We start from the raw sequence: 64,112 nt of genomic DNA, 5'->3' as shown, positions 1-64,112 counted from the left end.
AAAACCGAGTCTTATAGAATCGCTTTCCATTTGTTCTGCACTGCTGAGGTGGCAAAAATTGCCACACGGATCTCGAGTCTTTAAGACTCGAGTTTCGCTTGGCACAAACCGAGTCTATAAGACTCGAGATTAAATTAGAGGAATAATAATAATTTCAACAGATCTCGAGTCTTATAGACTCGAGTTTTGCCTGGCACAAACCGAGTCTATAAGACTCGAGATTTACTTATCCAAACATTGTTCTAAATAAATTTTGAACAGAACTCGAGTCTATAAGACTCGAGTTCTGGTGGAACTATTTTACTAATCCGTTCCGTCCACACTCAAAAACAGATAGCAGTATATTACTAACGTGTTCCTGGGACTATATTATTCAGTCCACACTCAGTATCTTCAAACTCTCACCCAAAAATAGAGCATCCTCAACTCTCACCCATACACTCAGCCTCACTAACTCTCACACCTCTCACTCTCACTCACCACATTGCCTCTCTCACTGCTCTTCCCTCTCAAGAATTTCATATTTCAGGTATGGGTTTTTTGATTTGATTGTTATTGTAGTTGGGTATTAGTTGTGTATGGGTTTTGCCACTAAGAGAACTTCCCAATGAATTTATGGGTTTTCCAATGACTCCATGTTTTTTCCTAATATAAGATGTTCTTCTTGTAGTATCCCACTGTTGTTGATTTCAATTCCGTGTTTTTATTGGCTTGCATGTCATTTGAGCTATATATTATTTGTTATATTTTCTTTGATTTATTACTAATTCATGTGATTAATCTTAACCATCTTGATAAAAATATGTTTTTGCATTAGCCATTTTGGTGAAATAAAAAAAATTCTGTTCTCATTGACTTTATTCTTTTTGAGGTGTTTCCCTGCATTAATTCTTCTTGATCAAATCTGCCAATTTTAAAGAGAATGAATCTTTCATGAATTAGATTCACCAAATTCTTGTAGGTTAGAAAATTTTATGAAAGATTCATAGCAATGTATGTTTCCCTTGTTATCTGAGATGTGGAGTGTTGCTTGATTGTGGAGTCACCACTTTATCTTGAAGGAGCTAGTGGATTGTTTGAATTTATTGTTAAAAGACAAAGAAAATGGGCACATGGTTATAGTAATTGTTGAAGTTACAAAACTTCTTCTTGAAATAATGCGTACAAAAGACTAGCAGGACATGAGTATGCAGATATCTCAGGGGATTTAGGTGTGGATGCTAAGATGTAAGTCTTGCTTTGGAGTTGACTGTGTTGTTTGCCATGCCTGGAAATTGTGAACATCTCAGAATATAGTAAAAAAATAACTTGGAGAGGATTATTTGTGTAGTGACTAAGAAGTACTTTAAGGGCTGCCTAATATTTCCTTCATTTTGCTTTCTGACATGGTGCTAGAGACATTAATGTAATTTTAACTGCTTGAGTTGCCCCTTTTCAGTTTAGTAAATGGTAAACGTAGCACTAGAACATGACAGTTCCTTTATTTAGGAATTGTTTGCCTCTATACAAGATGCAAACTTAAGAACCATTGATTTTGTTATAGGTAAATCATGTGGACGTTTACATTTTTTTTTTTTTCCAGTGAAACCTTTAAAGTCCCTAACACTTTTTATAGTGGTGTAGCAGATTGAGTTTAGATGTGTATAGGTTAATATAGATGTGTATAGGTTAGTACAGGTTTATATAGGTTAGATGTGTATAGGTTAGTATAGATTAGTACAGGTTAGTATAGATTAGTACAGGTTAATATAGATGTGTATGTGTGAACAAAATATTATGGAGTAGAGGTTCTCTTATTCATTTTTGAAGGGGCTTTTGTTGAGAACAGTCACAATGTTGACGCAGATTTAATTTGTAATGAGTGTGTATCGTGTGTTCATTAGGCTAAAAGGTCCACTCTGATGTGGTTATTAAAGGTAGTCTTGGAATCTAATAAAATAGTTGATTGGGATTTCAGTTGATACTAATGTCTTAAGCATGAAATATGTTGCAAATACTGAAAAGGTCTCGATTCTTTTTTGTTTGGGGGGGAGGGGTTTGTATGTGTTACCAACAAATGTGGTTGTGTTTGTGTTATAAAATTATATGATATATCTTTTGCAATTATTTAGTCCCCCATTATCTTTTGCAATTTTGTATGTGTTAAAAAAAATTGCGTTTGCAATTATCTTTTGCTTTACATGTGTTTACCTCTCATACCATGTTGCTGTAATTAGCCTCTTGTATATAGGAAGGATAGATGGATTTGTATATGTTCAATTGTTAAATATAGTCGTACTACACTAAGAAATGGCACGAAAAAATGTTCAATTTGTATATATGATGAAAAGCAACTTATAAATATTATGTGTCTACCTCGTGGGGGTGAGGGCTCATGAGGGGGATGCTCGTCCGGTACATCAGTATGTGGCTCTACAATGTCAATCCCAACCGGAGGTCCTAGAGGGTCAGATGAGGATGCGGTAGGTGGGTAATCCTACTTTATGTAGAGGCCAGGAGTGGGTGCACTAGAGCCGGTGTGTGCGTATGAGGGTGTCTCGGGGAGTATAGGAGGGGTCACATTTTGGTCAATACTGACATCGAAATTGGGCTGCGAAGGTGGGCTGGGTGAAGGGACCTCGGGCTGAGGAGATGCATATGGGATGGGTGAAGGGACCTCAGGCTGAGGAGATGCCTGCAGGATGGGTGGAGGCATCTTAAGAGTAGTTACAACCCGAGGGGTTGTTGCACGCCGACCACGGCCCCTGACTGCACTTGTGCTTGGGGTTGCTGTAGCAGGCCGAAGACGACCCCTAGCTGCGCTTGTGCTTGGGCTTGTAGTAGCACGATGACCACGGGTCGGTGTACTTACGGGTGCTGCAGTTGTGCTTGGGGTTGCAGCAGCTGCTAGTTCAGTCTCATCCCCATTGTTTGCATGCTCATTTACTGCAGGACCACCACCAAGGCCAGCCACATTATTTAGGACATGCCGGACATGGTTGTGAGCTTGGCTGCCTTCAGGAAGCATCGCCAACAGCGCTAAATGGCTTTGAATCTAAAACGGAGAAAGAACCAGTACAATTAGACTTGAGACATTTATGTATCAATTAATGAATGAATAATATAATACTTATGAATCTACTCAAAACTAACAGTTCTATTAGAATACTATATGTATCAAAAACTATTTCATTACATGTCAGTCAAATCAAACCAGATTTGCTGAGAAATTCATAGAAATTGATTCTATGTTCATACATGTACTCAAGTAAAACGAAGTAGGCAATCAAATGTAAGTAGAACACATTACCATAATATCTAATTTAGCGCTGTTGCGGTCGACATACTTTCGAGTGACCGGACGGTACCGGACGTAATAGGCATGATTGCGGGGCATCTCACCAATCTGAGGAGGTGCATGACAAAGTTGTTGTCGTCTCATTTCCCAGGAAATGATATATGGTCCATGCTCCTCCCTCCAATTCTTTTCCACCTTCCCACGTAAGTCGATTTTATGCAGCCTATCATCGTAGACAACATGGTCAGGCCGCTCCTGCGCCAAGCCAAACTGTCGAAGGACACGGTCTGGGTGGTGTCTCTCTACTATGTAAAAACACACAAGCGGCACCCTTGCTGTCCACGTATCCCTCCCTGCAACGCAGAACTCAGGAAGGTGGCCGAAGTGTGCCTCGTATGGCTGCCACACAATCTACGATAGAAAAAAAAAAACAATTATCATAGCATCTTCAAATGTGAAACAAGGGAAAATACATAGATAAAGGGTAAAACTAAAATTATAACAAAAGATATGTTAAAGGATGAAGCAATCATATTATTAACGAAGGTGATCATAACCAAACAAATTTTTTGAATATTATTACCTGCTCTGGCTGCATTGTAACTAATAGCTCGCGATAGTGGACCAAGGCCATGCCGGATGGCCTACTCTTCGGGCTTGGCACCCGCACCCACCTACAATTACAAGCAAGCAAATAACATAAGAACAATAATACAATTTAGTTACTAAGAAGAGTACATTGCAGAACACACTTGGTATCAGGAAAAGATTTACTTAAATGCAAGTGGAGCATATGGCCATGGGCCATAATCACATCCAGGTGGGGGCTCTATCCTCGGGCACAAGAATGGCAACCTTGCCCATGCCCAATACTGGACCAAGGTGCACGCCCCACCAATCTGCGATGCCCCTTTCTCGCTTGCCTGACACAACTCCCTATATAACCAGGCCAGGCAACCACTACCCCAACTATATTGTGGCGGATCACGAAGGTTACACATGAAGTCCAGGAACATCAAATGCACCCTATCTCCTGACTTGTCCATGAAAAGTTTGTCCCCTATTAGCGCTAAAATATAGCACCGGGTATACCGGTGTATCTGCATCTCCGTTGCGTCATGTGGCAATGGCGCTGCAACGGCCTCAACAAGTCGGCTGATGAGAATTCTTTGCCCCACCAATGTTTTATTGTCATTCGGCGGACTAAAACCCAGCAACTCCGTACACAATTGCCTCCAACCCCCATCATCCACCACAGCAGTCGGCCCAACCAAGACGTCACCATCTATGGGAAGTCCGAAAATTACCTCCACATCTTGTAGGGTGATTGTCATCTCACCATGTGGAAGATGGAAAGTATGAGTCTCCGGCCGCCATTGCTCAACTAGGGCCGATATTAGGCAATTATCTATCTCTCTTGAAGGGGCTCTAAATAATCCTTCTAGCCTTAGCAATTTGATAATATCAATGACTCAATTATCTTGCATCTGAATGTTTGCCATCTCCTTAGTGCGACCACGGCACGTAAGTGGGCCCGAGTTCTACAAAATCGATCAAAATTATAGCGGTTGTTAGAACTAGAAATACAACATTGAAAGAACTTGCTAACTAACAGTCAAAGACAACGTAAATATTAAAGCAGTTGTTAGAACTAGAAATTTCACCTCGCCATTCCAAATGGCCTCTGATCGATGATATGGCTGTCGTGTCAACAATGACCTCTGACGCGGACCGGGGTCCAAGACCTCTAACTCCTCATCAATCCGAGGCTCCATACTGCAAACAGTGCAACTGTGAGATCATTAATAGTGTAGGGGCAAAGGAGTGCTACTGTAAAATAGAATTTTCTTCAAAAAAGGTAAGTTCGCAATCATACCAAAAAACATGCAAATCGATGATGTTTACGCAATCAAAGAAATTAGAATTGGTATGTTAGAAAAAAACATAATGAATTTTTTGGAGTTGGAATAATTTGTAAACTTTTACAATTAAAAGAAATTGAATTCTGTACCAAATAAAATGACTACTTTCATTAATTCTGCTTTTTTTTTGAATCAATGTACTTTAGAATTGAGTTTATACCCCCACAAGAATAAGCTTCTTCATTTAGAGAGAGAGGTAGAGAAGTGACAAAGACACCTACAAGAATGAAACAATGCAACTAAAGGAGACATATCTATACTATCCAAAAAAATAAAAAAAGAGGAGACCCATCTTGACATTAAACAATGCAGTTGTAACAAAACAGGGACAACACAAAAGAAAATTATTTCAAATTTTTCATTGTGGTACATTCGCATATTTATTCAAAGAATGAGATTAAGAGGTTCTCATTCTCTTTCTCCTCATTCTCATTTCGAATTGGTTAGGGGATATATATATAATTCATTCGGTTATGGTAGCCTATGGTTTTGTCATGTAACACGTTCAAGTGAAATTGTAAAATAGTCCGTGTATCGCACAGGACATCATCTAGTTTAAATTAATTATAAGAGCATTATAGCTAAAGTTAATTTTCACAATGATGATGGACAAATTGAAGCTCTCAACATCGAAATCAATCATGAGTCTCAACAGAAGTGGTTTATTCCTAACAATATGAAGAAAGGAATGAGGAAGCTACTTTAGCTCTTGAATTAACATCAATAAGCCTATAAAAACAAGAGCAAATTACACTTTTCCACACTAAACTATTATCTTCATTACACTTAACCCATTGAACTATTAGAAATTGAGTTTTATCAATGATTTCTTTGTTTTCTTTGGTCTCTTTCTGTTTAGAATGATAAAGATTGACAGATATCAATCTATGGAAACCAAACAATGACTCATTCCTTATTCCCATGGCTGAACCAAATGGGGCACAACCCCAAAACCCTGTCCACGCTCAAATACAGATGTTCTGGTGTAAGTTCTCATTTTTTTCAAATGAATATTCTCACTTATTACTTCACAACTCATACACCGTTCATAGAAGCATTTCATCAAACCCATAATTTGCTTTACAAACCCACAAATGAAAATACAATCAGAAAATTAAAACAAACCCAAAACAAATCAGTGAAAATACCATGAAACAAGATACACAAACAAATCAAACAAAACCCACAAACAAATCAAACAAAACCCACAAACAAATCAAATGAAACCCCAACAAACTAGATTAAATATCAATGTAATCCAGATATTAACACTTTTTACACTAATGAAACCCAATCAAATGCTCAATCAGTTAAAAAAATTTAATTTCCCAAACAACCAAACAGAATAATATACATGCATTCACTGAAATGACATGAACCACCAAAACCCAGAAAGATTCGAAATTGAAAAACGAAATAGGAAACATAATGAAATTCCAAAACCTAAGATTGAAGTTGGAGAAAGAGAGAGTGCCTTAGGCGCACGGTGGTTCAATGGGAGCAGTACTGACTTTGAGTGCCTGACTGTCAATGGAAGCAGAACTGAGTTTCGATGGCTGCGTGTCAATGGGAGCAGCACCATCGGCACGGCGAGTTTGAGAGAGCGGAGTGTCTGAGAGTGAGTTGATTTTGAAATTTTCACAGTGAGGGGAAGAGTTTGAGAGAGTTTGAGAGAGCGGTGTCTAAGATTGAGAGATTTTGAACGGGTCTCTGTAGATTGTTTTAAGTGGGAAGGGCAAAAAGCGTTAAAGCGAAAGCGAGTTTATAAAACTCGATTTTGGAAATCGAGTTTTATAAACTCGCTATCCAAGTGGAAACTTTCGCCATGTCAGCAACTGAAAAACAACAAAAACGAGCCTTAAAAGCTCGATTTTTTAATTGAATCTCGAGTTTAAGAAACTCGAGATGCTATTATTACAAATTCTTTCGCAACAGGACAACTAACAAAATACTTAGCATATTACAGTTATTTAGCAACGAAAATCGGAAAAAGAGAGAAAGATGTGAAAATGAAAAAGAGTTGAGAGACAGAGGAAAATGAAAATGAATCTCATGGATCTGTAAAGAGAGAACAAAAAGAAGAGAAAAAGAAACAGATATAAACACAAACACACGAACAAAGAAGAAAAAGAACACATAGACCAAGAAGAAGAAAAGAAACTCATGGATCTGTAAAGAAAGAAGAAAAAGAAGAGAGAGAAAAAGAAACAGATACAAACACAAACACACGGACCAAGAAGAAAAAGAAACACACACGAACCAAGAAAGAAGAAAAAGAAACACACAGAAGAAAGAGAAACAAATACAAACAGACACACGGACCAAGAGAGAGATATGAGATTATTTATTATTTTTTTGTGTTTATCTGAAAAGAAAGAAGAAAAAAAACAAATACAAACACAAACACACACATCAACAGAAACAAATACAAACACACACTAGATCTAAATTCCATTTTTTTTTTAATTATGTTTTTTTTTTTTTTTGTGGTTAAAATAAATAAATTTTTAAGTTAGCTACTGACATGGATGCTGACGTGGTATTTTTAATATTATTTTATTAGCCACGTTAGCATCTAACATGTCACCTATGCACCCCATTTGCTATGTAGGACTTTTCTGTTAGTAGTTTGACGGCAAGGACCAAAATGAAATCGATTTTTAGCTTTCAGGGACTAATACAGGCGCAAAATCAATTTAGGGACCAAAATGAGAATTGACCCAAAATGTAGGGACCAACAGTGTATTTTCGCCAAAATTTTACTTATAGCTCCACTGATGTAACACAGTTTTTGTAGTTTGTGGTGCTAAAAATAGCATTTTAGCAATTTAACACCACCAATACTAAGCATCAATATCCACACATGTAAAACTCCTAAAATGCTATAGTTTAGCATCAAATCACAAAAGTGTAGCATTACCTGGCATGCCAATTGTTAAAAAAAAAAAAAAAAAAAAAAAAAAAATTACAATTGAGCTATAGTAGTATCCTACATTTAGAGTATCAGTATTGGAACTTGTATAACTCAAAATATGCTAAATTTTAGCATCAAAGCATAAAAAAGCATGCATTATCTGGACTTGCAATTGTAAAATAATTTGCAATACTGCTACAGTATCGTCTTATATGTATGACAACAATGAAGTAGGCTTGTATATTTTTTTTTTATTACTTTATTCTCTCTCCCTCTTTCACTATCTCCTCTTCTCCCACTTTGTCTCTTTCCATGTCACTCTAACCTCACTCTCTCTCTCACATCTCTCTCCCATTCAAGACTTGCCACTGGAGCTACTTGGGCTGTTTTGTCATGGGTCGTGGCGAGGTGGGTTTTGATTTTGGGTGGGTTCCGATGGGGTTTTGATTTTGGGTGGAGATTGGGTGGGTTCTGATGGGGTTTTGATCGATGCGGGTTCCACGGAGATTGGGTTTTGATCGGTGTGGGTTCCATTTCGATGGGGTTTTGATCGCGTGGTCCTGTGATGGAGGGGCTCAAGCTTACCTCCGATGATGGGCTTCTCAACCTCACCTTTGATAATGGGCTTCTCAACCTCGTCGATGGGTTGATGGGTTTTTGTTTAAATGTTTAATTTAGTGGTAGCTTGTTTGAGTTTTAGTAGCTTTTTTTTGGGTTTGTTCGCGGTGGTGGTGGTGGTAGCAGGTGGTTGCAATGGCGGTTTGGGTCGTGGGTCAGGTGGTGGGTTGGGAGGCATGGAGCAGGTGGTGGGTTTCGATGCCGTGGGTCAAGTGGTGGCTGCGTGGTTGGTTGAGTGGTGGAGGTTATGGGTTGTGTTGTGGTGTGGGTTGATTTTAACAGGTGGAATTTCGGTGGGCAGTGGGGCAATGGAGGGTTGATTTGGGGTGGTTTGGGTGGTTGAAAGAGAGAGAGAGAGAGAGACAGAGAGCAAGAGAGAGAAGCTATAGAGGATTGGAAAGAACAGAGAGAGAGTAGGGATATATTATTTTTATTGGGTTGTTTATATTATTTAAGATGTTGTATGGGAAAATAGAAGTTGGGTGTATTATAAAATGGTAGGTATAATAGACAAAGTAGCTTTTGAGATGGTAAAATAGAATAGTTTGAAGATACCGGATGCTAATGCTCTTAGAAGCTACTGTAGCAAGATGGTATAATTTTAAAATAATATTTTATTGGGTTTTGGGTTTCATTTGGGTATTATGTTTTTTTATTTTATTGTGTAGATATATTATTTAATGTGTTGTATGGTAAAATAAAAGTTGGGATGTTGGGTATATTGTAAAATGATATGATATAATAGATAAATTAACTTTTGAGATGGTAAAATGAGATATTTTCTAAAACTAGGATGCGAATGCTGTCTTCCTAGATATTCTAATTCTGCAATTCAACTCCCCTTCGACAACAGTATGTGCTAAACCTATTTTTTCATTTTTGGGGACTTTTCTTCAGTCTTGCCTACTTGGAATAATTAATCAATTGTTCAATTTTAATGTGCTTCCTTGTTGTTTGGTGCTTTTCGTTGAAGTGTTAACACCACTACTCTCACATCTCCTCCAAAACTAAATGAATGCCACAATTGCGCAAACAATCAAAATCTCCACACACACACACACACACACACACACACACACACACACACACACACAAAAACCAAACAAACAAACAAAAAAAACCTTATTACAGTGAATATTTTCACAATCCATAAGGCTTGTTGTTTTATTCCAGATGAGAGTGATAGAGAGAGATGGTGTGGCAATAAAATAATCCCACTAGTCAACAGACGACTTCTAAGACATAAGATGTTAATCAAACAAACAAACTCATAAAATTTTTTTATGTTCATGACTTTGATTGCATGACTGTTGAATGCAATAAAAATACTCTACAATGAAATATCTTGATTAAAGAACAACTATTTGCAATGGGAAGAAATTGGCAGTGGCAAATTTGGATGGCTAGCTGATCCCTAAAGTGCATTCATCTCTGGAGACCTTTGAGTTTTCCTTCAATAGTGGAGTAAATTTGGGATGAATCTACCACTACCACTATCACTGCCCTTGCTTCTGCTTGTTTATAAAAAGCGAAACCAATAATTAAGGGGGGCCTTAGAAGGAGTTGAGAAGACAACCATGTGCAGAGAAGTAGAAGCCTAAACGTCAAGGTTATGAGACTCATAAAAATTGTATTGAGATTGAGGGAGATGAATAAATGTCACCATTCACTATTTTTATCTACTCTTCTAAGATAAATCCAAAAGTGATTTATTCATATTGGACACCTAGATGGATATTTATGGTGTGTTCCCTACATTTAGCACTAAAATTAAGAAGAAAAAAAAATTAGAAACACGTAGCGCAAAATTGGACTTCAATTGAAGAATCTAATTAGATTGAGAATGGACATTTGGAGGGATAATTATGATGTGGTCCCACATAATTTAGACACATGGCACAAAATTGGACTCCAATTTCAAATTTGAATTGGACTTTCTCTAAACTTTGCCTATTAATATATACTAGTATGTAACCCATACTTACACACGGGAATGATAAATTGAAGCAGTGCTATTGATGTTAGCTTGAATTATTAAACATATAGGACATTAGTTTAACCAGGACATTTAGAGATACTAAAATTGTTTTTCCTTGCAATTTTCATGATATCAGTTACGCTAAATTTCTCATTACATTACTATTATGCATATAATTTAGAAAATCACTATTGGATATTACATATACAATATTAATTCACAATCATTGTACATGAAATTCTACTAAATACAACACAAAATAAAAAGAATAGGTTGGTCCAATAGTATCTCCTAAATTGAATGGAGATGGGTGCATGGAATAGTTCTACTCAATTACAATTTTTTAGGTTCAAATTTCCCATACAAAATATTTGAATAAAAACAGTATAAAAAAAATGCTCATTAGTTTATGGAAAGCTAACAAAAGCAAAATCCAATTTTGATTCTAATTGAATTTTCTCTAACATATGGTTTAATATATATATATATATATATATATGAAATGGTACATTGGGTAATTTTTTTTTTTTTTGGAGAAAACGTTAAGAAAATTTCATTAATAAAATCAGATTGAAATACAACATCCAAATCAGAATGTAGATCTTCTACCCATACAAGTATCTACAAAGAAAACTGCTCTTCTAGTTAATTCATGAGCTAACTTATTCCCTTCCCTTCCAATATGATGGAACTGACAAGACTGTAAAGCAGAGCATAATCTTCGAGTATCATCAGCCACATGTTCGTATAAGGTATTGCACCGTGCTTGAGATTGCAAAGCATGAATAACCCCCAGACAATCCCCTTCTACTTGAATACGAAAAAAGCACATTTCCTGAGCAAAGGTGATTGCTCTATGGGCAGCTCGAGCCTCTACCAAAGCTACTAACAGAGGAAGAGCAATTTTATGGCTTAGTGCTACCATAACATCTCCTCTGTAATCTCGTACTACCACCTTGATGGCTGCACAGCCCAAACAATCAAAAAGAACTGCGTTGAAATTTACTTAATAGCAATTCTCTGGTGGAGGCAACCAACTTGCTACCCATCTCAAGCTTGGGTTGCGTATATGTTTATTTGCTTCCAAAAACTCCACTACCAAAGCCTTAGCCCTATCTCCAACTTCATGTAATGGCAAAGTCCCTTGATTTTCCCGAATTTGATTCCGCCTCTGCCACAAACTCCACGCAATGGTGGAAAACAGAGCCACACAATAACCCGAGCTATTCTGCATCACATCATCCAGCAAGTCGAAGAAACTTCTATGCTTCTTTTTATACAGATTAGCAAATGTTATATCTGATCCCCAAACCGATTGAGCATGAGAACAGAGCCAAAGACAATGCAGTAAAGTTTTAGGTTGATCATCACACATCGCACAAGTGTCATCCAAAGGAATATGTCTGGCCTTCAAATTTTGCTTGGTTGGCAATGAGTCCTTGGCAGCTCTCCAAACGAAATGGAGAATTTTATTTGGGGTCTTGATCTTCCATATTCCCTTCCATACTTTCTTAGCTTCAGATGGAGAAGATGAGCTCGGGTTTTGATTATTTCCATCAGCTGCCAACATGCGATATGCACTCCTCACACTGTAATTACCATCCAGGGTAAGTGGCCAAACCAGTACATTATCCCCACCCGCTTCATGCACATAAATCTGTTTGATCATCTCTACCTCCCACGGTAAAAAACACCTCTCCAGCAAACTTGGGTCCCACACTCTTATGTCTGGGTAAAATAATTCATGCACTCTACTGATCTCTGCATCTTTGTTAGGTTCTAAAGGTTAGAACTTTATGTTTTTAGAACTCTAATTTGTATTGTTGGCAAACCATGATCAAAACAATGTGTTTAGAAGTGTTTAAAACTAGCTCAAAGTTGTATGTCAATGTAAAGTTGGAATCGAGTGTAAAGCAGAAAGTAGTGTGGCTTTCGGCCTGGCTCGATCGATCGAAGCTTAGGCTCGACCGATCGAACGTCGGGCAGATTGCTTTTCTGCAAAGTTCCAGTTCAGCCCAAACTCGACTTAAACGTATTAGGGTTCAAGTAAAACTCTCCTATATATAAGGGAAACCCTAGAACGTTTTTCAGTAGTTGTTTTAGAGAGATTAGAGTGCCTCCTGTGGCTCTTTTTGTATTTAGGGTTTTGTACCCAAAGGCTCTCTAAGGTTGCTCATATTGCGGTTTGTGTAAATCTCTTGTGAGATCTAGAGGAGTTTTCCTTTACACAAACTTAGGGTTTTCAAGGAGGAGATATTCTCTACACCTTGATGATCAAAACAGTTGCTGCCATTAAAGCTTAAAGAATACATAAGCGGGGGTGCTTGTAGCTGGTGGAATCCAAAGAAAGAAGGAGTCCATGGATTCGGAGCTTGCACGTGGTCGTGTCAGTAAGTTCTACTGGTTGGTAGCATTAGGAAGTCGAGCGGGGGTGCTTGTAAGTCCTTTTGTATGAACTTCGATTCTTTCTGATAGTGGATTCAAGTTTACCTTGAGGATAGCTAGGTCAAATCCTCCCCAGGTTTTTACTGGTTTGGTTTTCTGGGTGATCATATCATTGTCTTTTTTATTTTCCGCTGCTATGCATGATATGATATATTTGTGTTAACCTAGACTTGTTAATTTGACTAAGTAACAACTTGGCTAATTATCTAGGGTTAATTCATTTGTTTAAGGGGTCTAAAAACTGACAATCTTGTTGTGGAGAAACAATCTTACTCTGTTCAGGTTTAGGCAGCCATCTATGATTCCATACATCAATAGATAATCAGTTTCCCATTCTCCATAAGTCCATATAGCACCTCTATTGATAACCTCACGAGCTTGTAAAATTCTTTTCCATGCAAAGGAGCATTTTGGGTGGACTGGAGCATCCAAAATATTACCATCAGGGAAGTATCTAGCACTAAAAACTCGGTAAAGCAAAGTATCCTTATTATGAAGTAATCGCCAAACCTGTTTTGCCAGCAAAGCATTATTAAATTTTTGAATATCTTTGAACCCTATACCTTCAACAGATTTAGAGGAACACAAGGATCTCCAATTAATCCAGTGAATCTTCTTCGAATACCCTTGCCCCCACCAAAACTTACGAATCATGGCTTCTATAACTTTACATAGGCTTAGTGGCAATTTGAAAACACTCATAGAGTAAATAATAATTATATATATATATATATATATATATATATATTACCCAATTAGTAATGAACCATACATAATTATGGGATATTACATAAATAACTTATAAATTTGAATTATTTTTAGTTACACAAAAAATGGCTCATAAATATAAAATCATTCAAATTCTCTTTTCCTCTAATTTTATTTATAGAGTTAGATATATGATTAGGTTTTTTTTTTATTTTTTATATTTTTTATATTAGACTCCTCGTTTTCTACATTGAATTAACTCACTTGACACAAAAATTAAAAAACTTAGATTAGATGAGACACCTGGTGTAAAATTAAACTCTAATTGAAATCCAATTTTTACACTGAATTAACTCACTTGGCACAAAAATTTAAAAACTTAAATGGGACATGTGGCACAAAATTAAACTCTAATTGAATTTGAATTTGAAATCTAATTGAATTTTCTTTCGATTTTACCTATTAATATATACTAGCTTGTAATCCGTGCTAACACACGAAAATATTGAATAATAGTAATAATTAATGAAAGTCATCCCAGCTTTCTCGTTGAGTATTATAAACGGGTCACTTAACACAAAATTAAACTACAATTAGAGGCTAATTTGAATTTTGATTATGCCTTGACTTTAATTTATCACCGATTTTCTCATATATTGTGCTTTGATCTCAATTTTCTAGGGATAGTTGCTAACTCAAGTGATGCATTGGAAAATTTTGTATATGTGTCACTTCAATCAACCTACCAACAAAATAAGAATAGAAACAACAAATTAGTATCAGTTGTGGCTAAATCATGGAGCTTTAGTAATTGTCTCTAAGCAAGAAAACCTTTTACAATTACATGCTGTAGTAATTGGGTCGTAACTCGTAGGCATTGTATTTGTGAAACTTGAAACTCTTTCAGGCATGACCTTTGTTTTGTGCTAGCAATTCCATATCAATGGTTTGTTTTTAACTCATTTAGAATAGCATTTCGAACCAGGTTGCTGCATGACCTGGAAATGTTTGATGTTACTGTATGTTTTGGGTTCAAACAACATGAACTATAGTGATAATCCTACTAATAATCCGTTGTTGATTTCTTCCATTGGGGTTCTATTATTTGAGGAGGGATGATTAAGAATGATTTTGCAATTGTCCCAATCAATATTATTTGCTATGTAAAAACTAATGGTCTGTTTGGATTGAGGGAGAGGGAGGGGGAATAGAGTAGAGTAGAGTAGATTTAGCACAAAATTAGCTTATTTTTAACCAATTCTACTCTACCCCTTCACTCCCCCTCCTTCCCCCCTCCATTCAAACAGGCCATAAAGCAAGAAAAAATAAATAAGATACGAAGATTCATTGAAATAAATACAATAAGCCAAAAAAGGACATTCTATTTTAGAATTAGGCAAATGTAAATTTTTGAATCAAATCAATTGTCCACATAATACAATAGATATTCTACTCACATAAATAAAATAAATAAGATACGAATGTTGTTGAAATGGATACAATAAGTCAAAAGAAAACATTCCATATTAGAATTGCAAATGTAAATTTTCGAATCAATGGATATTATGCTCTCATAAGTTTTGTTTCAAGTTTACCAATAATGACTCATGTAATTCTCAATAGACTAATTGCTCATTCAAATGCTTAACAACACAAAAATATAACTAAAGAGGGAGTTGACAATTTAAATTAAATGGAGCTCTAACATATTGAAGTTTTTTTAGGTTTTCTTTATCTCTTAAGGCATCAATTCAAACCTTAGAGATCAGTATAACAAAATAGCCAAAGGATTCTAGAAAAAAACTTAGGAAAAAAAAAAAAAAAAACACTTTTAAAGTCCTTATGTCATAAAAATCTTATAGTCAAGCATTTGACAAACATCTTGCAGGCAATTTTTAAGAGATAAAATTAAAGGCCAATGCTAAGAAAAAAGATTTGACTATAGCCTGGCATTCATGTTTAGAGACTCCATTCTGAAAACTCTCAAGGAATGAATAGAGACAGCATAAGACTGAAATATATATAGGAAAGAATTAAGAGCTGTGGAATTGAATGTTGTTTTGAAGGGAATTGAGTTGGTACCTCTTGCAATCATCTTCATCACCATCATCTAAGCCATTCTAAATCAGATAGTCTATATTTTTCTCATAATAGATTTGTTTAGCATCCAGAGAATCATTTTCGGGGAACAATGTTTATCAGCGACACAACAAATATATCCTTTTATAATACCCACTACTGCCAATCATATATCTCACTCGTTTTCATAAACATTCTTTCAAATATATTGAATGCATAATGGAAATCAATCCCTAACAAAGTTTAAATCTTTTTGCCACGTAATTGATATATATGACTTGAAACGGTCAACATATATTAAACAAAATAAATAGGATGGATATCAACAAAGATATAAACATTGCCAATCTTGATGAACCAATATCTTTTGTATTGGTCCAAGAACAAACGCATTAGTTTCAATAATTGTTCCAGAGTGAATGATGTAAAAAATTAAAGGGTGAGAACGTACTGAAAAATTAAAGATTGAAAATAAAGGTATTGGAATTCAAAGGGCACGACTTTTACACTAAAGGAAGTGTTCCAAAGTCTGAAATGTGGCTTTAAAGTGAGGAAACAACAAAGGCAGGTAACCTAGCACAAAAAAAAGACAGTTTGTCAATTTCCCTCTTTTACTCTTGCTAAGAGCCTTTGCACTTAACTTAAACAACACAAAATCAGAACCAAATATAGCAAACCATTAATTAAATTTAATATAAAAATTCAATTGTCACAAATCAAACATCATAAGCTATTTGATTGTTTTAACAATAATTGAAACCATAACTTAAAATTTTGTATAATTTGGATTTAATCAAAAGAAAAAGAGGCAGGGCCTTAGCAGACAAATTAACCTTTTGGATTCGATTTCATGGAGAAGTTGGTCATGGTTTTTGTCTCACGAATGATCCTGCACACAATGGATTGAGATCTCTACAAAGGTTTTAGAGTTAGAGAGAGAGGTAGCTATCTTCTCCACCTAGTTCTGCCAATGGACGTGTATCTCATGTGCCCCTCTAAATAATTTCATGGTTTATCTTTCTCTTGTTTCTAACGCCTGGTCCTTTCGGTTTTAGCGTGTAGTAAATATTTGTGATTCAAAATTAAGAAAAATTTTAGGATAAATGGCGCAAAATTATAGCTCAATTTTGCCTAGTCCCTTCAATTTTAGTGTGTAATAAGTATCTGTGCATCAAAATTAAGATAACTTTTAGGATACATGACACAAAATTAGAGCTCAATTAGAATCTAATTGGATTTTTTTTTTAGCTTTACCTATTCATATATATATATATATATATATATAGATTAGCATGTAATCCATGCAAATGCATAGATGCATTTAAAATTAAATACAATTTTTATTATAAAAATATAAATAATTAGTCAAATTATTAAAAGGAGAAGAAGCATATAACACATGCATTAATGCATATGTATAGATACATTTAAAATTAAACACAATTTTTATCATAAAAATATAAATAATTAGTCAAACTATTCTTTTAAAAGTAAATGTAATTAGTCACTTATTAAAATTCTTACATAAATTTAATACTACTTATGATAATTTGTTTCCTAATTTTTAATAAGATAGAATAGTGGTGATTTTTGTTGTGTGATGATTTTTATTGAGTATATGTGATATATATATATATATATATATATATATATATATTATAGTTCATTAATATTTGATTTTTAGTATTTTGCACTCATTAACTTACTTGGCACAAATATTAAAAACCTTATGGACACATAGCACATACTTAAGTTGATAATTTTGGTGTGGTCCCCATATAAATTTAGACACATGGCGCAAAATTGAATTCTAATTGAACTTTCTCTAAGCTTTGCCTATTAATACACACACACGTGTAGCTCTGTGTATATGCATGGAAATAATTAAAAATATTATAATTATATAGTTCAAATTATACATTTTTCTTATAGAAGAGGTTCAAATTATACATGGTATTAACTTATACTTTTTTAAAATCATACATTTTTATATGTAATTGTTTCTCATTATATATGTGTGTGATTTAGAATTTAATTGGTTTTAGACTCTTTGATTTTTGCACCCCATAATCCACTTGTCACAAAAATATAAAACTTAAATAGACACGTGGTGAAAAATTGGACTCCAATTAAAATCCAATTTAGAATCTAATTGGGTTTGGATTCTTCGATTTTTATATTCAATAATTCATTTGATACAAAATAAAAAATTATATAGGACACATTATGTAAAATTAAGAATCTAATTAAAATCTAGTTAGATTTTCTCTAAACTTTGGCTATTAATAGTGTGTGTATATATATATATATATACATATATTTTTACTACATTATTAGTATTGCTATAGATTTGTGTGCTTAAGCGTCAAAAAGCCCAAAGTCTAGCTCCTTATATTTTCCAAGTTATTGGGTCTTGTTAAATCCACCAAATAAATAGCCCAATAATATGTAGACCCTTATAGATAGCCCAAATTTTCATTTCATCATTAGCGTCTCTCTCTCTCTCTCTCTTTCTGTCTGATCATCGGTAGGTGGAGAAATGGAGATGGAGCAAACGGAGAAAGAGGCGATAAGAGCGGCTTCAGCTGAGGTTTCTCGTGAATTCAAAACCCTTATCAATGCTGACGATTTGGACTCCCTCAAGCAATCTCAGCACCTTATGTACATTCCTCTCTCTCTCTCTCTCTCTCTCTCGGTTAGACAATATGTTGTTTTTCTATTACAACAAAAACATAGACTTTGTCCCAAATCATTAATGTTTAAGTTAACAAAACCTTGTATACTATTATTAATCTTTTTGAATATTTTCAATTTTTGTTAATGGTTCTCTCCAATTCATGTTGTACACATTCCTGGATTTGAACTTGTTCTAAGTTAATGTTTGCTTATTTTATTATTGGTTAAATTGCAAATGAAATCAAGGACTCACCCACCCGGAAGTTTCACTTGTGCCAGAGCTGATTGGCTATTACAATTGTTTTTTTCTTCTTTTACTAGTGGTAAAATGGGCAGTGCATGGGCCAAAGTTGAATAAGATGGTGTGTATAAATATAGGAAAGGATTGTTGGATGAGAATATATTCTGTTTGTTTATATCACAATTTTGTTATGATTGTGATCAAGTCTAGCAAATTCTGTTAGAAACTTAAGAGAGAAATTACTCAAATGAGAGATGAAAAATTCCAAATTTTACAAAGTACCCATAAGCCCATTATAAAACTAAAATGGTATTACTTGAGTGAGTGATGAATATTAATTTAAAAGGTTTGTATAAAATCTTTAGGAAAAATTGCTTCTGGGAAAGAGATATATATTTACTTGGATGAACAGACACTTAAACCTCTAGAAAATAGAGGAAGAAATGTGGGAAGCTTGATGGTTTAGCCATGTTTCTATAGGTTAACATCTGAACCATCTGTAGATTGTCAGCTAGGCACATACTGGAACTTGAGGCATGGTCTAACTATGTTGTGACACAGAGTGAGAAAACTGAGGTCCACGATAGACTTCAAAGTATATTTTTTTTAATGATATGTGTGAAAAATGGCAGAGGGGCTCTTAGTTAAGCTAACAGCATGTTGGCACATAGTTGGGATTTAGGCATAGTTGAGACGAGTATCAGAGTATGAGGTATGACAGACGCTATGGTAAATAATAGATTTGTAGTGTGTTTATACTTTGTTGTTGATATGAGTTGAAACCAATGATGAACCTCATGGCCAAATCTTAGGTCAATAATAAAAGATAAGGTTTGTGATGAACAAACGAAGCTATTAGTTTTAGTAATTAATTTTGACTGTAATTTTATCCTTCAAATTATACTTTCAATTTCCTATGTTTAAGATTTTCTCTTTGAGAGGGAGTTCCATTTATTTGCTTCATGTGTACTTAGGTTGTACCCCTTAGGTGCCCTTCAATATTACCTTTACTTTATATGTATACATAAATTCCCACATTGAGTGCGGTTAATCTAAAAGATGCAAATAGATCATATTGAATATACATTTGGAACAATATATAGTGAAAAGGGAAATATCTTCAAACCTTCTCCCCCCTCCCCCTTTTTTCTTTTGTGGAAAAGAGATAAGTGAGAGCAAGATAGGAAATATGGTTGCAGGAACTTCCTTTTGCTGAGCAGTCCAACTTGCATATTTGTATTTTCAGGAATCTTAGATGAATTTATACCTGCAACCTGAAGATCAGTTAATTGGGTTGTTTTGTTGAAACCTCCAGGCTAGTTTTACCTAATGGATGTTTAGGGTGGTTGCAGTTTTTTTTTTTGGATAAGTAAAGAAAAATGAAAAAGGTTTTGTGTGGCAGGCTTCTAGACTTAAGCATATTTTATCTTTGTTTTCTTGGCTGGAATTGTTTTTGGGGATGGGGGGAGATTGATTGGTGGTTGCTTACTTGGGGATGGCACTGGCATGTGGCAGCCTCTTTTTCTTTCTATTGATTATATTTTGGTTTTCCAAATTGCAGATTAGGAAGATTACAGGATAGCAATGCAGTACTGTCACATTTTAATGAGTATTCAGAGCACTGCTTTTCAGAGGTTTCTGGAGACTTCTCGAGGAATACTCGTCTTTTGAGGTCTATGAAGTCAGATCTTGATTACATATTTCAGAAACTACGGTATGATTAGAACTTATATTTTGTTCCATGCTGATTGTTTCAACTTAGTATAAGGAATTAATTGTTAGCTATATTTACTAGTTCCTTATTTGATTGGTTTCACATTTGGAGCTTTACTACTAGTAACTTCATTTCGGAATCAATAGAGTTGTTGTCTTTTTTTGCATAGATTTTTTTTATGTAATTCTTTTGACTTCTCTCTGTCATTTGTACATGAATATGTCTTTTTTCAATAACAATTGTACTTACCTAAGGGGGCAAGAGCCCATAATTATTGATATAGTTAATAATTTTGTCACCTACTATGCCGATGAGCTCTAACTCAGATGACACCTTCGCCCCTTGTAAAAGCAAGGAGGAGGGTGAGATCGTAAGTTTAAGACTCTCCAGGTGCATGTGCAATCACCAATAATATAAAACATAAAACATTATGTCGCCTATTACACATGTGGTTTACAATTTATTTGGAGATTGTTCAATTAAATTTTTTAGATGTATGATACATTTATAGAGTTCATGGTTTCTTCCCTCACATTTAGCTTGGAACGCGTTCTGAATATTGTTTGTGTTCTAAATTTTTTTTATAAGTCCCACTTGATTACTACTAAAAATTTAAGTTGAATCCTTACAGAACCCCAAGCTGATCCTTGTACATCTAATTGTAAAATTTCCAAACCATGTCTGTGTGTGCATCTGCACATACTTTAGAACAAAAGTCCAAGATTTCTTTTGTATATCTATTATTAACTAAGCAAGAACCTGGTCAGCTTTCAATCACCAATTTTTTCATAAAAAATTCTGAAAATACCCTTATTCTTTAATATTATGTAATGCAATCAGTTATTTTTTAGTGACACTGTTACAAAAGTATTCTAGATATAAATGACATATGACATATAATGACATTGTCACTTTAGCCACTCTTACCCATTTACTCACCCCCACTTTCCTACTTCTTTCCCTTTCCTCTCTCATCTTCATGTTCTCACTCTTTTGTCTTCCTAAAGTAGGCAGTGAGAATTTGGTTTCATTTTAATTTAGTTTTGTATAATTTAAAGTGTCGGGTATTTAGTTAATTTTCTGATTTCTGTATGGTTGAAGTTTTGGTCAATTGGGTCTTATTTCAGGTTTTATTATGTTACTAGGTTTTTATAGGGTTTTAATTGTCATTTAGTTTGGGTTGACAAGACAAAGCCTAAGAAATCCTATTAGTTTTAATCATTAGATGCCTATATATACAGATGTAACGGTTTTACTAAAGTTGTTCTGAAAAATTTCAGAAGCAAAGCTTAGTTTGAGTTTTGTGTGCTGCAACCTTAATCTGACACGTGATGCTGAATAAATTAGATGTGTGATGCTTTAGGCCATATGTGATGCCAAAGAAATTCTACAGTGATTGTGAACCAATCTAGGTGTGATACCTAGAAACCAATTTCTCACTCATCTCCCTAGCATCTTGTCTGTTTAGTGTTGTTCCCTTCTTTTAGCATAATATTTCCAAAGCAACAATTACCCTTTTTTATGCTCACAGCAACAGAATCAAATTCTATAAGAACACATTATTGATATGGGCAGTCATGTGTAGAAATATGGAAGAAAAACTAAGAATACTATAATAGACTTAGAATGCTGTAACGTTTCTCATATAACTGAAAGGCAAAAGTAACTTTTTTTTTTCTTGATAAGTTCAAAATTAACTACTCTCTCAGGAAAATTTATCATCTTTAAATATCTACACTAGGGGTTGCTCATGGGTGGGTTGTTATGATGATTTTGAGTGATATTTTAAAACTGATCCGACCTCGTCAGCTTTCCAAAGTCACCAACTGAACTACAGTGCTGGAGGTCTACTAAATAAGCTGTACCAAGCTCAAGTTCCATTGGTGTGGTGCATTGGTTTGTGTAATTTCAGAGCAACCAAAGAGGCCAAGAAGACCAAGATTGGCAGAGATTGGCAAAGATCTAGAATGGGATGACAGATTTTGATGGAGATGGAGATGGAGATGGAGATTTGCAATAGGGAAGTGATCTGCAATGTCTGGTGTCTGAGTGTGAGTGGTTACAATGAAGAGGGGCAAAAACTGTCCAGAAGCAGTAGAGATAAAAAAGAGGACATAGAGAGGAGAGAGTAGAGAAAATCAGTAACAAAGACAAAGGGAAGAAGAACAAAAGAGGAGGATGGAGAAGACAAGGGAGAAGGAAGAAAAGATGAACGTCAAAGAAAAGGGAATTAATAAAATGAAAATTTAACAAACGCCCTAAGGGCATTGGGTTAGGAGATATTTTTAGAAACTTTTTATGGAAAAGAAAAAAGCAACTGACTTTTTTGATAGTTTTTTATATTTCCTATAATAGTGGTATTAAAAGTTTCCTGAAGTGGTCTATTAATAAATGCCCTAAAGCACCCGTTAATAGGACCCTTTATAAAAATAGAGAACAAAAAGGAAAGAGAAGAATAAAGAATGAATAGGATACTAGAACAGAAAATAATGAAATGATAAATGTGTGGCGGGAGGCAAGAGATTAGGAGGCTTGAGTGTTGGGGATGTAAAAATAGGAGAATTTATTATGTGTGAAAATATTTGTAAGATTTTTTTTCATCTCCCTTAAAATATCTCCATGCATACTAATATAATTAGAAATTAAATTGTAATTTGATTGATTGGTTTGGTTTTTAGTGGTGTATTAGACCTTTACTGAATTGATATCATAGGTGCTTTTTTTTCCTGAATAAGCATCAAAGTGAACCATGATCACCAAGGAAACAGGCTGAAATCAATCAGTTTGCATGGCGTCTTGAACGCCCGAATCTACTGCATGTGTGCATTCATGCTTGAAATTGGAATTGAATTCAGGCACACATGGAGTCAATAATCAAAAAACCAAATTCAATAACATGAAAACAAGGTGTGGCTTTTTGATAATTTAAGAGAACTTTAAGATTTCCAGTCATATATTCATTCTTCTCTTGGAAAGGACCTGTATTTGTTCAAATCTATGAAGATTTGTGTGTATTGGCATGAAACTATTTTTATATTTCAGGTGGCAGGTTGCAGGTTTTTATTGGGCATTTAATTTTTTTTAATTCAAATTTGTGTGGATGAAGATATTATGAGTTCAGTTTGTATATTTTCTGTTGAATCATTAAGTCTTGTGCAGCCTTTTATGCTGCAATCCATTTCGAAATATTTTGTCAGAGTGAATCTCCAACTTTATCTTTGCCCTGCAATTCATTTCTTTTATATGAATTATTTCCTACTGCCAGAATGTCTGAATTTTTCTATTGAACTGTAAAGTTGATGTGTTTTGCAACTATACTGTTGATTATGAAGCTCTAAGTATGCCGAGTTTCTTATTCTTGCATCGTCCCAGATCTATTTTATAATCTTGATTCAAGTTGTTTACTTGAAAGTTCAAATTCATGGTTGTTGTCTCTTGGCTATCCAGATTTTGGTTCCATTTGGTGATTTAATTCTCTCTCTCTCTCTTGTTAATAGGAGCATGAAATCAAGGATTGTGGCTACCTATCCAGATGCATTTCCAGATGATTCAACAGGAGAAGTAGTTGACAGGAGACCAGACCTTGAAATTCCTCAGTAACATTAGTCAATCTGTTCCCAAATTGCAGCATGTATCATGGTACCTCATGGGAAACGCAATGTAGGTGAAGAATCTTCAACCCCCCCCCCCCCCCCTCCTTTTTGGTTTATGAATACAATGTGATTTATTTTTTACTTTAGTCTTTTAATTATATGCTGCTTAGAAGTAATCCTTATTTCTGCATCAGTGTGATCCATGGAAATAGTAAATGCATATAGAAGTCCATAGGGCATAAAAGCTTGTAAGCAATGCTTCTTGAGCATTTCTCTTTCTAATTAAGCGATTCAAGCTCACTATTTCATGGAGCTTGAGAGCTTGTGGAGGCATGAAGCTTAAAATTACATCATTGAATGATTATTGGGATTGCTTGATTATCTTTCAGTGGAAGTACTTTCAAAGATGAATGAACTTATAAAAGAAAGTTACCATCAGAGATGAATGAAATGGAAACCCAATCTGTCCAACTCTATAATGAAGCTTTTGTTTTTTGGTAAAAGCTTTTGTTCTCATATTGTTTTGAAGCTAGATTCCATGGCATATTTTCTAGAAAAATGATATGCCATAACATTTTCACAACATTTTTACAACAAATTCTAAGTAGTAGATTGTTATTAGTTGTTATTGTTGGGGCAAAAAAGTAATCTTAATGTTAGGTTCAAATTTGAACCAATAACAACTAACTACCTATGATTTGTTATGAAAATATTGTGTACAAAAGCATCTCTCTATTTTCTATAGCTTAAAGTTCTTTAATTGTCTTGAATGCGACTTTGATCAGTCTCCCTAAGATTCTTTTTGCTGGGCAAGGGCTGCAAGATCAATGTTTTTGGTTAGAGCGACGTCCTCAATCAAAAGTTATGAAAATTTGCATCCATGAACTATCATCAGGCAAAGGAAGGTAAATAAATTGATTAGGGGCTTGCTGAATGGTAATTAACCCATTTTAGTTTGCAAATGGCTCAGGATTTTGTCCACAGAAACCTAGCTTCTCTACACTGTTTTCACTCGTGTGGTATGCATTAACATTTGCATGCTTGAAGAGTTTTCTCTATCATGGTACCGAAGAACTTGCCTTGAAGGTGACAGGCAATAGCACTCCTACTTTGTAGAAGGCACTGTTGAATAACGGTTTTTGATGCTCCATCTTAACAATCATAACCACCATTGTCTCTCAGAGTTTCAGTTATTTTATCATGAAGAGCATATGCATTACTTGTCTCAAGAGCAGCATTCAAGTTTTGACGATTCACCCATATTGATGTATGAGATGGGAATCCCAGTTTCATTTTTATAATTTATCACATTCTATCTTCTCCTTAATGCATTTGTAGTGCGGCTTCATTGCAAACTGCAAAATCAGCCCCAAAAGGCACGAGTTTCCTTGGCTCGGCTTCTATTAGCTTCATCCTATAAACTTTGGAAAACGTATACCTCTCTTTATAGTTGTTCAAAGACATTCTAATACTGGGTATACCAGTATATGCTGTTAGCTCAATTTGTAGCTCCAATAACAATATTATAGCCCACATGGGTCAAGACTATTTAAAAAATGGTAAAGGTTAATGAATGCCCTAAGGGCATTGGTTTAGAAACTATTTTTAGAAATATTTTATGAGAAAATGATAAAACAATTAATTTTTCTATCAACTTTTTATATTTCTCAAAAAAATTGTGTTAAAATTTTCTTAATATAGTTTATTAACAATTGTCCTAAAAACGCTTGTTAACATAATCCTTTATAAGTCTTTAAAGATGCATCAAGCAAGTTCTTAATAAGCCTTCCAATCATGGAGGAAAAATATGCACTTCTCTCTTGTAATTTGACATCATGGCAATGATTTGCAGAGCCTAAATGTAACACTCCAACTTTTTAATCCCAAAAATTTAATCTACTGATGAGGTTTTCTAATTGAATATATTTAGTCACTTAGTCAATAGTTCAATAATCCAACAATTTTCAAAATGACCAAAATCATCTAGACCCTTTTCCAAGACAGAGTATTCTCTCAAAATGATATTTGAATCTCAATTTAAAAAAAAAAAAAAAAAAAAAAAAAAAAAAAAAAAAAAAAACTAACTGCACTTGAAAATTCAATTAAGCCTACTTCAAGGCAAAAATGATCAGGGCTTAGCAGTATCTTAGGCCTATAAAACTATTACATAGTGTAAATAATAATATTGAAATATCAGAAAATGAATTACACAACGTATACGGCAGATTGAAGAAATCGATGTTATAAACCAAGAGAGATTAAAGAAAAGTCAACTAATTGAAGTAACCAACAGCCCACCCAGTCGTATTTAGTTCATTGAGAGTTGATACTGAGAGAGTTCTCCATATTTCTTTGTTTACGGAATAGTGGTATACAGCAGGAGCTGCCTACCTACCCTTATCTGCTCACCCAACCCAAAAAAAAAAAATGCAAAAACTCTTCTTGATGCATCATTTCAAGAACTGGTTGCTATGAAAGGCATTTCAGAGCGTATATCAAAGTTATTAAGGAAGTCCGGGGAGAGAAGGATTGACCAACCTCATTTGGCTCTTCCATGCCGTCGATTTTCACGCGCTGAGATCAACATAGCTACCAATAACTTCGACAAAAATTTAATCGTTTGTCGGGGGAGTTTCGGGAACGTATACAAGGGGTTTATTGATGACCGTACCATAAGCGTTGCAATAAAGCATGTGAATATCAATGAGTCAAGGCAGCGTTTTCACGGGTTTATGAAGCAGGTGGTGTTGGTTTGCCAGCTACGCCACCCTAACTTCGTCCCTTTCATCGGATATTGTCTTGAGGATGAACGACATGGGTTCCTTGTCTACGAGTTCATGGTCAATGATGACCTCGCGAGACACCTCAATGGCACTAACCCCGATCACGATCCCGATCCGGTCCCGTGGAAACGAAGACTACAGATTTGCGTTGGAGTGGCGCGTGGGCTGCACTACCTTCACACTGGGCTGAAGCATACTATCTTTCACTGTGATGTGAAGCCGAGCAATATTCTGTTGGACGAGAAATGGGAGGCCAAGTTGTCAGATTTCGGGTTGTCCAAGATGGGTCCCCCGAGTTTGTCAAAGGCTTTAACTAGGATCAAAACTAATAGAATTGTGGGTACTTACGGTTACATGGCTCCTGAGTATGCCATGAATGGGGTGCTAACTGATAAATCCGACGTCTACTCCTTTGGTGTGCTACTGCTGCAACTACTCAGTGGAAGGAAACCATCTGAACTGGTAGAACAGATGAATCTGGTTAGTTGGGCTCGAAAATGTAAACAAGAAGGGACCATCAATGAGATAATTGATCCGTATCTGATGGGGAAGATAGCTCCAGAGTGTTTTATGGTATACGTTGACATTGCCACTTCTTGCGTGCGAAATCAAGCCGAACGTCGACCCACCATGGGTGAAGTGCATGTATGCCTTGAACATGCACTGGAGCTACAAGAGAGCGCAGATGCTGCTGCTGGTGTCTGTAACTATTGTGTTGATGAATATACCTGTAATGCTTCTTCGGGAGACGCTTCTCCAATTGATATGGTGTGGGAAACAGCTTCAGAGAACACCACATCTGCTGAAGAATTGTCCTTGGAAACCGCCATGCCAAACGATCAAATATGATTTACCACAAACAATTCACAAGTATGTGTTTTTCAGTTTTTGGATTGGTTTTGTGTTTATATTGCCTTTTATTACTGACGGAGTGTATTGTCTTTGTACTTGCTGAGAAAATGTGGCAAAAGAGACAAACTTTTCCCTTACCTAAAGTTATTGGGATGGGGAATTGAATCTTGATGTTTAAATAGTGTGTTGCTATATTTTGTTTGTTCCTATGCTATGTAATACTCCTTGTACTGAGTCGTTCACTATGGAATTCATCACTAAGTTGATATTTTATGATGTGCTGATGTGGTAAGTTTATATAATATTGTCTAATCTTTCTCCTGTTCTCTTTCTGTGGAACACAGAGGATTCTTTTTTTTTTTTGACTTTTCAATTCTTGCAAATTATTATTTTCTTTGGTCTCTCAATTCTTACAAACTCCGTTTTTTCTCCCCTTTGGTTTCTCAATTCTCCTCAAAGCATTTATCATCAAAACTCATAAAAAAAAAAAAAGCTTGGACAATTGTACATTAGAATATTTAGTAGTCTTCCTAGATATTCTAATTCTGCAATTCATCTCCCCTTCCACAACAATGTGTGCTAATGCTGTTTTTTTTTATTTTTAATAAATTTGATTATTTTGGGGGCTTTTCTTCAATCTTGCCAACTTGGGATAATTAATCAATTGTTCAATTGTAATGTGCTTAGTTTGTCTTGGGTGTAATTTTTGGCTAGGTTCATGTTACAAAACATTTTTTTCAATCCCATTTTGGAATATACACACCATATGTTTGACAAAATGTTTCACTCATTCTTGCATTAGTTTAAAGTTGACTTCATGGTTTGTTCCTCTAGGCTCTAGGTTTTAGTTGCCTGATCATCTCATTTTTTTTCTTGTGCATTTAGTCTGTCTTGGCCATCAACATCTTTGTCAATTTAGTACGTACTCTTGCATTAGGTTAAGTCAATTTCATGATTTGTGCCTCTTGATTTTAGTTGTCATTAGTCATCTCATTTTTTCTCATGTGCATTAGGCTTGCTAGGCCATCAATGTCATTGACAATATACTAGTACAATAGAACTTTCCACCATCAAAGCCCACCTTACAACATTAGAGTATTTAGTAATCTTACTAGATAGAAGTGTTTATTGTTTATGAATCAAGTCTTTTGTATTAATATATGTCTATAAGTAATCAGTTACATCTTTAAATTTTCAATGGTTGAGATAATCTAGTGATGATTAAAACGATGATGCTTCAAATTTTTATTTGATTCTTTGTTTGGCCACATGAGGAAAGAAACATTTAAGCTAAAGCCAATTTTGAAGACTTGACCACCAGCTTGGTGTTCTTCATGAGCTAATTAGACCAAGAGATCAAATTGATAATGTGATTGCTCTTAAAAAAAAAAAAAAATAATAATAATAATAATAATAATAATAATAATAATCTGAATTACCATAGCAAAACTCACTAATCTGGTGACTAAATCACCAACTACAGTTCTCTAATTGTATCATACTTGAACTACACATGCTCAACCCAAAAGCTAGTTTGTCCTAATTTATAGTTTTATTGGTTTAGTTTGTTTTTATGACATACAATTAATATTTTTATTTAGCTTTGTGACAATTTTTTGTTGTTGGAAATCTTGGTCCAAACCTTACTAAGTTATCTTAATGCCATTTAACTTTGTTGAATTGAATTATAACCTGATTGTATCTATAAGTGGGGAATAATATGTTTCATCTTCTTAAAGGTACATAAAACAACCACAGAAGGAAAGCATTCTCCTGCATATATACTAACATAACTTGGTGTGTTTTTGCACAATGACTGTAAAATAAGATAGAATTTTTTTTCCCAATTATTTGACTTGCATGAAAAATCATTAATATTTCTTGTAAGAAGAGTTTGCATGCCTAAGAAGAGTTTTCCCCCTATCATGGTAACGAAGAACTTACCTTGAAGGTGACAAGCAATAGTACTCCTACTTTTTAGAAGGTACTGTTGAATAATGTTTTCTTGATGCTCCAATCTTAACAATCTTAAGCCCACCGTTGTCTCTCAGAGTTTTAGTTATTTTGTCACGAAGAGCAAATGCATTACTTGTCCCACTCCCAAGAGCAACATTCAAGTTCTCACGACTTACCCATATTGATGTCAGATATGGGAATCCCAGTTTCATCTTTATAATTTATCACATCTATCTTCTCCTCAATGCATTTGTAGTGCAGCTTCATTGGAAGTTGCAATATCAGCCCCAAAAAGCATGAATTTTCTTGGCTCATCTTCAGGGAGCTTCATCCAATAAACCTCCAATCATGTGGACAAAATATACACTTATGTGACATTAGAGTAATGATTTGCAAAGCCTAAATGTAACACTCCAGTTTTTTAATCCCAAAAAATTAAACTGCAAAATGGGCCAAATACCTTTGTTGGCCAAAATATTTTGCGATCTACCTTTTTTTACGAAATTTTTAGTAATTTACCACTGTTTTTAACTTGAGTTCATGAAACTCGATTTTTACACATAACTTGAGGTCTAAAAAATTGAATTTCTTAAAAATGTGCCACAGTGGCACCCGCTAATTTGACATTTTTTAATTGAAAAATCCACATGGAAATCCAGTTTATGAAACTCGAGTTTCTTATTTAAAAAGAAGGTTTCATCACCAATCAAACTAGTTTGAACAGGTAGTCATAATCATCTTCATGTTTGTACAGAACCAAAGGTTCAGCTTTTTCAAATTGTGCTTTTTGAAAAAGTTGCGATTTTAAAAAGTGCAATATAAAATTGAGTTTTTTTTTTAAAAAAAAAAGAGTATTTGGTAAAAACTATCAAAAAGTGTTTTTTGAAAAAGCAGAGTGTTTGACTAAAACAGTGGCAATTTGAGTTGTAAATTATCAAAAAAGACAACAAGATATATATATTAATACTTTATTATTTTAATTACCTCTCTTAATGCAAGTTATAGATACAATATTTTCACAAAAATTTCACAATAAAGTCTATATGACAAGTTATTAATGGTAGGAAAAAGAAATAATGTCACTAGTAAGTTCAGACGAGAATCAATAACAACTTACTATGTAAACTTTATTATAAAATTGTTATAAAAATATTCTATCAATAGCACTATTTTTTTTTTTCCCAAAGAAAAATAGTACTAATTTAAAAGGTTTAGGAATATAATAAAATGTCATAATATTTTTACTATACTCTTTATTTTTAGTTGTGGTCAATTCTAGTAAAATATTTTATTAATTTATTTAATTTTATTTTGACATATGAAATATTTGACACCTCATCTGTTGTGAAAATTTTGTGAAAACTTGTTGTGTTTTAACACAATTGTAATTTTTATTTAGTAAATTTCCTTACATGATATACATGTATCCCACTCAAACTACCTCTATTTTTTTTCCTTCACTTTTTTCTCATCCACTTGTTTCTTCTCCATTCCCATCAAAAATCTTTTCTTTTCCTCCACTCACCATCTTATCTCTTCAGTTTTTCTTCTTCACCCAAAAGATAGTTCTTCTTCATCACCCAAAAGACAAGAAGAAAGAAATATATTATACACAAAAAAAAAAAAAAAAAAAAAATGAGAGAAGAAGAAGCTCGCAGTAGAAGAAGAAGAAGCCTAAAATAGTAGTGGGTTTATGGGTTTATATTGGAATTGAAAATTGCACATTTGATTTAGAATTTTGCAGTCTATTTGGTTGGTTATAAGTTGGAGGAAAGGAAAAGAAAGAAGAACAATTACTACCTGCACGGTGCGATTTTTCCTTTGGGCTTCTTGCAATTGACGGGGAGGGAGCATAGAATATGGAGAAATTTTTCTTAAATGACGGTATTTTTTTTTTATTATTTGTTATTTTTTTTTATAGAGATCTTGGTAAAATTGGGATTTCAAAATAAAAATAAGGATAGTTTAGGGATAATGCTGAAAATGACCAATAGTAACATGTTATCTATAATTGCATTTTCGGCATTGCATCTCCAAGGTCCAATATGAAAACATGATAGTCCTTTGTATTTGAAAAAGCCACTCTTTGATAACAATTGATGGCAATAATTTAGCAAACACGCATTTTGGATTTTGGACTTGGAAATGTGTGTTTTGGGCTCTAAAAGTGTAAACCAATGCACACGTATCAATCTTCACTTTCTTAGTTAACTAGAAGACCCACTAGCTACTTTTCTTGGGTTGTGTTTTTCAATGTATTTTCTTGTCCTAAGGCTTAGGCTAGTTGGTTCAGCCTATGGTAGCCCCAGGACCCCCTTATATGTACATTACTTTATTCTTTAATAAAATAGATAAAACAAGAAAGTGCCTCGTCAATCTTGATGGACGAACCAAACTTCTTGTCAATAAGAAAGAAAGTGAAGATGAAAAACATTGGGATGGGGCCAACCAAGGACCCTCCGATGGTTCAATTAGTAAATCTCTCTTAGGAAATCTCTAATGTATAATGTAGCTTAGTGTATATGAAATTGTGTCTTTTACTTGCTCTTTATGGTTTTTATATAGCCATCTGATAAGTTCTTGCAAAGTCTGTTGATCTCCCCTTGGCGTTGTGCTTGAGCTGGGTGTAAATAGTTAAGCGGCTTATAAAGATGTTTGTAACGGACATGAGGTGGCTCATGAAAGCATTTGTTAATGACTTTGTAACCGTTTCCTGCATTTGGCTTGAATGAGAGAGTTATGTCTAACTTTAATGCGCTTACGGTTGTCCATGTAATGAACAACCATATGTATGCTACTCCTCAAAAATGATGGTACCTTTTTCAGTCAACCAAAAAAAAAAAAAAAAAAAAAGAGAGAGAGATAGGAAATAGTTTTTGTTTGTAATAGAACTATGGAATTAGAAGTGTTGGGAGAAAGAGAGTAATGATGTGAAGGAAGGGATACATTGCTAAAATCTGAGAAAGACCAGCATGTGGGACATGCTGTAGGACATGTTGAAGTGAAAGAAGACAGCATGTGGGACAAGCTGAAGTAACACTTTGAAGTAAAGAAGAGAGCTTGTGGACCTCAGTTTTTATGGTAATCGAGTTTATAAAACTAGAGTAACACATTATAAGCTACTCAAGCTTATTGAACTCAAGTTCCACGTGAATTTTTTAAATTAAAAAAGTCCAGCTCATCGGGTGCCATGGTGGCTATTTTAAATGGAACTCGAGTTCTTGGAACTAGAGTTACATGGAAAACTCAAGTTTGAAGAATTGAATTTCAAAATAGTGGTAGATTGCAAAATATTTCGGCCAACAGTGTTATTTGGTCATTATGGCCTTGCAAAATGAGGTCTCCTAATTGAATATATTTAGTCATTGAGTCAATCATTCAATAATCCAGTAATCTCCCAAATCATCTAGACCTTTTTTGAAAACAGAGTACACTCCCAAAATAATATTTGAATCTAATTAGTGTGTGTATATATATATATATATATATATATATATATAAGTGTGCTTGAAAACTCAATTATAGTCTACTTGAAGGCAAAAATGATCAGGGCTTAGCATTATCTTATGCCTATAAAACTGTATAGTTGTGGGGGGTGAACTCTGACTCAACCTAAGGACCAAAACCTAAAAGGTAAATTTGAGGAACCGGCCCAACCCAAGGTATGAATAAAGATGAAATGGCCCTCTAGTGAATTGGAACCAGCCAGGCTTACAACCTTGGAAGTCTGGGATAACAATCTTCCCAAGGATCATAACCGAGGTAACCCTTTTAACCTGTCTTCCCGAGGTCACTAAGGTACTTTAGATAGCAACTTCCACCCTCATGTAGGACTGCCCATCTTCTACATTTTCTCGAGGGCACGATGAAGAAAATGCAGATCCCAATGAAACAGTCACCTTCGCATTAATGAGATCTCCTACCCAATATCAGTCACATTAAATACTAAATCACTAGCTTGAATAATGGAAATAGTTCTAAAAGTCTTTCTTTATGATCATGAAATGGCAGGGTAGAGGGCTGAGCTTGATGGGATAAGTATTCCCCAAAATCCATCTGGGAGTTAGACAACTGGATGAGGAGGGGAAAATGTCTATAAAAGGAGGAGAAGGGCAATAGGAGAAGGGGTTCAGAAAAATAGAGAGAGAAAGTCTATGCTAGAGAGAGAGAGAGAGAGAGAGAGAGAGAGAGAGTTTTTCTTGTGTATATTTATATTTGAATCCTTACTATGTACCTTGAGAACATTATTCCTTCACATATGAAAGCTTGATTTTGTCTATTTTTGTTTTTTAATAAGCTATCTGATCTTTCCATTATGGATTTTTTCCTCATTTCTTAGAAATTAGTTGTGTAGATCAAAAACATTTGTCATTGTTCAGTCTTTGACTCTTTGGGTGTTTTGGCTCCCACAATAGTAAAATTTTATAGTTCTTAGGTTTTCCTTTTAAAATTTAGCAATGTGACTACTTAATTAAAAATTGTAATTTTATATCATGAGAAAAAAATTTACATGACAGAATTTTAAAATAAGAATATAAAAACAATACCTATTTGCTATTCCTAAGACTTGCCCCATTAAATATATATATGTCATTGGCCATTAGATGAGATATTGGAGAAAAGTAAAGTAATTGAAGAATCCAACAGCCCACCCACTCGTATTTAGTACATTGAGAGTTCTCTATAATCTATGTTGTATGCGAAAAAAAAAAAAAAACCACTTTGTCAGTTTGTCTAATTTTGAGAGGGAACTTTTCCGTCATCGCCGGGGTAAGGGGCTACTCGATCCTTACTGCATCATTTCAAGAGCTGGTTGGTATGAAAGGCATTTCAGAGTGTATATCAAAGTTATTAATAAGGAAGTCCGGGAAGAGAAGGTCAGACGAAACAAACCGATCTTATTCAGCTCTTCCATGCCGTCTATGAAACTGACTGAGATCAAGACAGCTACTACCAATAACTTCGATGATAATTTAGTAATTGGTTGCTGTGGTGACTGGAAAGCATACAACGGGTTTATCAATGACACAAACTCCGATCCCAATCCCAATCCGGTCCCGTGGAAACGGAGACTAAAGATTTGCGTTGGAGTGGCGCGTGGGCACTACCTTCACACTGGGCTGAAGCATACTATCGTCCACAGTGGTGTGGAGCCGACCAATATTCTATTGGATGCGAAATGGGAGGCCAAGTTGTCATATTTGGGGCTGTCCAAAATGGGTCCTCCGAGTTTGTCAAAGGCTTTAGTTAGGATCGAAACTGATAGAGTTGTGGGTACTTACGGTTACATGGATCAAGAGTATGTCAAACGGTCAAATAACCACAAACAATTCACTAGTGTGTGTTTCAATTCACAACGTTCATCTCATTTGGTACATTTGAATATTTAGTAGTCTTCCTAGATATTCTAATTCTGCAATTCAACTCCCCTTTGACAACAGTATGTGCTAATGCTATTTATTATTATTATTTTTTAAAGTGATCATTTTGGGGACTTTTGTTCAATCTTGCCAACTTGGGATAAATAATCAATTATTCAATTGTAATTTACTTAGATTGTCTTGGGTGTAATTTTTTGGTGGATTCATGTTATGGTGCATCTCTTTTTCAATCCCATTTTGGAATAGACACACCATATGTTTGACAAAATGTTTCACTTACTCTTGCATTAGTTTAAAGTGGACTTCATGGTTTGCGCCTTTTGGTTTTAGTTGCCTGGTCATCTCTTTTTTTCTCATGCATTTTGGCTTACTAGGCCATCAACCTCTTTGGCAATTTAGTACATTAGAACTTTCCATAATCAAAACCATTTTACAACATTGGAATTTTTAGTAGTCTTCCTAGATAGAAATGTTTTATGAATTAAGTCTTTTGTATTAATATATGTCTATAATTAGTCAGTTTCAACTTTAAATTTTCAATGGTTGAGATAATCTAGATAGCTTTTCTCAAAATAAAAAAAGAAGTGATAATCTAGATAGCATGTTTTAAAAATTATTTGTGGTAATGCTGATGCAGATTTTTGTTTGATTCTTTGTTTTGCCGAAGAAACAGTTAAGCCGATTTGAAGACTTGACTGCCAGCTTGGTGTTATTCATGAGCCACTAACATCAAGGGATCGCATATATTTATAATGTGATTGCTCTTAGAAGTAATAATAAATAAAATAAAATTCTGAATTACCACAGCACAATTCACCAATATAGTGACTAAATCACTAACTAGAACTCTCTATAATCATATCATACTTGATCAACACATACTCAACCCAAAAGCTAGCCCGTCTTAATTTAGTTTTGATGGTTCAGTTTGGTTTTATGACTGACAATTAATCTTTATATTTAGCTTTACGACCATTTTTTTGTGATTTGAAATCTTGCCCCAACCTTACTAAGCTATATTAATACCATTCAAGTTTGTTGAATTGAATTTTAACCTAATTGTCTATAAGGGGGGAATAATATGTTTGATATTCTTTAAGGTGCATAGAAAAACTATAATAGGTAAGCATTCTCCTGCATACTAACATAACTTGGTATTTTTTTTGCACAATGACTGTAAATGAAGATAGAAATTTTATTGTTCTATTATTTGACTTACATGAAAAATCATTAATATTTCTTGTAATTCCAAATAAAAATATCTATAGAAACCTTCACTCATGAAAACATACCCCAAGTAGGATTTGGTTTTGGCCACTTGGAGCCTCAAATGGGAAAACCAAGTCTGAATTTGTATCTGCACAAAACTAAGTGGTAAATTTATTGTTTTGAGCATAGATGTCATTTGGAAAAAAAAGTTAACAATCAATTAAATTGTGGAGAGTTTGTTGAGCATGTGATGTTTTGGAAAACATGTTTTACTCTTGAAAGTGGAAAATGGTTTTCCATTTATTGGGCTTGTTTTCAGCTGATCACTTAAAACGTTTTTTCGCTGACTTGTGTTTTCTGTTGTACAAATTACAAGAAAATATGGAAAGCATTTTCCACCAAAACAAATGGAGTGTAACTGTCGAAAACTGTGATGAGCTAACAGAAAATAGAAACCTGATCTATCCAACTCTAAGATGAAGCTTCTTCTTTTTGTTGAAAGCTTTTGTTCTCATTTTTATTTTTCAAATAAGGGTCCTTTGGCATCTCTTCCATGACTTAAATATTCTTCAATTGTCCTGAATTCACGCAGGAACGTTTGCTTTGATTCAGTTCCCTGTATGCTTGGCAAAGGCTGCAAGATCAATGTTATTGATTAGGACAATCATAGTAAAAAGTTATGAAAACTTGTATCCATGGCCTCTCATCTGGTAAAGGAAGGTAAAATAATCGATTAGGGGCCTGTTGAATGGTAATTAATCCATTTTAGTTTGCTGCTGGCTCAGAATTTTGACTGCAGCGCACTAGCTTCTCCATTCTGTTTTCACTCTCAATTGGCAATGGAGTTCAGTTCATTAAGAAAAAGGATATGATGCTGGTTGACAGACTATGTCAAAGACATCTCTAACATTGTCCTCTTATCTCTTTGAACATGTGAGTAGCTAAGAGTGCTGATGCTAATGAAATTTATTGACAAGCATTAACATTTGCGTGTGTAAGAAGAGTTTTTCCAGAATTATGGTACCAAAGAACTTATCTCCAAGGTGACCAACCATATTTCTCCTACTTTGTAGGAAGTACCATTGCATATTGAACCATTTCTTGATGCTTCCCTTTTAACGATCTTAAGCCCACCATTGTCTTCCAACCATTTTGTCACAAAAAACAGATGCATTACTTGTCCCAAGAGCGTAGCATTCAAGTTCTCGCCCATATTGACGTTAGAAATGGGAATCTCAGCATTAATGTTTTCATCTTTGTAATCTTTCAAACCTATCTTCTCCCTAATGCATTTGTAATGCAGCTTCAGTGCAAGCTGAAGGTCAACACCAGCATACGAGGTTCCTTTCGCTACCTTCCAAATTCCTCATCATCAAGGAGCTTCATCGTATGAACTTTGGAAAACCAATTACTCTCTTTATAGTTACTCAAATACATTCTAAATAAATACATGGTGTTTGTCAGCTGAATTTGTTGCTCCAACAACAGAATTATGACCATCAAAGTTTGACCCATGAGGGCCGGGACTGGTTTAAAAATGATGCTTGAAATAAGCATCAAGCAAGTTCTCATTAGCCCTCAAAATGTGCACCCTTTTCCCTGTATTTGACATCTTGGCAATGATTTGTAGAGCCAAACTATAATGCTCCAAAATTTTAATCCTAGAAATTTGAACTTCAGAATGAGATCTCCCAATTGAATATATTTAGTCATTGAGCCAATCACTCAATAATCCAACAATCTCCAGAAAGATTAAATCATCTAGACTTTTTTCAAGACAAAGTAAACTCCCAAGATAATACTTGAATCTCAAATATGCATTAACAGAAAATCTCCCAAATAACACAGGACTTGGTGCTCTTAATCATGCTTGAATATACTTCTTGGTCAAATCCCTTTCACTTAATTTAACTAGTAGGTTATCCATGCGATGCATGGATAATGTTGTTATATTTTATGTAAGATAGTTTTGAAGAATATGTTATATATGTATTATATCATAATTGTTATAGAATAGAATTTTATTAGAAATGAGTTCATTATAAAAGTAACAATTATAAATTGCACACACATATACATTATAATTATTTAATTGAAGTGATGAGAAATTAAAAAAAAAAAAAAAAACTTTGGAGAAATATTATAGAATAAAAATTGATATATGTAAAGGCACGATTTGTAACGATCCGTAACAGTGTTGGGTTCGCACGTAAAAATGCCCAAACAATATCATTTATAGAGCGTGGGTTTTAAAGGCTAGGCATTGGTCACTAGACGGCGGGTTTTCGTAACGTTCATACATGGTTAAAATCGTGATTCGCCCTGGGAGTCTTTCTCCTGGAGGCGGGCTGGGAGGCTCTGATTTTTGGCCATTTTTCCCAGCCCTTTTTTGGCGCACTCTCTTTTTTATTATATAGTCCTTCTTGGTTGATTTTAGTTATCCACTTGTTGGTCAAGCAGGTGCTCACTTCTGTATCCGTCACCTTAACTGTATCCTCTTACTTTCTGTTAGTTGCGATGATCGAAGTTACACCGCCCAAGCGTCTTTTCTCATTAACGCGAAGACAGGTGCTTACTTCTGCATCTGTCACCTCAACTGTACCCTCTTACTTTCTGTTAGTTGCGATGATCGAAGTTACACCGCCCAAGCGTCTTTTCTCATTAACGTGATTAGGATGCTGGCAGGTGCATTTAATGCGGAGGAGACGTGTTTTCTTTGAACCAATTTTGCACCGTACCTCCACATGGGCCCCACTCCATTCATATCCCCTTCGGGGGGCTGTTTGGGGATAGCCCTCATCGAGTCGTTGCTCTTCCCATTGAAGTCCTGGAATGCCGAGGATAATGTCATCCTCAACTGTGCCTCTTGACACCTCGGCCTTCGATCATTCGTCCTCGGCACATGACCTCTTTGGCACGGGCCCTGAGCCCGAATAGAGCGTGGGTCGGATCGTAAGCTCCCCGACCCCACAATAGCCCCTCAAAATCCTGCTATCCGACTCCTTGGACGGATAGGAGGGTTTTGATGACACCAGACATCTGCCAATGCATGTCAATCCTTGTCACTTATCGGTTCCCTAGACTTTTTCACCTGCCCAAGACACGTCCCTAGAGCCCTTGGAAGGCGAAACGTGGCCTCATTAAATACGGGCGGCTTTGTGTTTCCCATGTTCTACGGTGTGATGAAGATCGAACGGTGGTGATCCCTTGGTCTTTATGGGCGGGAAAATTTGTGCAGTTACCCTAGAAAGTATAAAAGATTTTTTGGAACGGATCTGTCTCTTCAGTTTTGCACTTAAGAGTTCTAGTGCGTGTATTCTGGGTTCATCTGAACTTTCGCCCAAACTCAAGTCTATCTTCAGCACAAAAAGCCTGTCCGAAGCGTCTTTCTCCCTTTATGTAAGTTCCCTTCCTCCATTAACTCGTGCTTTTTTTTTTTTTTTTCTGGGTTTATTTTTCTTTGGTTCCGTTTCTTCTCTCGTCGCGGATCGGGCTTGTTTGGTAAATCATAGAGATGGCTAAATTGAGACTGAGGCAGTTATTCGATACTAAAGAGGCGATGAATAAGTTCATCGTCGATTACAGGATCCCCCCCAACGTAAGTCTGAGGCATTGTAAGATGGGGGAGTGGCACTATAAGAGGGAAACGGGCGCGGTAGTAATTCCCGTCCTTGCCTTTGTAGTTGGGGGTATGAGAATCCCTATGGGGCTGGTGACGAGGGGTTATCTCAGGCACTTCCGATTAGCCCCCACCCAGTGCGCCGGCAACGTTTTTAGGATTCTGGGTTGCGTAGACGCTTTAAACGAGAAAATGGGGTTAAGACTGACCCACCATGATGTGAACTGGTGCTATAATCTTCAAAAATTGAAGTGGAAAACCTACTACATGAAGTCGAGGGACGAAAAGGTTTGATTAATCTAGTGCCTCCCTGACTCCAACAAGGGATTGAACAAGGATTTCCTTATCGTCTCTGGTGAATGGCACGATGGCGATCCGTGCCCCATAGCAGAAGGAGAACCAGGTGGGGTACTGGGAATGGAAGGGTGATGACCCTTTACGCCATTCTAACCTAATGTCGTTCGGTAACTAACCATGCATATGTGTTTTTCCTTTTGTAGATCCACACGCTCATCAACGGCACTTTCACTTGGTCAACCGGGCGGACTTGGAGACTGTTCTACAAGCGGCAGTTTTCGTAAATGACGAAGATGGTCAAGTCCAAGCTGCTCACAAAATACTAGGATACCCTCCTATTCAGAAGTCATTTGCAGACGCAAGGCACGTGATCAGCGCTCGCCGTCCTTGGCTTCCAAAAATTACAGTGGTCGAGACAGGATTTTTAATCTCCCAGGAACCATCTGTCCCCGAGAACATCCCACTGGTGGGCCCCTCCTCATCTCATCAAGTAGCAGAGGACGAGGTCGAGCTGGGCCAGCCCGAGGAAGGTTTTGGGGTATTTGACCTTGCCCATCAATCCGAGGATCCTTCTGGTGATATAGGTGACCCATCCTTGTCCGAGGCGGAATTGTCGTCAGTAGGCACTTCTTCTCAGGCCGAGATGGGACTCAAGAGAAAGCCCTCGACCCCCCTACTCGAACTCCTCGAGGGTCAACCTGGGAAGGATACGTAGGGAATGCCACAACCCAAGGCTCCTTCCCCACCACCTCAGCCTCAGGTTGTCCAGATGGGTCATCTTCCACCAAGCCACAGCCACAATCCCCCCGCCCCAAACTTCCTGCTTCCTCCCAACCATCTCCACCTCCTCGGCTGGAAGGCACTGACTCAAAGAGAAAGAGGAGCCCCAAGGGCAAGGAAATCATGGACGGGGGAAAATCCCAACCTTTTAAGGAGAAGGAGGAGGCTCCGAGTACAAAACAACTGAAGATTGGGCACCAGAGCAAGGGCAAAGAAACTGAAGTCCATTCCTCTCAAGGCAAGGGAAAGGGGATCGAGGCCCAGTCTTTGCCAAGCGCCTGGCTTCCTGCCCCAATGCTTCACGAGGGTCCATTGCTGGAAACTGCATCCATGAGGGACCTTGGAGATGGCGAGGGTGGCTACGTGGTGGACGCATTAGGGAGAACCATGCTACTCCCTACTGACATGGATGGTCTGAAGAAAATGAGGATGCAGGAGGTCTTCCTCAGTACTAAGAGGTACTTGGGCATGGTAAGGTTTCTTGAAACCTAAAACTTTATTAATTCTCGCTTCTGGTTTGTCACTAACTATGCATTTATCTCCCTTGCCAGGCTCTCCAGGCCACTTATAGGATGGAGGAAGAGGTGAATAATAAGAGTAAGGCGGCCGAGAATGAATGCAACAAGCGCATAACGGCCGCGAAGACTCTCCAAGCCTCTGAGGATGAACTCGCCAAGGTCAAGGCCAACCTAACAGCTGCTACCCGTGAAAAGGATAGCGCCTCGGCGGGCCTAGCTAGCGCCCAAAAGCAGGCCAAGGACCAAACCAAACGTCTACTTGAAGCCGAAGATCAGTTGCAAATAGCTAAAGATATGATCGAGGGTTTAAGTAAAAAGCTGGCCGCGGCCGAGCATGACAAAGGTGTGGCGGAGTATGCCCGTGACGAAGTCGAAAGGGCTAAGCGGGAGGCCGAGTTTGCCAGAAATGAGGCTGAGGTTGCCAAGGAAACGGCCGAGAATGATGGTTATAACATGGGGGTAGCTGAAACCCAAGCCATCCTTAAAGCCTAGATTCCTAGAGTATGTAGGCTTTACTGCTCCCAGGTTTGGGAAGAGGCCTTGAGGTGAGCTGGGGTGAATGCTTCATCCGATTTGTGGAAAGCGGAGAACATATTCTACCATACAGCCATTCGTGAGACCACCTCCTCCAACTCCGTGGCTATGAGCGACCAACCCGAGGAAGGGGTCACCCAGTCGGAAAACTTACAGGTTGGCAGCTCTCCTGGCAAGACGCTCAAAGAGGGAGAACCTCAAGATGTGACAGGAGTATCTCAGCATACGGATCTTGAGGCACCCAAGGAGGTTACTGAGCCCGTGGTTGGCACTCAGATGCCCAATGCTGAGGAGCCAACCACACTTGCCCAGCCCCCACAGGCCATTCCCCTTGTTGTGGCCCCCAAGAGTACTGATACTGACCCTGTTCAGCCTTCCCCAGAAGGGACTATCCTCCAGGGCATCAAAGCTGATTCCGCTCCGCCTTCCCAGGACGTGGCCGACGCAAGACCAAAGAAGTAGAAACCCTGGCTAGGCTCCAAATTTGTTTTTAGCTTAACGATTAGCTTATTCTTTTTTCATTTTGAAAACTTTGTAGTTTATTTGTGGTTTGAACCTATTGAACACGTATATATGAAACCTTATTCTTCTTCTTCTTCTTCTTCTTTTTTTCTTTTTCTTTTGGTTACTGATTGGTTGCCCTTGTTGATACTTATTTATTGTTTATGAATTTTGAACTAATTTATCTTAACCCGTATGAATATTTGTGCATGCGATACGTTCAACATCACGTTTCAAAACCAGAGCCTACCTGCACCTGCAGAGCCTTGAACTCATTTCTAACCTTCACTCAACGAAGATATAGGCATCATTTTAGATGTCACGTGTAGTTTCCAAGTCCTGCTTAGTACCCAGGTTCCTTTAAAGTAGTGGGCTTCCCCATAGGTTTGAGTCCGAGTACCATGCGATACTTGGGTTCTGTCCAAAACTTGATTAATAGTGACAAGTAGTTGGTTTCCCCATAGGTTTGAGTCCGAGGACCATAAAATACCTTGGTTTTGTCCAAAACTTGATTAATACTGACAAGTAGTTGGTTTCCCCATAGGTTTGAGTCTGAGGAACATACAATACTTTGGTTCTGTCCAAAACTTGATTAATACTGACAAGTAGTTGGTTTCCCCATAGGTTTGAGTCCGAGGACCATACAATACCTTGGTTCTGTCCAAAACTTGATTAATACTGACAAGTAGTTGGTTTCCCCATAGGTTTGAGTCCGAGGACTATACAATACCTTGGTTCTGTCCAAAACTTGATTAATACTGACAAGTAGTTGGTTTCCCCATAGGTTTGAGTCCGAGGACCATACAATACCTTGGTTCTGTCCAAAACTTGATTAATACTGACAAGTAGTTGGTTTCCCCATAGGTTTGAGTCCGAGGACCATACAATACCTTGGTTCTGTCCAAAACTTGATTAATACTGACAAGTAGTTGGTTTCCCCATAGGTTTGATTCCGAGGACCATTCAATACCTTGGTTCTGTCTAAAACTTGATCAATACTGACAAGTAGTTGGTTTCCCCATAGGTTTGAGTCCGAGGACCATACAATACCTTGGTTCTGTCCAAAACTTGATTAATACTGATAAGTAGTTGGTTTCCCCATAGGTTTGAGTCCGAGGACCATACAATACCTTGGTTCTGTCCAAAACTTGATTAATACTGACAAGTAGTTAGTTTCCCCATAGGTTTGAGTCCAAGGACCATACAATACCTTGGTTCTGTCCAAAACTCAGTTTTCTCATCTAAGTAGTTGGGGGAAAATAACCCCTTGGTTATGGCATGAGACCTTGGGTTTGAGGGAATCATCTCCTCGGCCGAGCCCCTAGAACCATCTATGCGGCTGACGCTACAAAGTGTAGCCCCTAGTAAAGAAACATAGCCCCTAGTGGAACTTTACGCTAGAACACAACAACCCGCCGCTAGAAATGACAAGGGAACTGTCCCGACCTACCGCCTATGCCAACACACAAGCCTTCCCCACAGACGGCGCCAATTGTAAAGGCACGATTTGTAACGATCCGTAACAGTGTTGGGTTCGCACGTAAAAAGGCCCAAACAATATCATTTATAGAGCGTGGGTTTTAAAGGCTAGGCCTTGGTCACTAGACGGCGGGTTTTCGTAACGTTCATACATGGTTAAAATCGTGATTCGCCTTGGGAGTCTTTCTCCTGGAGGCGGGCTGGGAGGCTCTGGTTTTTGGCCATTTTTCCCAGCCCTTTTTTGGCGCACTCCCTTTTTTATTATATAGTCCTTCTTGGTTGATATTAGTCCTCCACTTGTTGGTCAGGTAGGTGCTCACTTCTGTATCCGTCACCTTAACTGTATCCTCTTACTTTCTGTTAGTTGCGATGATTGAAGTTACACCGCCCAAGCGTCTTTTCTCATTAACGCGAAGGCAGGTGCTTACTTCTGCATTTGTCACCTCAACTGTACCCTCTTACTTTTTGTTAGTTGCGATGATCGAAGTTACACCGCCCAAGCGTCTTTTCTCATTAACGTGATTAGGATGCTGGCAGGTGCATTTAATGCGGAGGAGACGTGTTTTCTTTGAACCAATTTTGCGCTGTACCTCCACATGGGCTCCACTCCATTCATATCCCCTTCGGGGGGCTGTTTGGGGATAGCCCTCATCGAGTCGTTGCTCTTCCCATTGAAGTCCTGGAATGCCGAGGATAAGGTCGTCCTCAGCTGTGCCTCTTGACACCTCGGCCTTCGATCATTCGTCCTCGGCACATGACCTCTTCGGCACGGGCCCTGAGCCCGGATAGAGCGTGGGTCGGATCGTAAGCTCCCCGGCCCCACAATATATATAGAGAATTTGTCTTTCTTTTTCTTCTTAATTTTAAAACAAAATACATATCCCAAACACCCACAGTCAATCACATCATTTACAAAACCCATAAATCTATAACGTTCGACCTTAACATCAAAATTGTAATTGTCATTATTATTCGATATAAAATGCAAGCGCCACTTCCTTGGTTGTAGCCAACTCATATGGGTTACGATTAGATAAGACAACAATGTTAGAGTTAGGTAGTTGTTGTCGAAAGATTGAAGGTAAATGACATTATTTTTGGTCTGTGTGTATTTGACATGGGATGACACGAAGGGTTATAGGCAGGTGTATATATATATAAAGGGGTAGAAGTGCAAGAGGTGAAAATAGTGAATTAAAATGCAAAGAATTTTGTGTGTATAAATAAAGAATGAAAAATCTTGAAACATTGAACCAAATGATGCAAAGAATATTTATTTGTTAATTAGAGAAGTCTTGAAATATTGAACCAAATGAAACGAAAAGTCAGTATTTAATTTGTTTTTATTTCTGATGTAGCACTTAAAAATATTTTAATTCTCTTTATATAGAATATACCACTTGTTAGAACAGCATGCTTTCTTACATGAGGTCTTTGCTTTTATATTAATATATATTGATATGATGCCATTTGAATCAATTATTGTGTTGCTCTTTCTAATTTGAACTCTACTTACCTTGTCAATTATTAATTTGCATTACCTTTTTGTGTCGTCATTTCATATTGCCATAGTTTAATTATATTGGTAACTTCATCATATTTTGATTTATTTTTTGAACCATCCCGTTGACTTTTCTTCAATATCCCATCCAAAACTATGGTTGATGGGCATTAGATACTGTTAAGATCATTCGCATTCTCCACTCCCTCTTCATATTTCTCTCGTCGTCAAACTCGTTGGTATATATTAGATACTATACGAACCAAGCTTCAATGAAAGGTATTTCACAGTCTATTTCAAATTATGGAAGAGAAGGTCAGGCAAAACAAAACAATCTTATTCAGTTCTGCCCTGCCGTCGATTTTCACTCGCTGAGATCAAGTCAGCTACCAATAACTTCGATGCTGATTTACTAATTGGTGAGGGGGCTTTTGGCAGAGTATATAAGGGGTTTATTGGTAACCGTACCATAAACGTTGCAATAAAGCGTGCGGATTTCGAGTCAAGTTTAGACGAGTTAACCAACGAGGTGGTGTTGCTTTGCCAGCTACACCACCCTAACTCACCTGTCTCATCGGATATTGTCTCGATGAAGACAAGGGGTTCATTGTCTACGAATGCATTGTCAATGGAAACCTCGGCGACCACCTCTACGGTACTAACTACGATGAACCCCTCCCGTGGAAACAAAGACTACAGATTTGCATAATTGCATTGGAGTGGAGCGTGGACTGCACTACCTTCACACTGGACTGAAGCATACTATCATCCACCTTGATGTGAAGCCAATAAACATTCTGTTAGACGAGAAATTGGAAGCCAAGTTGACAGATTTGGGGTTGTCCAAGTTGGGTCCGCCGAGTTTGTCAAAGGCTTTGATTAGAGTAAAATCTGAGGTAGTGGGTACTTATGGATACGCTGATCCTGGGTATATCGCGATCGGAGAATTGACTGATAATCTGATGTCTACTCTACTGGTGTGGTACTGCTGGAAGTACTCTGTGCCAGAAGAGCAAGAGACATCAAACTGATAGAAGAACAGAAGTTTCGGGTTGCTTGGTCCCAAAAATGCATTATGGAAGGGACCATTAATCAGATAGTTGATCCGTATCTGACGGGTGTTAGAGATATATATTAGACATATTAGCCCAATATAATAGGCCCAAGCCCATTCCTGCTTGTACTAGTAGTCTAGGGTTTATCCGCCTTAAGTTTGAGGGAGGGTGTTAGAGATATATATTAGACATATTAGCCCAATATAATAGGCCCAAGCCCATTCCTGCTTGTACTAGTAGTCTAGGGTTTAGTCGCCTATATATACTCATGTTAGGGTTCATTGTAACACAGGAAGTTATTGTACTACACTCTCATACAATAAAGATGTAGCCCTTAAGGGATTCCTCCGTGGATGTAGGCCGTCAAGACTGAACCACGTAACCCTCGTGTTCTCGGTGTTCCTCTGCTATGCTTCTCCTTCTGCATCTACTCTAGCATACACAACATGGTATAACACATTGCGTTGCTAATATTTAACATGGTATCAGAGCCAAACTCCGTTCTTGGCATTAAACAAACATCTCTGCACAGCAAAGAAGATTCACACGTGCATACTACCATCTGAAGTCACACATATTTCTCTGCTGGATCTAGACTCCACGGCATCTTGCAGCCGCCATGGCTCTGTGCTGTGTCAAAATCCAACAAAACTCAAGCAAAGTCGTGACACAACTTATCAGATATATGCAACTCCAAGCTTCGCCTGATGAAACCAACACCACAGACGTGCTCCAAGATCTCCCGCGACCAAAACCCAGAAATCCGGTCACCCGAAGCCTTGCCACGCGCCTCCACGCGCCTCCGTAGCCTCTGGAAAATCTCCCACGCGCCGCCATAGAATCCTGACTTCTAGATCGTATTCTACAAGCACGCGCCGCCCAATCGGCCTCCTCGTCCGCCGATCTACGAAACCTGCGATTCCGGCTCTCATCTGAGATTACACGCGCCCCCACGCACTTCCAAGATTTCTGGCTTCTCCTCCACGCGCCGGTAACGCTGTCACGAGCACCACGCGCCGGAAATCTGCTGCTGATGTCATCTGACGTCATCCGGATGACGTCATCACTCCACGTCAGTAGCCACGCAAGCACATCCACGTCAGCCCTAGTCCACGTCAACGACACGTCATCAGCCACGTCAGCAGTGTCGTCTCGTCAGCACCACGACCCGGACCACCCGGATCTGACCCGTGAGCACTTTGACTGTTGACTTTTTGTGTTGACTTTGACTTTTGACTTTTTGCGTTGACTTTTGACCAAAAGTCAAAAGTTCCGAAAGGGCCTATCTTGCTCAGTTTTTCGCATAGATTCTGATTTTGGCCTCCGTTTCTTCATTTGAAACTCCGAAATTGGACAATTGGCACATTCTTCATTGTGGTTTCTTCAAAGGCATTCTTCAAGGCATCTCCAAGTGATCTTCTCATGCTTATCCAACCTCAAGTCTTCATCGAGCTTCCGCCTTAAGTTTGAGGGAGGGTGTTAGAGATATATATTAGACATATTAGCCCAATATAATAGGCCCAAGCCCATTCCTGCTTGTACTAGTAGTCTAGGGTTTATCCGCCTTAAGTTTGAGGAAGGGTGTTAGAGATATATATTAAACATATTAGCCCAATATAATAGGCCCAAGCCCATTCCTGCTTGTACTAGTAGTCTAGGGTTTAGTCACCTATATATACTCATGTTAGGGTTCATTGTAACACAAGAAGTTATTATACTACACTCTCATACAATAAAGATGTAGCCCTTAAGGGATTCCTCCGTGGATGTAGGCCGTCAAGACTGAACCACGTAACCCTCGTGTTCTCGATGTTCCTCTGCTATGCTTCTCCTTCCGCATCTACTCTAGCATACACAACATGGTATAACACATCTCGTTGCTAATATTTAACAACGAGGAAGTAGCTCTAGAGTGTTTCAAGTTATACATCGACATTGCCACTTCTTGTGTGCGGAATAAGGGAAAGGATCGTCCCGCAATTGGAGAAGTGGAGTTAATCCTTGAACATGCACTGGAGCTACAAGAGACAGCTGATGCTGCGAGGAACGATGTGGATCAATATAATTATCCTATTGTTGAATATACCGGTAGTGCTTCTCCGCCTGAATCTGAGGAGTCTATTTAGGATTCAGATAGCACCACATCGGCTAATTTTTCTATGGACATCACCACGGAAAAGCCAAATGGCCAATCATCAACCACAAAGAATGATCAAAATCACATTTCTAGAGATAGGGATGCTCTCCATTTCAAAGTTATGAGAAACCAAAATGAGAGCATAGCGGCTGAGTCGTTTCTGCACTACTTTAGGAGCAGAACTGGGATGGTTGTCAGCGATATCACTGCCACGGTATGGAGATCTCTATGGGAGGGTGTGCTCTTGTTTTGGGAAATGGATCTGATTTTAATTTTGTTAGATTTTTATGTTTGAAGTTTTCACGGTGATGGATGCTATTCATATATTGATGTACATGACTTTATTTCATTTGTAAGCCTGAATTAACAGTTACAACAGTCATATCATTCTCAACAATTCCTTTTTTGTGTTTGGTCAGTCTTATTCACTTGTTTTCAAATTATTGTATTTCTTGTTCCAAAGACCCACTGATTCTCTGTTTCTTCATGGAGAAGTTGAGCTCTGCAATTTATCACAAGTTGCCTTTAGATCATTTCCACATTTATGCTGCAAGATAGATTATGCACCTTTCGTTTTTTGCAATGGTGATAGTCTTGAGTTATATGGCACAAGTGTGCCTTTCTCCTCCCAAGAACCCACTTTGGCAGACCAACACTATGTAATAGCCTTTATGCCACAAAATACTTGAGACGGTCATAATTTGGTTCTCAGTATTTTACCATGGGGATCCCTGCTTGATCATTAGTCAAAATGGTCAAGGTCTTTTACATTTATCGGTCAAATTGATAATTAATCAGTTTTCCAAAGTCACCAACTGAACAACAGCGTTGGATGTAAACTATATAACAAAGCTGTACCAAGCTCAGGTTCCATTGGTGCAGTGCATCGGTTTGTGAATTTCAGAGCAACCAAAGAGGCCAAGAAAACCAATCGGCAGAGATTCCAAAGATCTAAAATGGGATGACAGATATTGTTGGAGATATGTAATAGGATGGTGATCTGCAATTTCTGGTGAGTGGGTGCGAGTGCAGAGGAGAGAGCAGAGAAAAGTGGTTTAGACCATATGGAACATTGCAGATTTGGGTCCAAGAAGACCATATGAACGTTCCACGATTGGTGAAGTAGAGGTAGGCCTTGAACACGCACTGGAGCTGCAAGAGTGTGCAGATGCTGCTATGAGGAAGGATGATTCAATATTAATTACCTATCCCATTGTTAAATATACTTGTAGTGCTTCTATTCAGGATTGATTCAAAGTCTATTTCAAGTATAGGCGTAACCACAAGAAGTGCACAGTGACTGAGAATGGGATGTTTGTCAGTGATATCACTGCCACGGTATGGAGGTCTTCTTTTGGGGGTGATTTTTTCTTTGGGTTTGGAAATGGGTCTGATTTTAGTTTTGTTAGATATGTTCAATTGTAGTTGATACTTCTAAGTTTTCACGGTGATGGATGCTATATCAAGATCAAGGCAAACACTTAGAACAGAGCAAGCAATTGGAGCAGAAGAAGCACGGTTCAACATGTATAGCAGAAGTTCAAGAAGTCATATCTGAAGCTCTTGTCGTTTAGTAGCTGTATTTGTTTTCATTAGCAATATACGACTTGTAGTTTAGTTTTTACTTTCTTCTATTAGTAATCACATGTGAGTAGGTTGGTTACTTACACGTGAGAGAAGTTGTTAGGATCTGTTAGCTTAGCTCAGTGCTTAGTGCTCTGTTTCTCATTCCTAGCTGGACTTGGTGATGTATATAAAGACACAAAGTAAATTAATCAAAGTAATTCAGTTTTTCCCAATTCTTTCTTTTCTCATATGGTATCAGAGCTCCTAGAAAGCTTGAAATTCTAGGGTTTTACAGATTTGGGAATTTCTCTTTCATCGTCCACCATTGTTGCTCTTCTCAAGCTTTCTCAAGCTTTCTTAAAATCTTCTCAAGCTTTTTCTTTGCCTTAATGGCTGCCACAACAGTTAATACTTCTACCACTGAATCTTCATCTTCTTCGCAAGACTCATATAATCTCAATGATCCCCTGTTCTTACATCCAGGAGAAAATCCAGGGGCTGTTCTCACTTCTCAGCCTCTGGTTGGAGAAGAAAATTATTCTGCTTGGGCAAGATCAGTGAGAAAGTCTTTGATTGGTAAAAATAAGCTTGGTTTTATAGATGGTTCTATAACCATTTCTTCTCCACTCGTGAATTCACCAACGGTTGTTCAAGCATGGATTCGTGCTGATAATATAGTTGGTACTTGGATCATCAACTCAATATCACCAAAACTTCAGGGTAGTATCATTTACAGAGATACTGCTTTTGAGATTTGGACAGAGCTTCGAGACACATTCAGTCAAGGAAATGGAGCCAAGGTTTTCAACATCCATAAGCAAATTGCTGAGTTCCATCAGGGAGAACAATCACTCACTGATTATTTCACTCAGCTTAAGGTCTTGTGGGATCAGCTCCAGAATCTTAGTCCATTTCCTCAATGCACCTGTGGCAAATGCGTGTGCAATGTTAATCAGAGATTGAAGGATCTTCAAATCAAAGAAGCAACAATGAAGTTCCTCATGGGAGTCAATGATGTGTTTTCTCAAGTCAGAACACAAATTTTGCTCATGGATCCACTGCCTTCTGTTAATAAGGCTCATTCTTTGTTTATCCAAGAGGAAATGCAAAGATCAGTTACTAATTCTGTTAGAGTTGAATCTACGGTTTTGGCTGCCAAGAGCTCAAGCACAAATCCAAAAGGAAAAGAAAGGCCATTGTGCACTCACTGTGGAAAGTTGGGACACACTGTGGAAAAATGTTATAAACTCCATGGTTTTCCACCTGGCTACAAATTCAAGAACAGAAATATGATGGCTCATCAAGTTTCAGCTGTTGCAAATTAGTTCCAGGGCCATCACTTAGCTTCTAATACTGATCATAATCCTATTACAAATCAGTTTCAAGGGCATTGCTTGGCTCCAACTACTGAGTATAATCATTTTGTCACTGCTCAAGCACCTGCATTTACTCCTGATCAGTATCACCAGCTTCTGTCATTGATTGGAGCTCACCAAACTTCAACAGTTCAAGAGCCTCACAAAGTTAATGCCGTTTCATTGCCATCCAATACAGTTGCAGGTATTGTTCCTTGTTCACCACATTCAGTCTTTTCTGCTAAGGTTGTGAATAGAAAGGCTTTTGGTGTTGAAACTTGGGTTATAGATACTGGTGCTACATATCACATAGTTTGTTCAATGCATTTATTGACTTCTTTTACTGCAATTTCACATTCTGTGGTTGAATTACCCAATGGGGAGGCTGCACTTGTGACTCATGTTGGTACAATTAAGCTTTCCTCTCATATTACCCTAACAAATGTCCTTTGTGTGCCTTCATTTTCTTTTAACTTGATATCTGTTAGAGCCTTGACTCAATCTCAACCCTTTTGTCTTGTATTTCTGTCCAACTATTGTTTCATACAGGCCCTTACCTGTTGGAACACGATTGGAATAGGCAAAATGCATGATGGACTCTATCTGTTACAAGCATCTAGCCTTTCTCAAGCTTCCAAGTCTCTTGATGATTTTCTTCTCAAGAATAAGTCTAGTTCTTTCACTGCCTTTTCCTCTTCTGTTTCTCATGCCAACTTGTATTCTCTATGGCATTCTAGGCTAGGACATCCATCTGATATGAAAGTTCATGCTTTAGGTCATCTTTTTCCTTTCTTGCAAAATTGTTGTACCAAAGACTGCATTGTATGCCCTTTGGCAAAGCAAAAGAGACTACCCTTTCCTTTTGAAAATAAAAGAGCTATTCATTCATTTGATCTTGTTCACATGGATGTTTGGGGGCCATTTTCCATTCCTACTATTGCTGGACATAAATACTTTCTTACAATTTTAGATGATGCATCAAGAGCCACTTGGGTTTTCCTCATGAAAGCTAAATCTGAAGTTAGGCCTTTGATTGTTTCATTCTACAGAATGGTCCATACTCAATTTCAAACCCCTATTAAGTCCATTAGAACTGATAATGCTTTAGAATTTAACATGTTTGATTTTTACACCTCTAATGGCATTATTCATCAACAAAGCTGTGTCTACACTCCACAACAGAATTCAGTTGTGGAGAGGAAACATCAGCACATTCTTGCAACAGCTAGGGCCTTGCAAATTCAGTCCAACATTCCTCTTGTTTTCTGGGGTGATTGCATCCTCACAGCTGTCTATTTGATCAATAGACTTCCTACTCCTTTTCTGCAAAATAAGTCTCCTTATGAGGTGCTTTTCAATCAAATCCCCTCTTACTCTCACCTCAGGACCTTTGGCTGCCTTTGCTTTGCTACTAATGTCAATCCATATAAACACAAGTTCACCCCTAGAGCTAGGAAGTCAGTTTTCTTAGGATACTCGTTCAATATCAAGGGTTACAAGCTGCTTGATCTTCAATCTCACTCTATTTTCATCTCTAGGGATGTCATCTTTCATGAAAAGGTGTTTCCTTTTACTTCACACACTCCTCTTCCTTCATCTGCCTTAATTCCTTTACCTAGCATTCCTTCCATCCCTCATGCCTTGCTTGATCCTATATCACCTGTCAATGTTGATTCTTTTGTTCAGATTCATCATGATCTTGACTCAGATGATCAAGCATTTCCTGATGCTTTTGATCATGTTGCTACTGATGCTTTTGATCATGCTGTTTCTATTACTCCAGCTGTGCTTACTGATGCTCCTAGAAGGTCTACTAGGGTGCCTAAACCTCCATCTTACCTTAAGGCTTATCATTGCAACCAAATTTCATCAACCATCATCTCCAATCAGTCCTAGTCAAGCACTTCCCATCCTCTTTCTTCTTATCTTTCTTATGCTACTTTATCTCCTACCTACAAATCCTTTTGTTGCTCAATTTGTACCAACACAGAACCTAAGTATTTTTCACAAGCTGCAACTGATCCTAAGTGGCAAGATGCCATGGATGCTGAGATTGCTGCCTTGGAAGCCAATAATACTTGGACTATCAATCCTTTGCCTCATGATAAACATCCTATAGGATGCAAATGGGTTTATAGGATTAAGTATAAGGCTGATGGGGCTATTGAAAGATACAAAGCAAGGTTGGTTGCAAAGGGGTTTACTCAAAAGGAGGGCTTAGATTACCTTGAAACCTTCAACCCTGTTGCCAAGATGGTTTCTGTGAAGTGTATACTTGCAGTGGCTGCTGTGAAAGGCTGGTTCCTTAGCCAACTTGATGTAAATAATGCCTTTCTTCATGGTAACTTGCATGAAGAAGTCTACATGGCTCTTCCACCTGGTTTTCACAGCAAAAGGGAGCATGGAGAACAACTTGTATGCAGATTAAATAAGTCACTTTATGGACTTAAACAGGCCTCCAGACAATGGTTTTCTAAGTTCTCAAACACATTGATTCAACTTAGGTTTACTCAATCTAAGGCTGACTACTCACTCTTCACTAGGCAACAAGGAGATTCATTCATTGCTTTGTTAGTATATGTTGATGACATTCTCATAGCAAGCAATGATAAAGGGCAAGTTGATCAATTTAAGGTGATGTTGAATCAGAAATTCCAGCTAAAGGATTTGGGTGCATTGAGATATTTTCTTGGTTTGGAAGTAGCTAGGACAGAAAAAGGCATTTCCCTATGTCAAAGGAAGTATGCTCTTGAGATTCTGGAGGATGCAGGGCTTCTTGGGTGCAAACCTGTAAAAGTTCCTATGGATCAAAGTTTGAAGCTCAGCAAACATGAAGGTTTATTACTTGATGATCCAGGGCAATATAGAAGATTGGTGGGAAGGTTGCTGTACCTAAGCATCACTAGACCTGACCTCACCTTTGCAGTCCACAAACTAAGCCAATTTATGGCTAAACCAAGAAAACCACACCTTGAGGCAGCACTTAAGGTTTTGCAGTACTTGAAGAATGAACCGGGTAAAGGCATTTTCTTCTCATCAAATTCAGAGTTGCATGTAAAAGGTTTTACAGATTCTGACTGGGCTTCATGTCCAGATACCAGAAGATCTGTTACTGGATATTGTATATTCATTGGAGACTCATTAGTTTCTTGGAAATCAAAGAACCAATCACTGTTTCCAGATCATCAGCAGAGGCAGAATATCGGGCTATGGCTGTTTCAACTTGTGAGATAGTTTGGATTCTTTATTTGCTAAAGGATCTTCAGGTTAATCACAGCAGAGAAGCTTTGTTGTTCTGTGACAGCCAGGCAGCACTCCACATAGGTTCCAATCCTGTTTTCCATGAACGAACGAAACACATAGAAATTGACTGCCATGTTGTAAGGAATAAAGTGTTGGAGAAAGTTATCAAACTTATCCATGTTAGAACTCAATCCCAATTAGCAGATTTGCTCACTAAGGCTTTGAGCCATAAACAGTTTTCAGAGCTTTTATCCAAGATGGGACTCATCAACATTTATCAACCTACAGTCCATCTTGAGAGGGAGTATCAAGATCAAGGCAAACACTTAGAACAGAGCAAGCAATTGGAGCAGAAGAAGCACGGTTCAACATGTATAGCAGAAGTTCAAGAAGTCATATCTGAAGCTCTTGTCGTTTAGTAGCTGTATTTGTTTTCATTAGCAATATACGACTTGTAGTTTAGTTTTTACTTTCTTCTATTAGTAATCACACGTGAGTAGGTTGGTTACTTACACGTGAGAGAAGTTGTTAGGATCTGTTAGCTTAGCTCAGTGCTTAGTGCTCTGTTTCTCGTTCCTAGCTGGACTTGGTGATGTATATAAAGACACAAAGTAAATTAATCAAAGTAATTCAGTTTTTCCCAATTCTTTCTTTTCTCATATGCTACACAGTATTCATAGATTGATATTGTAGATGACTTTGTTTGTATTTTGTAAGCTTGAATTAACCAAAATAATGTCAACGTTGTTGACTGCTTTTTTGTAAAACATTATGACGTGGAGAAGGCCTGCTTAAGTCTTATTCACTTGCTTTCCAATGGTTGCTTTTTCTGAAAATATTGCTTCAAAGATACTGTATTCTCTGTTCTTTCATGGTAAGTTGGGCCTTGAATTTGTCACAAGTTGCATTTAGATCAATTCCACATTTATGCTGCAAGATAGGTTAGCGGCCATTGTTTGTTGCAATGGTAGATGGTCTTGAGTTGTAAGAGCATCCACAGCAGTGGAGCTAAAAATTTAGCTTTTTAACTCCACAAAAAGTTATTTTATCTATTTTACCTACACACATGCTACAGCAGTGAATCTATTTTAGTTTTCAACACAATAAAATAATATAAACATCACAATAAAATAATATATCCCCTACAATAAAATAATATATCCCACTACCCAATAAATATCCACAACACCAACTGCCTCTACCATCAACCACAACCACACCCACAACCACCACCACCACCACTAGCCACAACCACCACTCTACTTTGGCAACCACAACACAACATAGAAAAAAAAAAAAAAAAAAAAAAAAAAAAAAACAAAACAAAACCACAACCACAATCACAACCCCATCACCACCAGTCACCACAAACCACCAGCCATGACAACTAACCATGACAACCACAACCACAACCCACTGCCGCTGCCACTGCCACAACCACAACCATAGACCATAAAACTCATAGCCAAAATCCACAAAACCCACTGCCAAAGCCAAAATCATCCACCGCCACCACAACCAAAATCCATAAACCCACTGTCAAAATCATCCACCACCACTACTATAGCCAAAATCAACCACCACCACAGCCACCAAACCAATATGAAAATACATAAAAAAAAACGAAAAAATGAAAAAAAAAAACCTTCAATCATAGCAAAGAGAATACAGAGATGGGCGGCAATCTGAAGTGGATTCTCGGTGTGGGTCTGAAGTGGATTCTCAGCATGGGTCTAAGGCGATCAGGTTGGTGACGATGAATGAGGGAGCTTAAGAGAGTGACGGTGAGAGAGGAGAGTGAGGGTGAGTTTATTGGCGGTTTGGGATGGCTGGGTAGGGCCAACGGCAGTGAATAAGGGAGATTGAGAGCGTGACGGTGAGAGAGGAGTGACTGTGAGTGATTTGGGGCCTTGGGACGGCTGGGTCGGGAGAGACTGAGAGGGGATGAGAGCTTGAGTGATTTGGGAAAGGAGGCTAAGTGATTTAGGAGAGAAAGAGAGGCACGGAGTGAGAGATGAGTAATTGTGATTTGGTAGAGGAGGCTGAGTGATTTGGGGGAGAGAGAGAGAGAGAGGCACAGAGTGAGAGAGAGAAAAAAATAATTTTTTAATGGGCGGGAAGAATAAAATAATAAATTTTTTTTTTGCTCTCATGAACAGTGGACATCTATTTATAGATGTGCACTGTAGCAATGGAGCTAAAAATTTTAGATTTAGCTCCACTACTGCAGCAATCTTTTTGTGTTTGTGGAGCTAAATTTTAGCATTATACCTATATAGCACCACTGCTGTGAGTGCTCTAAGGTACAAGTGCCTTTTCCTCCCAAGAGCTCGTTTTGGTGGGATCAACACCCGGTTAATAATTATGCTGCAGTTTACACATTTCAGTCAAATTGATTTGCTCAAAGCATTCCCTTCTTTTGCACTTTACTGTAGCTCCAAAGTTATATTAAAAAATATATTATTTTAATGTGTTAATGGTTGTAGTTGTTGTTTATTGTGTTGGATATATTATTTTATTATGTAGTTTATATTATTTTAATGTGTTGAATGTTAAAATAAAACCTTTGATGTTGGGAGTATTATAAAGTGAGGTGTTAAAATAGATAAAGTAGTATTCTAAGTTGCTAAAAGTTATATTTTTTAGCACTCTCGTTGTGAATACTCTCATGAAGTGTATTGAACGTTTTTTTACGTAAGAGTAGTCATTAGAGAATATGATGCTTCCAAAAAAGAAAATAGAAATCTCAAATTTTTTCCTCTTTCTTAAAGTTTTTCTCTTTGGAGTGTTTTCTTGAAGTACTTTTTTAGGAAATCTTATTTGTAGAATTCCTTTTAGCATCTTTTTTTTTTCTTAAGGAAAAACAAAAAATCTCTTTTAGGACCGTTTCTTTCAGAATTATTTCTCCTAAAAAAGAAAAAGAAACTAAAAAATGAAAGAAGAAAATGTTTGCCTTTTTGTTTTAGGAGTATTCCTTCCATCTCAAAAAAAAAAAAATAAAATAAAATAAAAATAAAAATCCACTTAAAAGTTTTCAAAAAAAAAAAAAAAATTGTGAGAAGGTGAGAAGTTTCTTTTTTGAACCATTCCTAAGGGTGTCTTCCTTGAATATTTATTTTAAGGCATATTTCCTTGAGAGTTCTTTCTCCTTATCTATATCTATATAAATCTAAAACCTGAAACGTGGCATTTAATGTTACTACGCTCAAGTTGAGTCACATTAGCAGCCATGTCATTACTATTCTTTTTTCTGAATTTTTCCTACAATTTAAAAATAGTTTTTCTAAATTTTAAAATACTAATAAAAGGAAAATAATTGTCAGCCCTATCTCCACCATAAAGCTCAATCGTTATAGCTTTAATTCCACCATAAATCCCAAACCCAAGCCTATGTTTCACGATTTCAATTTTGCATTTGACGGTTTCAGCCTGTGTTTTTGGTTTTCAATTTTGTGTTTCATGTTTTCAAATTTAAACATGGCAACCTTTGTGTTTCACAATTATAATTTTAGATGGCAACCCTTTGGTTCCACGGTGACAATCTCAAATGGCAACCCTCTAGCTTTCTAACGCTAGACTACAACTTTCTAACTGCTTCACCTCTTCTTCTCCTTACACTATATTAATACGGAGAAGCTGGATGATTCAGTTCAAGTATCTCTAAATCTCAGTTGCTCTTGACCTCAATCCTTGTGATTGCCCTGCATGATAATTTAATGCAAGGATTAGATTAATAGTTTTTTTTTTTTTTTTTGGTTACTACCTCTTTTGTGTTGGGGCTCATATATGAGTTTTTTTTTTTTGTATTTGGGTTGGGTATTTGTACTAATATATGATTGTTTGTTTCTATGTTTAAAATTGATTTGGAGGTTTTTTTTTTTTTAAATAATGTTTGAGATTGTAACGTTATTAGTTTAGATGGTGTAATCCATGTGAAGCTGTAAATAGGAGTTTTAGTAATTAGCAAATTAACTAATAGAGTTTTAGTAGTATCTGTGCCTGTAGAAATTCAATTTGCTAACTATTGTTTCTGTGTTCAAAATAAATCTGGTGAAGATTTGATTTAAAGTTCTTTTGTTGAAGTGGAGTATACTTTCATATCCCCTAATTACATGAAAAATTATGTGAGCCAGACATAAAATGATATGACCACAAAGAATCAAGATACGAACAAACATTTAGTTTTCTCATGTGAACTAATATAATTGTTATGGAGGTTCACATATGATATTTGCAAACACCAAGTATATAGATCTAGCTAATGGTCTGTGGCTACTTCTTTGCTTGTAGTTCCATTTATCAAAAACAAAAAAAAAATGTATGTAATCCCACTGTTTTACTGTTTCATTTTTTCATCTACTCTACTTAATAGAGTGGAGAGTGGCCCCATTTATGATGACTCAATTCTTGATAGAGTCTTATGTAGAAATTGGAGTCTCAATTCTAATATCCCTTAAGTCCAAGTAATGAAATGGACTAGATTCATTTGTATAGTTTTGTACAGGTAATTTTGCTGTAATTTGGGTTCTCCTTTCCTATAACGGTATCAATCTTCATGTTGTATATGGAGGTTGCATCTAAGGCTGCAATATGTTGTACAAAATGATGCAGAGCTTGCTTTGCTATTTGGATGTTTTACTTGCACCAGTGTTTTTTTTTTAGACATGGATTTATTTAAAGATTTTGAGTTTATTTACGTTGAGTAGATCATGTGAGCCTACATTTTTGGGTTGGCTCTTCTCCTATGTGATTTCAACAACTATGTGTGTAGGTATATGTAAGTATTTGTTGTCATTTTTTTGTGTAAGTATTGGGTTGGGTCTTATTCTGTGTGATTTCAATGAACATGTAGTGTAAGAGTAAAACATTTGTTGTCATTTGTCAACCACATTGTTTTATGGCTATTGATTTCTACAATGTATGGTGTACTCGCTAAAATTCGATTTAATAAGAAATGTCTTTTGCATGATGCTCTCAGAAACAACTTTTATTCAACTTTGATGTTGGTTTTTATTCCCTTTTAGATTTTCTAGAGAGGTAGGAACACAAAATTTGTATTTTAATTTTGTGTACGCATATCCACATTCCTGCACACAATATATATACACAATCAACTTATATAGTTGCATGGCTAGATAGTTTAGCAAATACCTGTTAGTCTCAAATGGGGTTTTGCATTTTAATAAAATTTAATAAATTCAAAGTGGAAATTTGTTAGATAGCACCGATTGTGTTTTCAACCAATTGAATTTTCAAGTAACATTGGACCTTTTTTTAATGAATTAGTTTATATAACATGCCTCATCAAATAGATCAATCATCAAATATTTAAAAACAAATTATAAGTAGCATGTAACTTTGCAATATGAACTAAAGATTAGACATGCATATCTCTTTTCCAACTACAAAATGTACCAATAATGAGAAACACTATCCCAATCTCCTCACAAACACAACTCTCTGTGGAAAAGCCAAATGGGCAATCATCAACCGCAAACAATGATCAAAATCACATTTCTAGAGATAGGGATGCTCTCCATTTCAAAGTTAGGAGAAACCAAAATGAGAGCATAGTGGCTGAGTCTTTTCTACAATGCTTTAGGAATAGAACTTGGATGTTTGTTAGTGATATGATTGCCACGGGATGGAGATCTTTATGGAAGGGTGTGCTCTTGTTTTGGAAAATGGATCAAATTTTTAATCTGTGTGAACTCGTCTTTCGTACAAACTTCTGCAGCTGTCCTTAACAAATTGAGGTATCTATTTGCCATTTTAAATGTCCGCATTTATTGGTACGATGTCTGTGGTCTTAATGGAACTTACTATACCTACTTATATCCCTGCCTTCTGCTAAAGTAAACATGGGTTGAGGCCATTGAAAAGACGGTTCATCTTTTATCTGCATTAACACCTGTTCAATGGGCATTATCAAAGGAGTAAGGTTAGCTAAATTTGACCTTCGACTTAGGAGGTTTCTTTTTCCATTCAAAGTCTGCTTTGAGCTTTGTGTTTCCTTCTTCTTCTCAAGGTGGCAACTTGTTCCTTCATCTCTCTTCCTTTTGTCGGTTAGTTCCTTCGCGACTACTACGCCTTCTGCATTCGTGTACTTCTAGGTTTTGTAAAATAGCTCTGTTATTGACTTCGGTGGGAGAGGTCGATTCAACACCTTGGTGGTGAACAGTGAATCTATGCTTCAGATTGTTACATCCAGGTTCTCCATGTCTTTTTCTCTCGAAATCCTCCTGAGTTCATCCATCTCTCTCCTCATGCTATGGAGTTCACCTTCCATCCTAGATGGATTTTCTTCTAAAGCTCTTGTTCTCCAATTACTGTTTCCTTCCATCCTCTTAGGTTGCTCATATCCACTTTAGGTCTCAGCTGCTTTTCGCAGTTCTCCATTCTAGCATATCAATTCTGCTATACTAGCCATGAAAGCCTGAATCTGTTGTGCGACTTGCTCAGGGTCCATCTCGCACTATGGAGATTTCTTTTGTCAATTCGGGAAACTATATGGCTTTGCAAATGTCCCCACAGAGGACGCCAAACTGATGATGCAGAAAATCAATAGTTGAGATATTCATCAGTGTGGATGGACGACGATAATGGATTCATCCAGGGACAAACCTACGACATATCTAAAATAGAGAAAAAGTGATACACTGGTGTGGTGTTTACCAAACACCCTCTGATGATTAAGTTAGAATGGGATTCCGTTGAAGTGTATTACAAAAGAATTCAACTTAGGAGTAGTTTTTTGGGTGACAATTTTGTGTACCAATTGGTGTTGTCTCTTCCTGACTTTATAGCCATCTTTGTCTTTAATTAAGAAGCAACGAATCTCTGCATTCATTCTCATTTGTAATAGTTGAGGTGTTACAAACTGGTGCTTTGACTTATGTAACGTCTTCTTTCATGTCTATTACTCCTTGTCATAAATGCTCGCAATAAATGCGTAATGTATCTTGGGTTCGTCTATTATTTGAACTAGTTGGGAACCCGCGTGTTGCACGTGATAATAATTTTTATGGTGGTTTCATTATTATTTTTTTTACAATTTAAACTAATTTAATAAAGAATAATGTATTTCACAATCATATTTTTATTTATTAAAGAAACAATCATAAATGTAATACAAGAATAATCATAAATCATAAATATAAATTTTGTCATACCAAAATGAAAATAATACAATTTTTCGCAGAAATTCAAAAAGCAAATTAATGAAAAAATTCATTTTTTAATAAAATTTATTTATAACAGTTTGTGAATTATTAAAAAGAATATAAATTTTGGAAATTATTCTTTAATTTTAAACAAACGTTCTCAAACCTTATTTTCTTTGCCTACAATCCAAAACACCAAAAAACATAACTAAGAAAATTAATAAACTTAACAATGATTAATCAAACAATTAGGAAAAACAATTTATTGTTGATAATCTATTAAGGTTATTTTCTTGGCAAAAATCGTAATTTCATCCACCCAAAATATATTATCAAATAAACAAATATTAGCAGTGATGAAGCGTGAATTTGTCAGTCGAGGTGGGCAGATGGAACTCCTTGTCAGCGCGAATGTATCCTCTATGAGGGTCACCGGTGTAGTGCCTGCCACAACACCTCCGATGCCAAAGTTAGAACAGAAAAGCACTTTGTGAAATGAAAATGGAGGAACAAGATAATCATGGGTGCTTTCTTAGAGTGTGAATATGTACCTTCTGTTGACAATGTGAGGGCTTTATATATGTGGTTTTGATTGCTAGCCGTTGTGATGTAAATGCCCTTCTTAGTAACGCCTCCCGCCCAATAATAGGGCTTTTAATAGACTCCCAATGGTCTATTTGGCTGGCTTTGTAACTGCCCAAGTTACTGGCTAGCTTCATTGAATGATTTTCCTATCCTCATCAGTGATGACTGGTTTCTTTGTCAATCAAGATGACCTCATCATGAACGTTGGCTTCGTCTAGGGGATGTAATCTTGTCACTCCCGTCAGTTGCCCTCCAGGTTCTGTGGTCGTCTGTGACGTGTCATGAAGACCATAGAAGATGAAAAGTTTTCCTAAGCTGTCTGTGACTCTTGGGGTTCTGTTCCGAATTTAATGTGTAATGGCGGCGCAGTACGCAATGTGTCAACATGGCGCATGCTGATTGAGGGCGTTAATAGCATGACCCTTGGGTTTCCCGCTATTTTTCAGTTTCCTTGGGTCTTGGTTTCAAAACTTTCTTTTCTTTCACTTTAATCATTTGCTCTGAATTTCATTTTTCCCGTTTATTCCTACAACCGTTTCGACCCTGCTCCAGCGGCATTTTTCTTCGAATTTTTCAGGCTTCAATCGTTTGTTTTCAAGGTACGCTCCTCTTTTCTTCCTCTTCCGTTCCCCTTTCCTTTATAATCTTTTATGAGTTCCTGATTTTTCCTTTGCCTTTTGCTTTTGTTGTTTGTTGTGTTTGATTTTCGAGTTTTTAGGACTTTGTTCCCCTTTTCATGGTCAGTTCTTCTGAGATTAGGGTAGCTTGCCCCTCGCTCTCTTTCTTTTTCGCTCGCTTAAGGGCAACTTTAGGTGTTTCCGGTGACTTTCTTCCTTTGGTTGGGGACTTTATTTTTGAAGGTTGTGGGTTGAGTGTAGTTTTAGGGGAGCTATTTCCAGTATTAGGCCAGTCATTTGCTTGGTTTGAGGGTGAAACGAAAGGGATGTCGGAGGTGAGATCTAGCGAACTTGAAAATGGGTTGTCGTCCAACGAAGGTCCAGTGTAGGGTGACACGACCGTCTCCGTCCCTCGTCCAGTTAGGGCTTTTACGCCCTTGGGGAGGCATGTGGGCTAGACGCGGATACTGTGGCTAGGTTCAAGGATAGATTTCAGTTTCTTGAGCGGGTTCGGGTTCGTCGGCCCAGTAGTGAGGATCGGGCCTGCCACTTTTTCCCTGGTGAGGTATGCTTCTACGAGGCTGCTTTCACTTGTGGGCTTAGGTTACCCGTCCATCCGTTGGTGATGGAGTTTTTAGGTTATTCTGGTATTGCTCCCGAGTAACTTATGCCCAATTCATGGAGGATAGTGATCAACTGTATGGAGATATAGTTGGCTGCTAATGAGGACATGATCAAAGTGAGTGAGCTCGTCTATCTTGACTGTCTGAAAGAGTCAAAAGAGTATGGGTATTATGAGCTAGTCCCTTGGGCGAG

General features: G+C 37.1%; 4 protein-coding genes and 1 pseudogene across 4 annotated transcripts in view; 4 read left to right on the top strand and 1 right to left on the bottom strand.

Annotated features, from left to right (window-relative positions):
• Window positions 1–1,453, top strand: part of LOC115990857 — a 4,198-nt gene extending 2,745 nt beyond the window's left edge. The window contains exon 2 of the mRNA XM_031114628.1: window positions 1,439–1,453. Coding sequence (XP_030970488.1) covers window positions 1,439–1,453 — 15 coding nt within the window. The remainder of the gene's footprint in view (window positions 1–1,438) is intronic.
• A 9,845-nt stretch (window positions 1,454–11,298) lies between these two features.
• On the bottom strand, window positions 11,299–12,378 carry LOC115990856. The gene is made up of 2 exons (XM_031114627.1): window positions 11,748–12,378; window positions 11,299–11,672 (listed from the first exon to the last, which is right to left on the bottom strand). Exons 1-2 carry the CDS (start codon window positions 12,376–12,378, stop codon window positions 11,299–11,301), a joined length of 1,005 nt encoding a protein of 334 aa, XP_030970487.1.
• A 6,046-nt stretch (window positions 12,379–18,424) lies between these two features.
• On the top strand, window positions 18,425–24,734 carry LOC115992541 (kxDL motif-containing protein 1-like). Its single transcript, XM_031116747.1, has 3 exons — window positions 18,425–18,602; window positions 20,420–20,572; window positions 24,070–24,734. The coding sequence occupies exons 1-3, from the start codon at window positions 18,481–18,483 to the stop codon at window positions 24,170–24,172; spliced, it is 378 nt and encodes a 125-aa protein (XP_030972607.1). The 5' UTR covers window positions 18,425–18,480; the 3' UTR covers window positions 24,173–24,734.
• Window positions 24,735–26,355: 1,621 nt separating this feature from the next.
• LOC115992531 (receptor-like protein kinase FERONIA) lies at window positions 26,356–28,071 on the top strand. The gene has a single exon (XM_031116735.1). It carries the CDS (start codon window positions 26,637–26,639, stop codon window positions 27,795–27,797), a length of 1,161 nt encoding a protein of 386 aa, XP_030972595.1. The 5' UTR covers window positions 26,356–26,636; the 3' UTR covers window positions 27,798–28,071.
• A 14,131-nt stretch (window positions 28,072–42,202) lies between these two features.
• LOC115990855 lies at window positions 42,203–48,756 on the top strand (annotated as a pseudogene).
• The last annotated feature ends 15,356 nt before the right edge of the window (window positions 48,757–64,112 follow it).

Source organism: Quercus lobata, chromosome 5 (genome assembly GCF_001633185.2).
Source record: "Quercus lobata isolate SW786 chromosome 5, ValleyOak3.0 Primary Assembly, whole genome shotgun sequence".
Taxonomy (NCBI): domain Eukaryota; kingdom Viridiplantae; phylum Streptophyta; class Magnoliopsida; order Fagales; family Fagaceae; genus Quercus; species Quercus lobata.
The sequence above is the reverse complement of the archived record's forward strand: the minus strand, read 5'-3'. Positions and strand labels throughout refer to the sequence as shown.

Bases quoted from the DNA above. Each gene is read 5' to 3' on its own strand.
- LOC115992541 (XM_031116747.1), top strand. From the start codon at position 18,481: ATGGAGATGGAGCAAACGGAGAAAGAGGCGATAAGAGCGGCTTCAGCT. The intron at 18,603-20,419 runs GTACATTCCTCT...TCCAAATTGCAG, and splicing joins AAGCAATCTCAGCACCTTAT to ATTAGGAAGATTACAGGATA. The intron at 20,573-24,069 runs GTATGATTAGAA...TCTTGTTAATAG, and splicing joins TACATATTTCAGAAACTACG to GAGCATGAAATCAAGGATTG.
- LOC115990856 (XM_031114627.1), bottom strand. From the start codon at position 12,378: ATGATCAAACAGATTTATGTGCATGAAGCGGGTGGGGATAATGTACTG. The intron at 11,673-11,747 runs GTTGGTTGCCTC...TGGGCTGTGCAG, and splicing joins AAGCTTGAGATGGGTAGCAA to CCATCAAGGTGGTAGTACGA.
- LOC115992531 (XM_031116735.1), top strand. From the start codon at position 26,637: ATGAAAGGCATTTCAGAGCGTATATCAAAGTTATTAAGGAAGTCCGGG.